Source organism: Pituophis catenifer, unplaced genomic scaffold, assembly GCF_029215685.1.
Source record: "Pituophis catenifer annectens isolate HBS135680 unplaced genomic scaffold, rPitCat1.0.hap2 SCAF_16, whole genome shotgun sequence".
NCBI lineage: Eukaryota > Metazoa > Chordata > Lepidosauria > Squamata > Colubridae > Pituophis > Pituophis catenifer.
The window spans coordinates 15527590-15597068 of NW_027256896.1; the positions used below are offsets into that span (position 1 = coordinate 15527590).

The window sequence follows — 69479 nt, forward strand, 5'->3', positions numbered from 1 at the left end:
AAAAAAAAAAAAGGCTCTGATGATCGCGCGGCTCAGCTGGGATCATCAGAGGCTTTTCAAAGCATTTTTTCCTGCAACCTCTTGGCCAAAGAGTGGGTTAAAAAAAATGCTTTGAAAAGTCTCTGACGATCCCAGCTGAGTTGCCTGATCGGCAGAGAGGTATTTTTTAAAATGCCTCTCTGATGATCCCAGCTGGGTTGCCTGATCGGCAGAGGCTTTTCAAAGCATTAGAAAAAATGCTAAAGTTAATGAAAAGTTAAAAAAAAAAAGTTGGCCACGCCCACCCAGTCACATTAACACCACGCCCACAGAACCGGTAGTAACAAATTTTAGATTTCACCACTGGGCCAAACTCACTCGTGACAAATGTCTCTTTTTTTAGCAACAGAAATTTGGGACTCAAATGTGGTCCCAAGCCGAGGACTGCCTGTATTGTAGCACACCGGCTGGCTTAGCCTTAGGCAGGTTTTCTAAATCGCTTGTTGTGGCTTACAAAAGGTTAGAGCTCTCTGCCAAGTAGCACATACCTTACATAGCGTTGTTACTACATTCAGCTGGGCAGCACATTCGGTTGCTGTTTGGCCTCCTGTGTCGCAAGAGAACTTTGCTTGCATTGATAAAATCGATTTTATCCGATTTTATCCGGATCCAGCTGCCAGCGTTTTTATCAGCTGACACCGTTTCTCTCCCGTTGGCAGTCGCAGCAGAAAAATAAGGAGCACAAGGTTCAAGTCTCTTGCGGATCTGGGATTGTGCCCTATCTTTCGTAATCCTTAGGTGAGTCGCACCTTATTTTACAACCTTCCCCCCCCACACACACACACAGTTGTTAACCGAATTGTGCTGTCATTAAGCAAATCCAGCTTCTCCGGCTGACTGTTTATCGGAAGATCACACGTGTCGATCACGTGACCATGGGATGCTGCAACCGACATAAATACATGTCCGTTGCCAAGCACCCACCCAAATTTTGATCATGGGACTGTGGGGATGTCGCGATAGTCATAAGTTGTGAGGACCGGTCGTATAAATCCCTTTTTTTTCCCAGTGCCACCGAAATTTAGAACGGTTGCTAAATGGAATGATTGTAAACTGAGGACTACCTATGATAGATAATCCCTCGTGGGGAGACGGGCTGTAAATTTAATAAATAAATAAAACAATCCATCATGCAGTGCATAGCTACAAGAATCCTGCTCGCCGACATTTAAATTAGAGCCTTAATACTTGTTGTTCTTCCAGGCAAATGAGCCTGGATTGCATAGTACAAAGATCGGGGCTGAGACTGGCAGATTCATTGATTCTTGCACTGGGTGCAAAGAGAAATCTTAGTTCCGTAGACGTTGGACTACAAGTCCTGTTATCTCTGAATCTGCCACCTGAGGCTGATGGGAGTGAGGGCTGTTGGCCACAATAACTTCTCAATTTTACCTGTTATTACGGTGAAGCACGGTGAAGCACGGATAGCTGTAATCGGGGGTGGGGCTGCTGGGGGTTCGCAGGGGTTCGGGAGAACCTCTAGCTAAGATTCTGTGCAGTTCGGAGAACCCCCAAATCCCACTCCTGGCTGGCCCTGCTCATCCTAGCCCACCCCTCCCAGGAGTCCCCACACAACCCATTTTGGATGCAGGTAAGTGCAGGGCGCGCGGGGAAGCTCGGGGAGGGCGAAAAACAGGTCTATTGGAAGTTTGGGAAGGCCAGAAACGAGCCTGTTTCCAGCCTCCAGAGGGCCTCCAGAGCCTGAGGAGGCTGTTTTTACCCTCCCGGAGCCTCAAGAAAAACCTCCGGAGCCTGGGGAGGGCAAAAAAATCCCTCTCCTGCTGTGTTGCAGGAGGCCAACTAGGCCACGCCCACCATGGCCACGCCTACCCATCAACTGGGCAGAGAACCCCTTGCTAAAAATTTTGATGCCTTCCCCTGCCTGTAATCCTGTAACCTCCGTGCTATTCAAACAAGCTAACAGCATGCTTGCAATTTCCTTTATTCTTCTTCCTTCTTCTTGCAATCCTTCTTGTCTGGTTCCTTTTAAAATGTTTGACATTCCCAGCGAGTGAGAGAGCAGGGTCACGCAATAAGATTAATTAAAAGCAGAGGCGTCAACGACGAGGAAATAAAAGTTTTTGCTCGGCCCTAAGAAGGCTATAAACCATCCGAACATTTTCATTCTGCGTTTTCAGGTAGGCGGTGATTGACAGAAAACAGCCCAAGAATCTTTAGAAGAGAAGACCATGGCTTGTGTTACCTTGACAATAAGGTGCAAAGTCTCGGCTGCTAGGATTCTGCGCTCCGTCTGCCTCGTTTCTTCCCGAAGCTTCAGCAGAGGCGAAATTTCTTCAGTGGGTCAGAATTTTGCAGACTACAAATCCATTTGCGAACAGTATAAGCCGGAAGTGCCGGAATATTTCAATTTTGCCAAAGATGTGGTGGACAGCTGGGCCCAGTCAGAAAAGGTATTGTTTTTTTCTTCATCTTTTGCGCAAGTGATCATCTTTAAGGGATACCGTGTTGGGGCAATACAGGTAGTCCTTGACATACGACCATGATTGAGTCTGAAATTTCTGTTGTTAAGCGTGACCGTTGTTAAGTGAATTTTGTTCTGGTTTGCCACCTTCCTTGCCACGGTTGTTAAGCGACTCACTGCAGTTGTTAAGTAAGTAACAAGTCAACTCTTTCAATGGAAAAGAAGCAGGAGTGGGATTCAGCCGGTTCGGACAAGTTCGGGCGTACCGGTAGCTCCAACGATCAACTGGGAGAGAATTGGTTCACTCCGACGATCAGCTGGGCCCGCCCGCCCCTGCGCACTTTACTTACCTTTATCCTCTCATCTGATTCGCGCAGCAGAGCGGATTGCCGTGCCTCAGCTGTGTTAGTCCCCAGAAGTAACGCGGAAGTTTAGTTTTGTCAAAACTGCACACGCACGTGCTCACCGAACCGGTTGTTAAACTGGTAGGATCCCACCACTGAACAGAAGTTGCCTTCAGAAGTTGTGAGAGCTTCATCCCTAGAAGTTTTCAAGAAGAGCCTGGACTGTCATCTGTCAGAAGGGGTGTACGGTCTCCTGCTTGGGCAGGGGGTTGGACTAGATGACCTACAAGGTCCCTTCCGACTCTGTTAATCTGGAATCTGTAGTCCTCTCCCCAAAATTCCCATTCATGTCCCTGTTGTTGCACTGTCCAGTGTCAGGTTTCGATGTCATCTCAAATAAATTGCATTCCCAAACAATCTTTGCTGAAATCTTCCATTTATTGAGTACGACAATCTGGCTCCGATTTCGTCGAGATTTCAGCAAAGATTAATTGTTTGGGAATGCAATTTATTTGAGATGACATCGGAACCTGACAGATAGCCGATACTAACCCTCTAACCCCAAACCCTTCCCTTTCCGTTCTCCAATTCTCAGCGTCTCATTGGCCATCTTCCAAGTCAGTCTCCCCAGCTCCTGACTTCAACCCACAGGAATGTCCCCCCTCCCATCCCATCTCCTAGGGGATATTATCTACAGAGAAAATAAATAGGTGAACAGTCAAGCCTCGTCTTCTCCTCTTTATGGCAGCATTAGAATGCTGACATCCAGTTTGAGACCTGTGCAGACAGAATGAGGCAGTGGCTCTCTGGATCTGAGCAGATTCTCCTCACGGCTGACTTCCTTCCCCCCCCCACCAGGAAGGAAAGCGGCCCTCCATCCCTGCTCTTTGGTGGATCAGTGAGCAAGCAACCCAAGTGAAGTGGACCTTTGCAGAGCTGGCCTTGGAGTCCCGAAAAGCCGCCACGGTGCTGTCCGAGCAGGGTGGCCTGCGGGAAGGAGACCGAGTGGTGGTGATTCTCCCGCGCATTCCCGAATGGTGGCTCTTGAACCTGGCTTGTATCCGAACAGGTGAGAAGTAACAATGTCCACCCACCAGCCTCAGTTTTGACAGAATGTATCTTTTGGACAGGAATCAGAACCTGTCTCTTTGCTGTTGGCATCAGCTAATACAGGGGTGGGCAACTGTGGCCCTTTTACAACCTGTGGACTTCAACTCCCAGAATTCCTGAGACAGCCAAGTGGTCAAGTTTTGACAGGTTCTGGAGAACCGGTAGCAGAAATTTTGAGCAGTTCGGAGAACTGGCAAATACCACCTTTGGCTGGCCCCAGAGTGGGGAGGGAATGGGGATTTTGCAGTATCCTTCCCCCTGGAGTGGGAATGGGGATTTTGCAGTATCCTTCCCCCATGGGTGGGGAGGGAATGGGGATATTGCAGTATCCTTCCCCCTGGAGTGGGGAGGGAATGGGGATTTTGCAGTATCCTTCTCCTGCCATGCCCACCAAGCCACACCACACCCACCAAGCCACGCCCACAGAACCGGTAGTAAAAAAATTTGGATTTCACCACTGGTTGAGGGCCTGATTCTCCAAGTGCCCGATGTCTTTATTTATGGGACCGCCTGCTGCCGCAAATGGCCTCCCACCAGCCGGTACACTCTCACAGAGAGGGGCTCCTCCGGGTGCCATCGGCCAAACAATATCGGCTGGCGGCCCCCAGGGGGAGAGCCTTCTCTGTGGGGGCACCTACTATCTGGAACGAGCTCCCCCCGGAGATACGGAGGATCCCGGATCTACGCATCTTCTGCCGCGCTCTCAAGACCTTTTTATTTCACCAGGCTGGTCTGGCCTAACCTCTCCCATTCTCTTTTTAATGTAAATTTTAATGTAAATTTTATTTTGTTCTTAACCTGGGGTTTTAAATTCGTCTTGGGCTAAATTGATTTAATCCGATTTTACTTCTGCTCTTAAATTTTTGTATTCTATGTGTTTTATCCTGTGCCTGTTCACCGCCCTGAGACCTTCGGGAGTAGGACGGTATACAAATTAAATAAAATGAAAATGAAATGAAATGTCTGAATGCCCAAAGCGATAAGAGGCTGGCATTATTATTAGGTTCCCTGATTTCTTCTCTTAGGAGCCGTGATGATTCCTGGAACCACACAGCTGACAGCGAAGGACCTCCACCACCGCTTAGAGGCTTCCAAAGCCAAGTGCGTCATCACGGACTCTGCCCTGGCCCCTGTGGTGGACATGGTGGCTTCCCAATGCCCGTCCCTGGAGCTGAAGTTCATGGTATCCAAGGAGCCCAGAGAAGGCTGGCTAAGCTTCAGCGAGATGTTGGAGTAAGTAAGTCAGGTTGGTAAAACGGAAGCATTCGTTTCTCAACCTTTCTCAACTTTCAGATGCGTGGTGCTACAACTCCCAGAATTTCCTGGCCAGCAGTGCAGAAACAATAATAATAGAGAAATGTAGGATGGACAGGGAGAGTCAGTTTGGTCTCGTGGCTAAGGCACCAGAATAGAAACTGGGAGACTGGGAGTTCAAGTCTGGCCTTCGTCATGAAAGCAGCTGGGTGACTTTGAGCCAACCACCAGGAGACTGAGAGTTCTAGTCCCGCTTTAGGCATGAAAGATAGGTGGGTGACTTTGGGCCAATCACCAGGCGACTTGAGAGTTCCAGTCTCGCCTTAGGCATTAAAGACAGCTGGGTGACTTTGGGCCAATCACCAGGTGACTGAGAGTTCTAGTCCCACCTTAGGCATGAAAGCATCTGGGTGACTTTGGGCCATTCACTAGGAGACGGTGAGTTCTAGTCCCGCCTTAGGCATGAAAGGCAGCTGGGTGACTTTGGGCCAATCACCAGGTGACTGAGAGTTCTAGTCCCACCTTAGGCATGAAAGCATCTGGGTGACTTTGGGCCATTCACTAGGAGACAGTGAGGTCTAGTCCCGCCTTAGGCATGAAAGGCAGCTGGGTGACTTTGGCTAATCACCAGGTGACTGAGAGTTCTAGTCCCACTTTAGGCATGAAAGCATCTGGGTGACTTTGGGCCATTCACCAGGAGACGGTGAGTTCTAGTCCCACCTTAGGCATGAAAGCATCTGGGTGACTTTGGGCCATTCACCAGGAGACGGTGAGTTCTAGTCCCACCTTAGGCGTGAAAGCCGACTGAGTGACCTTGGGCCAGTCTTCTCTTAGCTCAACCCTCCTCACAGGGTTGTGTTGTTGTGGGGCAAATAGGAGGAAGGAGGTGTGTTGGACATGTTCACCACCTTGAGTTATTTGTAAAAACAATAAAGGTGGGATAGAAATTGAATAGATAAACAATCGGTTGTCTGGATCTTCATTCCTACAAAAGTTGTTAGCATCAAGAAGAGATTCCCTGTTGAAGTTATAGTGGGCTCATGCACAATGTTCTACACAGGGTTGCGTCTCCAGAGCACACTTGTGTGGCCACCAAAAGCAGTGATCCGATGGCCATATATTTCACCAGCGGTACGACAGGAGCTCCAAAAATGACCGAGCATTCCCATGCGAGCCATGGAATTGGACTTGGCTTCAATGGAAGGTAGGGAAGAGCTTGTGAGTTGCTGGTGTTTTGCCCTCAATGCAGGGGTGAAAATCCAGCAGGTTCTGACAGGTTCTGGAGAACCAGTAGCGGAAATTTTGAGTAGTTCGGCCAATATTATTTAATTTGGTTTTAAATTGTTTTAACTTTTGTATTTCTGTATTTTATCTTGTGCCTGTTCACCGCCCTGAGTCCTTCGGGAGTAGGGCGGTATACAAATTTAATAAAACCTAAAAAACTACTCAACAACAACAATAATAATAATACTAAATAATAATAATAATAATAATAATAATAATAATAATAATAATAATAATAATAATAACAATAATACCTTTAGAGCCTTACACATCTCAACAAATAGTAGTAAATGCTCTCCCCTCCATTAATGATACTGTGGGGTCCTTGGTGCTCTTGAAGCTTATGTCATTTAGGTATTGGCTTGATTTGACACCCTCCGACCTGATCTGGAATACTTCAGACACCGGCTGGGCGAAATCTGCATGGAGTAGTGTTTTCGCCCCTTGGACCCAAGGAGCAGGCATATTTGTCCATCACATGCCACGCTTTGATCCCAAACTCGTCCTTGAAGTAAGTGTCAAGTATATTCATGGTTTAAATCATGGCAACTGGCTCAAAGATTATTATTATTTATTTATTTATTTATTTATTTATTAGTTCGATTTATATGCCGCCCTTCTCCGGAGACTCAGGGCGGCTTACAATGCATTAAGCAATAGCTTTCATACTTTTGTATATACCTGCTTAGTAGGGCTTTCGCCCCCCCTCACAGCGGTGTTCTATTTTATACAAAGTCAGCTTATTGCCCCCACAAACCGGGTCCTCATTTTACCTACTTCGAAAGGATGGAAGGCTGAGTCAACCTTCAGCCTGGTGAGAATTGAACTCGTAGTAATTGCAGGCAGATGGCAGCTAAGTGCTACTTTAACAGCAGTTTAGTCTGCTGCGCCACCAAGGCTCTTTCGATTATTTAACCGCTAAGAGATTCACAGTACCAGATACACGAGCAAAACAGTAGATTGTGAACTCACTTTTAACCATTGTTTATTAGCTTCCTTAATAATGTTTGGGGGGACACAGTGGCTCAGTGGCTAAGACGCTGAGCTTCTCAGTCAAAAGGTCGGCAGTTCAGCGGTTCGAATCCCTAGTGCCGCGTAACGGGGTGAGCTCCCATGACTTGTCCCAGCTTCTGCCAACCTAGCAGTTCGAAAGCAGGTAAAAAATGCAAGTAGAAAAATAGGGACCACCTTTGATGGGAAGGGAACAGCATTCCGTGCGCCTTTGGCGTTGAGTCATGCCGACCACATGACCACGGAGACGTCTTCGGGCAGCGCTGGCTCTTCGGTTTTGAAACAGAGATGAGCACCACCCCCTAGAGTCGGGAACAACTAGCACATATGTGCGAGGGGAACCTTTTCCTTTACCTTAACCATGTTTGGTACGACTTGCCCGGGACTGGTTGCATCTTCTTTTAAGGTTGGATTGAGACAACGACGCATTTCATGATCTGTCTTTATCTTTTTTAATGATTTAGATGTTGTCCAAGTTTCCCATCACTACTTTCTGTTCTGCACCAACTGTTTATCGGATGCTCGTCCAACACGATTTAAGCAGGTAAAATGGTAATTACAATTTGTAAAGTTGAGGCATTTCAAGATTGGCTCCTTTAAACCGTGATTAGATGATTGGGAATGAGCCCCAGGAAGCCTCAGCTGGATTCAATCATCACGTTATGCTGTATTATGCTGGGTTGAAGGCAACGCGCGATCCCAGCTCTGCAGTTTATAAACCGTGGCTTATGGTTTAAAATCCTTCAAATCAGGTGACTAAGACATGTTGACCAAGTGGTGACTTAGGACAAGATGTGACTCAACTAAACGGGCTTTTAGCAAGAACTCAAATACACACCCAAGATGCTCAAGCAGATCTTAGTTAGAATCAAGATCACGGGAAGTGTTAATACCACTTTATAAGGCCTTGGTAAGGCCACACTTGGAGTACTGCATTCAGTTTTGGTCGCGGCGATATAAAAAAGATGTGGAAACTCTAGAAAGAGTACAGAGAAGAGCAACCAAGTGGATTAGGGGACTGGAAGCTAAAACATATGAAGAACGGTTGCAGGATTGGGCATGTCTACTTTGATGAATAGAAGGACTAGGGGAGACATGATAGCAGTCTTCCAATATATCAGGGGCTGCCCCAAAGAAGAGGGAGTCAAGCTATTCTCCAAAGCACCTGAAGGCAGGACAAGAAGCAACGGGTGGAAGCTAATCAAGGAGAGAAGCAACTTAGAACTAAGGAGAAATTTCTTGACAGTGAGAACAATTAACCAGTGGAACAACTTGCCTCTAGAAGTTGCGAATGCTCCAACACTGGAGGTTTTTAAGATGTTGGATAACCGTTTGTCTGAAGTGGTGTAGGATTTCCTGCCTAGGCAGGGGGTTGGACTAGAAGACCTCCAAGGTCCCTTCCAACTCTGTCTATTCTATTCTATTCTATTCTATTCTATTCTATTCTATTCTATTCTATTCTATTCTATTCTATTCTGCACAGAAAAATCTGTTAAAAGTCTTCTCTGGGATCCTTGGTACTCTCTGAGCTTGGTTGTTTTCTTGCAGATGTTTCATTACCCAACTAGGTAACATCATCAGTGCTAGGAGGGTGCAGTGTTTCCTCTCTGTTTATATACCAGTGGCTTGATTTGTCTATATTGGTGGGGATGTTATAGTAGTTCCTTGATTAGGCTGCTGTTTACTGTTTGTTTGAGTTGGTAATTCCTGGTTTGGGTTATTGTTTATTACTTGATTGTTGATCTATGTTAATCCTGAGATTAATCTCTATTTATTTGGTTAAAAGGAATTAGTCTTTGATAAAGGGAAACTAATAGCCAGTATGCTATAAGCAGAAACATTTTAAGCATCGAGAAAGCATCTGCTAGCCAAACATTTCTTTTAAAGAAAAGATTCTGTAGGTGTCTTTTCATTTTGAACCCCAGATTTTGGGGGATTAGATTTCCTAAAATGGCAGGTTGGTGGCTCACCCTACACTCAGCATCTTCAAAACAATGTTTATTTGTTTATCCAAGCAAACCCATGCCTGGGTTTGCAAAATCTAGACAACCAACTCAACAAGTCAATTGTTTAATCAGCATGATGATAGCTTACCTTTTAAACACGATGTCTTTCCTTCTCTGCTATTCTTCATTTATTCCAAGTTATAAATTCCAGAACCTCAAACATTGCGTGAGTGCGGGAGAACCTATCAATCCTGAAGTGATGGGCCAGTGGAAAGCAGAAACCGGACTGGACATTTACGAAGGCTACGGGCAGACGGAAACGGTAAGCTATTTCAGCTCGATGGAGGACAGTCTACTCGTAAAAGTTTGAAGAGCTTTGAATGAGCTCTTTGGGGAGAAAATAGCAATAGCGCTAGCACTTACTTATATACCGCTTCATGGTGCTTTTACAGCCCTCTCTAAGCAGTTTACAGAGTCAGCCTATTGCCCCCAACAATCTGGGTCCTCGTTTTACCCACCTCAGAAGGACAGAAGGCTGAGTCAGCCTTGAGCCAGTCAGGATCAAACTCCTGGCAATGGGCAGAGTTAGCCTGCAATGCTGCATTCTAATCACTGGGAAAGAAGGAAGGAAGGAAGGAAGGAAGGAAGGAAGGAAGGAAGGAAGGAAGGAAGGAAGGAAGGAAGGAAGGACTTGCAATAGCACTTAGATTTATATGCCACTTTACAGTGCTTCACAGCCCTCTCTAAGCGGTTTACAGAGTCAGCCTATTGCCCCCAACAATCTGGGTCCTCGTTTTACCCACCTCGGAAGGATGGAAGGCTGAGTCAACCTTGAGCCTGGTGAGATTCGATCTGCCAAACTGCTGGCAGCCGGTGATCAGCAGAAATAGCCTGCAGTACTGCACTCTAACCACTGCGCCACCACAGCTCATCATCACCATCTTTCACGCTTTAATCTTTTTTTTTTTTTTAAAAAATAACATCCCTTTATAAACCCAGTATCTCTGATGATACTAGAAGGAAAGGTTTGACCTATGAATTGTTCAACAAATTGTACCAATGAGCCTTGGCAGCACAGTGGACTAATGCACTGTTATTAACATCTGCTGCTTGCAATTACTGCAAGTTCAAATCCCACCAGGCTCAAGGTTGACTCAGACTTCCATCCTTTCAAAGGTAGGTAAAATGAGGACTCAGACTGTGGGGGCAATAAGCTGACTTTGTATAAATATACAAAAGGATGAAGGCTATTGCTTAACGCCTTGTAAGCCACCCTGAGTCTACGGAGAAGGGCGGCATATAAATTAAAGCAAAAATAATAATTAAAAAAAAATAGAAGAGAATATTTGAGATTAGGGTTGAATTGTGGAATCCTTGGTGCTAAGTTTGGCTGGTTTTCGTGCAGACCTTTCATTACCCAACTAGGTAACATCATCAGTGCTAGAAGAGAATGGGGTTTGTGAGGAGGAGGGGAGGGGAGGAGGAGGAGGAGACTGTGGAGTCCTTGGTGCTCTCTGAGTTTGTTGTTTGTTTTCAGACCTTTCATTGCCCAACTAGGTAACATCATCAGTTCTAGAAGGGAGTGGAGTTTGCTGTTTATATACTTTCTCTGCCAGTTTTGGTGGGAGCCTTGTCTTCTTGGAATTTCCTTGAGTTAGGATTAACTAATTGTGTTCCCTGTATGTGACTGGGTTTTCTTGAGGACCCTCCTACAGTCTCCTCACTAGATATTGTAGACCAGGGATCTCCAACCTTGGCAACTTTAAGAGTGGAAGACTTCAACTCCCAGAATGGAACTCTGGAAGTTGAAGTCCACAAGTCTTAAAAGTTTATTCATTTTATTTATTTATTTATTTTGTCGAGTACATATAAGATAACAGGTAAAAGTATAAACATAATTTGAATACATGAAAAGAGTAAGTAAAAAGGAATATTAGGACAGGGCCCTGTCCTAGACAGTCAACACTTATTCCCCCACCCTACCTGAAATGTTTCTACACAATTTGCTTCTCAGTCTGCTTTTATTCCCCATCCCTGGAATTAGGTGCTGGTTTGTGGAACTTTCAAGGGTATGAAAATCAAGCCAGGCTCTGTGGGGAAACCAACACCCGTTTATGATACTCAGGTACTGTTATCCATTAATACTCCAGGAAAAGCGGGGTGGGAGGGAGGGAGGGAGGCCGAGAGGGAGGAACTGGTAAGGCTGAGTCCATTTTCACCTGTTTCTTTTGTCTGTATACTGGCTTCTTTCTGGGCCAAATGTACAGGTAGTCTTTCACTTAACAACCGCGATTGAGCCCGACATTTCCGTTGCTAAATGCGACATTTGTTCAGTGAGTTTTATAACCTTTCTCGCCACCGTTGTTAAGCGAACCGTTGCACTTGTTCAGTGAGTAAACCGGCGGTTAAGTGAACCTGGCTTCCCCCACTGACTTTGCTTGTTGGAAGGTTGCAAAAGAGGATCACGCAGTGGTCGGCTGAAGAGGTTGTAGAAAAAATGCTTTTAAAAGTAAAAAAAAAAAAAAAAAAAAAAAAAAAGTTGGCCACGCCTACCGTCACATTACCCCGCCCCCACCAAACCACGCCCGCAGAACCAGTAGTAACAAATTTTACATTTCACCACTGGATCACGTGACCAGTGATGGGATGCTGCCGATTTAACAACTGGTTCGCTGCGCGCGCGGGCACAGTTCTACAAATACCTTCTGTGTTACCGCTTGGGAGTAACACAGCTGAGGAGCGGCAATCCATTCTGCCGCACCAATCAGCTGAGTAGATAAAGGTAAGTAAAGCTCAGGGGCGGGGGGTGGGGACGGACCGACCTGATTGTTGGAGCAAATCGGTTTGTCCGAACCGGTTGAATCCCACCTCTGCACATGGACCCTTGGATGCTGCAACCGTCTTAAATATGAGTCAGTTACCAAGCATCTGAATTTGGATTGCGTAACTGCGGGGATGTTACAACAGCCATAGGTGTGAAAAACAGTCCTTTAGAACAGAATAGAATAACAAAGTTGGAAGGGACCTTGGAGGTCTTCTAGTCCAACCTTCTGCCTAGGCAGGAAACCCTAAAAATCCTAAATCACTTTTTTCCCCCAGTGCCGTTTGTAACGTCGAAGGGTCACGAAATGAACTGTTGTAAGTCGAGGTCTACCTGGACCTGTTTTAATAAAATTCGTTTTGCTATGTGTGCTGAAGGTCATAGATGAAAACGGCAACATTTTACCTCACGGAAAAGAAGGAGACCTCGCTCTCCGAATCAAACCCGCAAGACCGTTCTGCCTCTTCACTCAATATACAGTAAGTATTTATCGTCCGTGGGCAAATCAGAAAAAGTCACTTGAGTGTAACATATTAGACCGTGGAGGGATGCTCACTGTGGTAGAAGATATGTTCCACTGTGGCTAGGATAAATACAAGCAGAATCCTTGGAATAGAAATTTTCACCTGCCGGTATGCATTCAGGGGTGAAATCCAGCAGGTTCTGGAGAACCGGCTGTGGAAATTTTGAGTGGTTTAGAGGACCGGCAAATTCCACCTCTGGCTAGCCCCAAAGTGGGGAGGGAATGGAGATTTTGCAGTATCCTTCCCCCAGGAGTGGGGAGGGAATGGGCATTTTGCAGTATCCTTCCCCCAGGAGTGGGGAGGGAATGGGCATTTTTCAATATCCTTCCCTCAGGAGTGGGGAGGGAATGGGCATTTTGCAGTATCCTTCCCCCAGGAGTAGGGTGGGAATGGAGATTTTGCAGCATCCTTCCCCCAGTAATGGGGAGAGAATGAGGATTTTGCAGTATCCTTCCCCTGAAGTGGGGAGGGAATGGGGATTTTGCAGTATCTTTCCCCTGAAGGGGGGAGGAAATGGAGATTTTGCAGTATCCTTCCCCCAGGAGTGGGGAGGGAATGCAGTATCCTTCCCGTGCCACGCCCACCAAGCCACATCCACCAAGCACACTACGCCCACCAAGCCACGCCCACAGAACCAGTAGTAAAAAAAGTTTGAATTCCACCACTGGTATGCATTATATATCAATGCCTCCTGTGGCATCTAAATAAAAGTCTTGATGGAAGACAGCTTTAATTGCATCATTTTGAATTCCGTGGTTGGGAAATGAGCCGAGCCCTGCCTAACTATTCAGAAGCTCCCTTCTTGCAGTTTGGATGTTTGCCAGTTCAACAAAAACAAATCAGTTGGTTCCTCAGGTTTTCTTGTGGCAGTCTAATCTCCTTTGGAGGTGTGGTGGCTCAGTTGTTGAGTTTGTCAGCTGGAAAGCCGACAATCCGGGTTCGAGTCCTGAGCACAGCGCGACGGAGTGAGCTCCCGTTCTTTGCTCCAGCTCCTGCCCGCCGAGCAGTTCGAAAGCATGCAAATGCGAGTAGGTTAATGGGTACCACTTCGATGGGAAGATAAAAGCATTCTGTGCGCCTTTGATGTATAACCATGCTGGCCGCCTGACCACGGAAATTGTCTTCGGACAACGCTGGCTCCCTCGGCCAAGAAACGGAAATGAGCACCGCCTCTTAAGAGTCTGACATAACTGGACAAGGGGAACTTTTTACCTTTTTAATCTTCTTCATAACAAAAAAAGCCCAAACAAAATAAGGAGGAATTTCCTGAGAGCTGGAACAATTAGTCAGTGGAACGACTTGCCTCCAGAAGTTGTGAATGCTCCAACACTGGAAGTTTTTAAGATGTTGGACAACCATTTGTCTGAAGTGGTGTTGGGTTTCCTGCCTAAGCAGGGGGTTGGACTAGAAGACCTCCAAGGTCCCTTCTATTCTATTCTATTCTATTCTATTCTATTCTATTCTATTCTATTCTATTCTATTCTATTCTATTCTATTCTATTCTATTCTATTCTATTCTAATCTTAATGCTAGGCAGCGACCTCAGGCAATTCATAAAATATTTATCCAACTGTGAATTTTGGAGCTATCTACTCTTAGATATGAGTAAATGCATCACTTATAGGTGTTTATTGAAACTCGTAAAGTGATCTCACCTCAAGCATTGAGCGATCTCTACCCTGCCCCACACTGTCTGGTGTCGGCAGAGTCGCGTCTTTCTAAATAGTTGATCACATACCCAGGATGATCAAGAAAGAACAGCTTCGACTCTCCGCGGAGACTTCTACGTCACCGGGGACCGAGGATTTCAAGATGAGGACGGTTACATCTGGCTGGTAGGGAGAAGAGATGACGTCATCAATTCTGCCGGGTAAGATCAATTCACCCTGAGCCCCAATTGCTTTTCTTGTAAATCTTCTTTATCAAAGGTCAAGAAGATTCAACTCTTCCTTTTTTTTTCTCCCCCCCCCCAAAGATACCGCATCGGACCATTTGAAGTGGAGAATGCTTTGATAGAACACGATGCGGTGGTCGAAGCAGCCGTCGTCAGCAGCCCAGACCCTATTCGAGGCGAGGTAAAGAAGGTTGAATGTAGGCAACCAAACTATGGGTAGTCCTTGATTTACGACCACGGGTGGGCATCAAAAATTTTAGCAAGGGGTTCTCTTCCCGGTTGCTGGGTGGGTGTGGCTTAGTCGGCCTCCTGCACCACAGCAGGGGGGGGGCATTTTTGCCCTCCCCAGGCTCCGGAGGCTTTCCTCGAGCCTCCCCAGGCTCCAAAGGCCCTTCCCGAACTTCTGATAGGCCTGTTTTTTGCCCTGCCCAGCTTACCTGCATTCAAAACGGGCCATGTGGGGACTCATGGGAGGGGCGGGGTAGGCAGGGCCAGCCAGGAGTGAGATTTGGGGGTTCTCTGAACTGCACAGAATCTTAGCTAGAGGTTCTCCCGAACCCCTGCGAACCCCCAGCAGCCCACCCCTGCTTACGACCACAGTGGAGCCCACAATTCACGTTGCTAAGAGAGGCATTTGTTCATTGAATTTTGTCCCGTTTTACGACCTTTCTTGCCACAGGTGTTCAGTGCAATCGCTCCAATTGTTAGTTTAGCAACAGGGTTGTTAAATGAACCTGACTTTGCTTGTCAGGTCACAAAAGGCGATCGGTCAAAAATTTAACCTGAATGCTCTTATCAAAGCGAAGAAATTAAGCCTTTTTCAGAATTTTCTTAATCTCTGCGGAAAATCTAGATTGAAAGTAGTAATTGGCACGTTGTAGGCTTCGGCATTTTCTTTTTAAGATTTCCGAAGGTTTAAAAAAAAAATCTATTAAAAGAGAAACAATCTCCAGATCATTATTATTATTATTATTATTTTTAAAAAAGTTCATTTTAATGTTGGAAAGTATAAGCAACTGTGCCCAAAACACTTAATTTGGAATCTTTCAGCTACGGCGGTACGAATTCTGCATTTTTTTAATCTGCCCAGTTTTTTTTTCTCCAAAATGTCATCCTCTTGATCAAATTTTTTACGTTCAAGGTGGTGAAAGCCTTCGTAGTTTTGGCCCCGGAGTACATTTCCCATGACCAAGAAGCCTTGATTAAAGAACTACAGGACTACGTCAAGACGGTCACCGCCCCATACAAGTATCCGAGAAAGGTAAGCCGTGATTTAGCGGTGTGACATCCCCTTTATCTAGCTATCTTGGCTTTTTGCCTGGAATTTCTTCAAATTGTTTTTGAACGGTTGTAACTATCAGTGGTGGGATTCAAATAATTTAACAACCGGTTCTCTGCCCTAATGACCAGCTGGGTAGGCGTGGCTTGGTGGTCATGTGACTGTGTGGGCATGGCCAATTCAATGTCACTCACATCAATGGGCGCTTCACCTTACTGTTACAATGTAATAAGGGTTAACTAGAGAGGCAGTTTCTGTAAGCAGGGCAATAAAGATTAGGCGAGAAACACCACCAGAATGTTTCAGTTCCTTACAGGATTAGCCCTGTAAAGTGGAAAAAAACAAAATAAGATTTCTTCCAACAACCGGTTCTCCAAACTGCTTAGAAAGTTAACAACCGATTCTCCCAAATAGCTGCGAACTGGCTGAATCCTACCACTGGATCCGGGTCATAAGACACTTTGTTCAGTGGCATTGAACCATCACTAAAACAATGGTTGTAAGTCAAGGACTACCTATATACTACTTACTTTCCTCTGGTATCAATTACAAAAGATATTCTAGGATCTTTAGGGAACATTTCCATCTCTCTGAAATCTCTAGAACAGGCATACAAGAAACCTTAGAAAGCCTCAGAGCATTTGGCACAACTCCGAAAGCCGCACTATGTTGTTGTTGTTGAAGCTTCTTTGGTAGGTAACAAAGGCTCAGTTTCAAGTCCTGCTAAATGAAAATTAAGGCAGATTGACAGGAGTCTGATTTGATATTTGAACCGAGATCTCCACTCTTTTGTCCTGTTTATGAAATGTCAGATGCAATAAATAAATAAAAATGAAAGCTTCTGAATAGCCTGAAAACAGGCTGTTGGGACCTAGAACATGGCCTAATGCAAACCAGGTTTTCAAGCTGTTTCTTAGCTTTGATTCGTATAAATCAGGGGTCTCCAAAGTTGGCAACTTTAAGACTGGTGGACTTCAACTCCCAGAATTCCTCAGCCAGTATTGTGGGAGTTGAAGTACACAAATCTTAAAAGTCGCCAAGTTTGAAGACTCCTGGTATAAATTAAGGTTTTGAATACTGAGTGGTGTGCCAATTAGGCACATGGTGATTATTTTAACAGATGCAAGCTGAACGCCAGTTATTCCCCCGGGAGAAAAGCTGCATCACACGTATTTGTTTTCGTCTCACACTTTTGCAACTTCTGAATTCATTCCAGCTGCGTATATACCCAATATGTTCCTTCCTCTTTTGCCATGCCCCTCATTTCTGCTCTTGCCCAACAGATGGAGTTCGTTCCACATTTGCCAAAGACAATCAGTGGAAAAATCAGAAGAAATGAATTACGCAAAAATGAATGGGGACGAGCGTAGAATTCATCGCCTTTTTTTTTGTTTTGTTTTTTTGTTTACTTTCTGAGCGAGCAACTGTTCCGGGAATAAAAGCCTGTGGCATTAACTCTCCAAATTTAGAAATTTATAGAGTCCTGAAAAATGCACAGATGTGGCCTCTTCCATTGGCTCTTTTCTCAAAGTAGCTCTCTGCTGCTTACTTATCACCGCTTTAACTTTATACGAAACTGGCCAGGTTAAGCAAAGATGCAACTTTGTCGATTTTTCAGTGAGAAAGAACACAGAGTGCCCTGGAGAAAGACCCCCCCCCCCCAAACAACCCATATCTGCCCCAGCCCAGATGTTAACGGCATCATAAACCTACAGGGAGCTGCATGACCAAGCCAGATATGTAAACAATACATAAATCAGAACATTCTTTCCAATGCCCAAAGGACAAAACTTGATACGAGAACACAGGGACATTTTGACTAGCTCAATTAAGCAATGATTGTGTAGGGTTTCCAAAGCTAGAAAAAGTGTAATTTGTTACAGTAGAACAGTGTTTCTCAACCGTGGACTTCCAGCTCCCAGAATTCAGAATCTCTGTTGTGACCTAGGCTCACTTAATCATTACAAGACACAATTTAGTCTTAAACAAATCTATTTTTTTTATAACAGCTGGGAATGACTTCATTCCCAGCTTAGTCCAAGTTAATTCCAAAACAAGTCCTTCAGAAAACGTCCTTCGGGCTTATCAACAGAACTTTATCTTCTTTGGCACTCTGCCAAAGGCCTTTCTTGGCAAAGTGTGCCTTTAAAAAGAACAGGTAAAACCTGACCCTCAAAACTTCTTCAAACTTCTTTCCTGAACGATTCCCAGAATCGTGGAAATAAAGGTTAAAGATTGTTTTTTGTTTTTATTTTTAAATTTGATTTATATGCCGCCTTTCTCCGGAGACTCAGGGCGGCTTACAACGTGCTAAGCAATAGCCTTCATACTTTTTGTATATTTATATATTGTATATTAGCTTATTGCCCCCACAACTGGGTCCTCAATTTACCTACCTTAGAAAGGATGGAAGGCTGAGTCAACCTTGAGCCTGGCGAGATTTGAACCTGCAGTAATTGCAGGCATCTGGTCTTAATAACAGGGTGCTTTAGACCACTGTACTACCAAGGCTCTTACTACCAAAAGTTTTATTTTTAAAAAATTGTTTAGGGAAAAACTAGGCAATATTAAACATTGTCCCATGTTTGAATGAGGTGGGCGAATGGAACCTAATAGGTTTCAGGGCAGTTGGGCTGTGCCCTTCATCACTTATTTATAGAATAAATCCACTCATGAGCTAGGATCATATCTGAGGATCTCCATGATCAAACAAAGCGCCTTTGAAGTTCAGAGGTTGCACATGGACAGATCCTTTTCACAGTTGTTGTGGTCCGCCAGCAGCCTGCGAAACTGGCAGGGTGGATAAAAATCAATGATTTTTTTTAAAAAATCAAAAAAATCAGATTTTTTTTATTTAAATCGGATTTTTTTTATTTAAATCGAATTTATTTTAATAAAAAACTTTGGGGGTAAGAATCTATCATAAGATAGTTTTCTATTTAAGATACATAAATAATTTAGTTTATTCAGCATGAAATGGAGCTTAGTTATGTAGCATGAGGCTATATATTCTGCAACACTGGGACTATCGGTGAGTCAAAGGAGTAGCAGAGATGACAGTTGCCCTTTAAAAATTATGATTTAAATCAAGTTGATTTAAATCAAGCCTTTTTACTAGTGATTTAAATCATGATTTAAATTGTGATTTAAATCAACTCGATTTAAATCAAATCCACCCTGGGAGCTGGCAGCAGAGTCGGACAGTGAGGAGGCTGGGGAGGAACATGGGCCAGTCCTGGAGTCTGGGGAAGGCTCGGACGAGGGCTCTGCGTCGGAGGCAGAGATGGGGCCATCTGGGAGGTACATACGGACTCCGGAGCCTCCAGAGTCGGACCTCAGCAAGGCAGAGGAACAGGAAGAGCCTGTTCCTAGTGCACGCATGCACAGAGCTGCCAGAAGGCAAGAGCAGCTAAAGCAAAAGGGACAACTCTGGAGTAAGGATAGAAGATGATTGGCTCCTCCCATAAGGCTTAAAAAAGCAGCAACGAGAGTTTTGTAGAAAAGCAACATTGATTCCAGTGCTTCTTGTCAGCATCTCTTTAACTTTGTGGGGGTTTTGCCAAGAAAAGCCTTTGGCAGCTTGCCAAAGACATCAAAGGTTGGTGATAAGGCCGAAGAATTTGTTTTGGATAAAATAAGTTTGTTCAGGACTGAATTGTGTTTGGTAATCACTACTTGGGCCTCGGTCATAAAAACAGTTACCTGGCACGCTGTAAAAGTCAAGTCCTCAATAGAAGAAGAAGAAGCAAGAATTTAATTTTAACTGCATGCATTTCAGCTAATTTGCCTAATTCCAAATTAAAATAATTCCATCAATCCCTCCTTTATCTTTGGGATGCTGAAAGCATAATCGCCATTGTGAATGTTACAGCCCAGGCAATGTCCCCACGCCGTAATCCATGCCAGCGTCTTCTGAATTCCAGAAAGATTTACAGGACGTTCAGTTCACCAAATTTCTACGATCTACTCACTGTGCAATGCTTCCGATACAATTTGGGGAAAGCGCCTCACGATACCCCAGAACGTGAAATGCAAGCAAACCTGTCTGTGACTCATTAAAGCAGCTGCATCGTTTTCTGTGAATTGTATTCCCGCTGTGCTAGGGAAATTTAGGACCAGTTAAAAAAAAACACACTGAACACAACCCCAAAGAAAGCAGTTTTTCCTTTGTGGGAGGTGCCGTATTAAAACGGACAAACTTCACTTCGTCTTTTGAGGGAGGTGGGGGGGAGGAGTTCATTTTATTTCACTTCTCAGAATCAAGAATATATGAAAGGATGTTTTAAAAGGACATTTAAAAGCATGATGCAAGTTTTACAAGCCAGTTCTTTAAAAAAGCAATTTCTCAGCAGTCGGGCTTACCGATTTAAAGTATAGACAATATGATTCAAAAACTAAAAATAAAAAAATTAGGAGCCTAGAAAATACAGACGAGAAAGTACACATTTAAAAGACAAGACAGTTTGTGGTACTGCATTCAGACGAGACCAGGTGCTAAATTGCAGACGCAGTTTCGGTGATGCTTCTAAACACGATTACACTTTGTAGAAAAGAAAGCTAACTTTCCGAAGGCTGAAATACTCCATTTTCCCAATAAAAAGCAGAGGGGGAAAAAAACTCCTGCCTAAGTTCGCATGGAAGGCCGAAGATTCAGGCACTTCGGTTTAACATTTCCCAGGGAGGGGTAGTCCTGAGTTTTCAAAGGCTTTAAGCCCCCAGCCTCTAAAGTCGAAGCCGGAAGGGCCATTTTCTCCTTTATAAGCGAATGTTCCCATCGGAAATAGTTGCAGCCCTTCGTATTCCTTTCACATTTTCTCACCGGGCAGCTATAAAATGCTTTGCCCTGATTAGGGCCACCGTTTGAAACGTTCAACCTTCGAGCTCTTCGGCCACACCGGCATAATGGAGGGGTCACCCTACCGGTTTCTGGTACCCTGAAAGTCGGGTTGAAATTACCCGAAGAGCTCAAGAGGGCCGGAGAGACGCCACACGGATTTGCTCTGGGCGACGGGAAGCTGTTCGACGTTGGGCTTCCGTCCTCGTAGATTCTGAAAGGCGTTTTTTTGCTGGGAGGCAAAGATTTGGGGCTGGAAGGCTTCCTTTTGATGGCCTCGGTCGAAGAGGCGAGAAGATTTCTGTCTGGCGGGTTGGGGGAAGATGCCTCTGCATCCATTACAACCGGGAGCTTAAACCTAGAAGCATCGGAAGGTTTGTTGGGAGCTCGGCCCGCATTGTAAATAGTCGTATTTGGACTCTTGTAGACCACACATTTTGAGAGCTCTCTACTCAGAGGAACATCTATCCTATGTTCATCTCCCCGATTCATCGATTTGTTCCTATCTTCCGTCACGAATGCGCTCTTAGTTGGGGAGTTATCTTTTAAGGGTGAGCATTCTGGATCTGAGTCATCTTCCTTTTGTGGTATGATTGCGACGTCCTCCCAGTCGGCCAACAAAGATAGGCAATCTGGAGTGGTGCTGATGTCGGTCTCGGAAATGTTGACGGTGGAAAGAGTCGTGGGGACCAAAACTAGACTTCGAATGGGCGTAGAAGGGTTTGAAATGAGTTGGCCCCGACTCTGAAGGCCTGAAGGTCTATAGCAGGGGTGCTGAAGATTACCCAGAAGCCAATGGGGTCTTCCTATGGATGAAGTTAGATTGTGTTTGGTGCTACAACGTTCGTCAGTCTTTCTGCTCTTTTTAGACGTAAGAGGCGCGTCTTCGAACAAGCCTACCCGAACCGTCTCTTTTGCCGAGTCTTCCTCTTTTCTCTCGATTTCTGGAGGAACTTCCTTTTTGCTTTCGTCCAAAGGTGATGCTTTGACAAGAGGGTTGATTCCCAAAGGGCCACCATGGTTAGGTTTCTCACTCTCCCCAAATCTGGCCAGGGAATTCTTTGCTGGAGGTGCCTAAGGATTCCATAAAGAAAGGAGGTCAACCAATCTCCCGGCCAGCGTAGCTTCAAACAAGATCCCCAAGTCAAATGTTCTGTCCATAAAAATCTCGCTGGGTTAACGTTGACCAGTCACGGGCGCTGAGAAGAGAACCCACTAACCTTATCCAACGATTTTGTGATTTTCATTACACACCCATCACGAATCATCTTCCACGCGAGGCGAGCTGTATTCCGAGAATCATGCAGGCCTGGGGGAAAACAGGAGGTGCCACAGCTAGTAAAGGTAAAGGCACATATGTCCTAGTCGTTCCCGACTCTAGGGGGCGATGCTCATCTCCGTTTCAAAGCCGAAGAGCCAGCGCTGTCCAAAGACGTCTCCGTGGTCATGTGGCCGGCATGACTAAACGCCAAAGGCGCACGGAACGCTGTTCCCTTCCCACCAAAGGTGGTCCCCATTTTTCTACTTGCATTTTTTACGTGCTTTCGAACTGCTAGGTTGGCAGAAGCTGGGACAAGTCACGGGAGCTCACCCCCATTACGCAACGTTAGGGATTTGAACCGCTGAACTGCCGACCTTTCGATCAACAGGCTCAGCGTCTTAGCCACTGAGCCACCATGTCCCTTCCTTGTCATACGTACACATACTCACTCACCAGAGTGCTCCCGTCCTTCAAAAGTGATACCCACATCTTTCAATGCGCCATTTAAACCTTGGGGCTTCCTAGAGTAAAAGCTCTGAGAAACAAAAGGATGAAAATAAAACCCTCGTTATATCTGCTGTTTTGCTCAATTAAATATAAATCACTGATGTGTTTTCTCAGCCTTGGCAGTAGTTAAAATAGCTGGATGTTTCTGGATTAAATTGGACGCCACCCAGAGCCCCTCTTTGAGAGAGATGGATCATTAAGAAGTGTGAAATATAAACAAATAAATAAAATGTATATTTTCTTGTCATGATTACCACCAAAGGCAAATACCCTCACCTTGTAAGTGGCCCGTAGGTCAATCCAAGAATTTAAAATATTAGGCTTCCGTAGCTGTTTTCTTTTACATTCATAGTGCAGGCAAATTCCCAGGTCCCAATCTACATAAAAACAAATGTTCATAAAGGTTTCCTGTTTCCTGATTATCACCTCCATAGTTTTTCAACTATGGAGTGAAATTTTCTTTTTGTGCAACGATAATGATTTCATGCAATAGAAAACCAAAAGCAAAAGAAGCTGTCTATTTAGCCCAGTCTACTGTGTAAAGCATGCGTGACAATTATCTAAATTTCTTAGAGCAATGGAAATCTAAAGTAAAACCTGCCAGTTTCTGGGGTTCAATTCTGGAATTCATAACTCCTAAACCGACAGTGCTTAGGAATGTAAATTAGTCATTCTCCTTTTGATGGAGCGCACACTTATTGTTCTAAAGTCAGATTGGGCAATGTCTACAAGGACAAAAGATTTCCGATTCCCTCAAGCAAGCTTCTAGTCCTTATGATGGTGGGAAATCCATGAAAATACACAGCAAAGAGGGTAAAAGAGCCAGGGGGAATGCAGCAGGATTTTTACGAGCACTATTTGACAGTGGAACAATTAACCAGTGGAACAACTTGCCACCAGAAGTTCTAAATGCTCCAACACTGGAAGTTTTTAAGAAGAGATTGGACAACCATTTGTCTGAAGTGGTGTAGGGTTTCCTGTCTAGGCAGGGGGTTAGACTAGAAGACCTCCACAAGGTCCCTTCCAACTCTGTGTAGAAAAATAGCCAATGATGGCTAGTCTCAAAAACCTAAGCAGAAGACGGACCTGGTTATTATTTGAATATTCCAAAGTCCCAGGTAGAGTCAAAAGTCAAAAACCATCACAAAATAACCGTTTTTCCATTTTGTTATCAGGGAAACCACCGTCTTCAGCAGGCCCAGCAATGAAGAACGAGCAAACTTTATCATAGATAAGATAAACATTATGAATTACCTGACCACGTAACAAAGGCACATAATTTTTCTTCGGGAGCAGCACCCGTCGAACCAAAAACAATGTTTTTCTCCTCCTGGATCTTGTGAATCCACTTAGAAAATTGGGATAGGCTTATATGCAGTGGAACCCCTTCATCGACTTGATCCTTAATTCAAAGAAAAAAAGATCTTGCTGGTCACATTTAGAATCTAGATTTAGATTAGGTTTCATCGAGACTAATATTGATATTTCTGACCGGACCAGAAAATAAAGCTCAGGCATTGTGTAAGAAACAAAACAAAAAAACAAAAACAAACCCTCTAATACACAAAATGGTGAAAACAACCAATACATATCCATTTTTATTTTGATTTCTAAGACCACCCACTGGCATTCAATATTAAAGGTAAAGGTTCCCCTTGCACATATGTGCTAGTCGTTCCTGACTCTAGGGGGCGGTGCTCATCTCCGTTTCAAAGCCAAAGAGCCAGCGCTGTCCGAAGACGTCTCCGTGGTCATGTGGCCGGCATGACTCAACGCCAAAGGCGCACGGAACGCTGTTCCCTTCCCACCAAAGGTGGCCCCTATTTTTTCTACTTGCATTTTTTACCTGCTTTCGAACTGCTAGGTTGGCAGAAGCTGGGACAAGTCACGGGAGCTCACCCCGTTACGCAGCGCTAGGGATTTGAACTGCTGAACTGCCGACCTTTCGATCGACAAGCTCAGAGTCTTAGCTACTAAGCCACCGCGTCCCACTAATATATATTAGGGCCACTTTAATGAATAGAAAATAGAAAGGAATTTAAATCAATTTTTGAAATGAATTAATAAAAATGAACACTTTTTCAGGGGTTGCTATAGGCTTGGAGCATTCAAAGAAAAGTCATATCGTGATTATAAAAGAAATACATTCAAGGCAGCAAGCAAATTCCTTCAAGAACATTTATCAAAAGTTAACTAAGTAAAATGTTTCAAAACAAAATGAAACTAACAAACTCTGACCACAATCTCTTGAAATTATTATACCTGTTTTATTCCAGTTAGCTCAATACAAAATTCAGAGAGAGTCGGATGTTCTTGGGGCTGGACGTACATATGAAATTCAGTCTCAATTTCTCCATTTGAGGTGTTCAAGAGAACTGCTGGAAATTCAACTATGCCGATAAATAGATAAATAAATAAATAAATAAATAAATAAATAAATAAAAAATTACAGGTAGTTTTCGACTTACGACCACAATTGAGCCCAAAATTTATGTTTGCTAAGTGAGAGATTTGTTAAGTGAGTTTTGTTCTATTCTACAACCTTTCTTGCCACAGTTGTGAAGTGAATCACCGCCGTTCTTAAGTTAGCAATCTGGTTGTTAAGTGAATCAGGCTTCCCCATTGATTTTACTTGTCAGAAGGTCGCAAAAGGGATCATATGATATAACCCTGGGAAAACGCAACTGTCATATAAATATAAACAAGTTGCTAAGCATCTGAATTTTGATCACATGAACATGGGGATGCCGTAATGGTCGTAAGTGTGAAATACAGTCATAAGTCCCTTTAAAGTGCCATTGTAACTTTGAACAGTCACTAAATGAATGGTGTGTGTTAAGAACTTCCTGCATCTGCATGAACTCTGTTCAAGCCTTCTCTTTGTTTTTTCCTCCCAATTCATACGGAAGCAATTATTAAAAATGATTAAAACTTGGCTTACTTATTTCTTGACATCTTCGGACATCCTTCCAGCAGGTAGACTCAAAATCAATAATTATTAAGTAGTCAAACAGCTGCCCTGCAATACCCCCCCAAAAAATAAAATCGTATGATATTATCTCATTGTCATAACCCGCAAATAATAACAAACACTGAATTTATGAAATAAGGGGAATACTCACGCAGCTTGCATTGGTTGTGGCTCTGGCCACTGGGAGACGGTTTGGAAACACTTCGAATAATGCCTAGCTGCCTGTCAAACCAAGAGATAAAATTTGTTATGCAAATTTTACAGCGTTAAAGTCCCCATTAGATTGTAATTCAAGGCAGTGGTGAAATCCAAATTTTTTTACTACCGGTTCCGTGGGGTGGCTTGATGGGCGTGGCAGGGGAAGGATACTGCAAAATCTCCATTCCCTCCCCATTCCTGGGGGAAGGATATTGCAAAATCTCCATTCCCTTCCCACTCCTGGGGGAAGGATATTGCAAAATCTCCATTCCCACCCCATTCTGGGACCAGCCAGAGGTGGCATTTGCCTGTTCTCCAAACTACTCAAAATTTCCGCTACCGGTTCTCCAGAACCTGTCAGAACCTGCTGGATTTCACCCCTGATTCAAGGCCATTCCGGTCGATATTTTCCCACAGCAACTTTAAAGACCTGTGGACTTCAACTCCCAGAATTCCCCAGCCAGCAGAGCTACCGGGGAATTCTGGGAGTTGAAGTCCACAGTTTGGAAAATCCTGCTCTAAAGATACAAGAGTTGGCAGGGGGGATTCTGAGAGTCCCCAGATCTTTAAAGTTGCCAAGGTTGGACACCCCTGTTGTAAAGCTATTGCATTTGAATGAATTAGGGTCCATGCTGCCTGGGGGATTCTGGGAATTGAAGTCCACAAGTCTTAAAGCTGCCAAGATTGGACAGCCCTGGCTGGGGAAATTCTGGGAGTTTTGAGGTTCCCAAATCTTAAAGTTGCCAAGGTTGGACACCCCTGTTGTAAAGCTATTGCATTTTAATGAGTTGGGGGGTGGGGTGGGGTGGGGTTCATGCTGCCCAGGGGATTCTGGGAATTGAAGTCCACAAGTCTTAAAGCTGCCAAGATTGGACAGCCCTGGTTGAAAGGTACAAAACCTGGCTGGGGAAATTCCTCGGAGTTTGAGGTCCCCAAATCTTAAAGTTGCCAAAGTTGGACACCTCTGATGTAAGGCTACTGCATTTGAATGAATTAGGGTCCATGCTGCCCGGAGGATTCTGGGAATTGAAGTCCAGAAGTCTTAAAGTTGCCAAGAATGGACAGCTCTGGTTTAAAGATAGAAAACCTGGCTGGGGAAATTCTGGGAGTTTGAGGTCCCCAAATCTTAAAGTTCCCAAGGTTGGACACCCCTGTTGTAAAGCTATTGCATTTGAATGAATTAGGTTCCATGCTGCCTGGGGGATTCTGGGAATTGTAGTCCACAAGTCTTAAAGCTGCCAAGATTGGACAGCTCTGGTTTAAAGGTACAAAACCTGGCTGGGGAAATTCCTCGGAGTTTGAGGTCCCCAAATCTTAAAGTTGCCAAAGTTGGACACCCCTGTTGTAAAGCTATTGCATTTTAATGAATTAGGTTCCATGCTGCCTGGGGGATTCTGGGAATTGAAGTCCAGAAGTCTTAAAGGGGCCAAAATTGGACTCTTCTGCCCTACAGCTCTGCCCAAACTGGGGAGTGGGTGGGGTCCGTCTCTCTTGCAGCCCCCAACAGACCGAAGGGTCGACACTACCTGGGCCCCCTTTACCTGGCCAGCTGCCTCGTCGCCATGGCAACCGCCTCCCCGGGCCCCCACCCGGCTCGCTTTCACTCGTCGGCCGCCGTCGTTTCAAAAAGCCCGCCGCCGAGCAGGCCACGCCTCCTCCTCCTCCCCTCGATGCTTTCGGCCGATCGACTACTTAGGTCTTGCCGCCTTTGGAATCCGCTCTCTCGCTCAAGGCTCGGCTGCGATGCGAGATGCGGGGGGGAGGGAGGGGGGAAGCTCAAGCCCGGGCAGCCGATTGCCGAGCGAAGATTCTCCTCGATTGCAGAAGGGCTTCCTTCCCCAGGAGTTTACAGTGGCAGGAATACAGGTTAGACTTATTGCAACTATTTTCATTTTATTTCCCCACCCCTTTACCCAACCCTTTTTAATTTTTTAATTTATTTTTTTTAATGGGGAGAGGGTGTTTGCAAGGAAAGGCGTTCCCAGGTTTAATTGCTGGGAGGCAGTTGCTTGCAAAGCAGGAGAAGGAAGAGGGCAACTCTGCTTCCCTTAACACGGGTTTGCAGGCTCGCACGTGCTTGCAAAAACCCCTTAAGAGAATTGCATGGACCACCAAAGCACCGGGTTCGGTTTCCAGGCTAGATCAGCCTGTTCCCCAGCTTTAAGGCTATTGCTTAACGCACTGTAAGCCGCCCTGAGTCTCCGGAGAAGGGTGGCATATAAATCAAAAAAATTTTTTTTAAAAAAAAAATTAAAACCTGCTGCTTTTACACTGCTTGGATCCCTATCTCTAGAACAAACCCCACCCCGCCCCAGCCAGATTTAAAAACTTTGCTGATCATGGTTGGGGATTGTGTGAGATTTAAACACACACACAAAAATAAAAAATAAGAAAGTATGCTCGCTAATTCTGATGTGCAAACAAAGAGGAGTTTATTGGACTGCGTTTTGCAAAAGGCAAAGCCTCCACGTCTCTCCCCAAATTGGATTGGAGATCCTGAAGCGCCCTTTTTCAAAGTTGCAAACAATGCTTTTATATCTTTCCCTCCTCCCCAGTATACATCATACCTCCTTCCCAACCCCCAGTTCTTGCCTGTTTACATCCTGCGTACGTGTCAAACATGATTTCCTTTTGGTTGTGGCTTCTTTTATTTTTACTGATTTCCTGTGTTTTGCAATGGTGGCTTTTGCTAATTTACAACAGGATGCCTCTTTATTATTTCTTTCGCCTTTTGTGGGCGAGCTTTCTTGACCGTTTTGGTCAAGCTGACCCATAATAATGCACCTTTTTCCTGTGGCTTTTCCTTTGCCTTGTTACTGAGGCTTTGCAATAGAGCAGTGTTTCTTAACCTTGGTAGCTTGAAGATGGGTGGATTTCAATTCCCAGAATCCCCCAGCCAGCAACGCTGGCTGGGGGATTCTGGGAGTTGAAGTCCACCCATCTTCAAGCTTCCAAGGTTGAGAAACATTGCAATAGAGCCTTTATAATTTCTTGTATGCAATTGATACATTCTATAAAAAAAGTAACTTTTTATCTTTTCTTACAGGATTATGGGAGCTGCTGCCCCGCAGGCAAGGCCGGGTGCAAAGAGGGTGCTGAGAGCTGCTCTTTATTTTACATTCTGAGGATGGACTTCATTACATCGTGCGAGTTGTTGTTTCAATCCATTATTTTCCAAAGTTAGCCACGTTAAGGTCTGTGTGGACTTCAAGTCCCAGAATTCCCTGCGAGCATGCGGGGGGGGAGCAGGGGAAATCCTGGGAGTTGGAGTCCACCCACTTTAAAGTTGCCAAGTTTGGAAAAACATAGCTTTAGTCCGTGTTTGTAGAATAGAATAGTTCAGAGCTCGTAATGCAGCTGCTGCTGCTACTGCTCTCGTTTACTGTTCTCATTAAATTGGATTAGAATAAATTAAGGTGGAATAGTAATACCACAAGGGCTTGCTATTAATATTACAGGAAATGCAGATTCAATTAGACTCATTTTATGAAGGAGACTTGATGTTCTATTAGAATGAATGTTAAACATGTTCCAGAGTTTTTTATTGATATTATGTTATTCATTCTAAAATTAAGTTATTCTTACATATAACTTGATGAAGAAAGTCATATTACTGTATGGAGGGAAAAATTCTTATTTGCATCAATAATAATAATAATAATAATAATAATAACAACAACAACAACAACAACAACAATAACAATAATAACTTTTTATTTTTTAATTTGATTTATATGCCACCCTTCTCCGGAGACTCAGGGCGGCTTACAATGCGTTAAGCAATAGCCTTCATCCTTTTGTATATTTATACAAAGTCAGCTTATTGCCCCCACAAACTGGGTCCTCAATTTACCTACCTTAGAAAGGATGGAAGGCTGAGTCAACCTTGAGCCTGGCGAGATTCGAACTAGCAGTAATTGCAGGCAGCTGAATGATAATAACAGGCTATTAGTCTGCTGCGCCACCAGGCTCTTATTGTCATTGTATGTGTATACACAGTATACCCATACAACGAAATTCACTTAACACCGAAAGACCAGATCCAACACACACAACAATCCCCAAACACCCTTCCACCCACCACAATTCCCCACCACAATTCCCCACCCCTAAACCACCCAAACATCCACACAACAGACCAAGTAATGCTGTCCAACAGCTCACTGATGGTGGCCCTTTAGTTCATTGTTGAGTGCCATTATAGCTCTGGGATAAAAACTATTCAGAAAACGTGTGGTCCAAGTTTTAATTGTTCTGTATCTTCTTCCAGAAGGCAACAGTCCAAAAAGATTGTAAGCAGGATGCCAAGAGTCTGTTATGCAACTTTCTCAAACAGCGAGATTCGAAGATGTCGTCCAGGGCTGATAGCTGGAGTCCAATGATATTCTTAGCAGTTTTAATGATTCTCTGTAGAGCTTTTTTGTCTGCTACAGAGCTGCTCCCATACCATGCAAGAATGCCGTATGTCAGGACACTCTAAATAGTGCTGCGATAGTAGGATAGAAGTAGATGCTGAGATAGATTTATCCATCTCTAGTGAGATGGGCGGCAATAAAGTTAGATTGGATTAGACTAGACTAGACTAGATATCGATGGATGGGATAGATAGATAGATAGATAGATAGATAGATAGATAGATAGATAGATAGATCTGGAAGGATGGAGACAAATAGATATAAATAGATGGTAGATAGATAAATCTTCATTCAAATCCTAAACAGAATTAAGTAGAGTTTCAACTTATTAGTACTGCTGCAATTATAAGTGGTTCAACATTGATAGTTGCCTTGGTCTACAGATGTTTTTCCATTAATTTATTATTTTTAAATATTCCGTGTTGCTCTTTTTGTTTAACAGATAAATTCCACTTGAAGAGAGAGTTATGAATAAAATGGTTGCACAAACTCATGGAGTTGTAAAGAAAAGGTATTACGAAGATGAGAAAACTGAAGGAGAGAACCGGAAGGCTAAAAGAAAGAGGAAAGTTGAGAAAAATGACATTCCCTCAAATCATCAGAAAATTAAAGTTTCTAGTGAAGTAAGGTTTGTTTATGGATATATAATTCCAAAGGATTTGCCATTATGGCATGTTTTAGTTTATCATTCCCCATAATAATAATTTAAAAATACCAATTTAAGTATTGGGCGGAGTTTTCCAAATGTTTTTCTGGCACCGTTTTAGTTTGTGTTCTTTTCAAAACATTTTTTGTATTGTAATTCTTTCTGAGAGATTTGCTGGAGGGGTTTTTAGTCTGTGTTATATTTTTAATGCTGCACTTCATTGTTTATATCCATGAATCATTAAGTTATAATTAGAATGATGTGCTATTCCAGTTGCCTATTCTTGCATCTTTCTCAGTTTTGCATTATTCCACCCCCCACCCCCCACCCCCCTCCAGGTTTAATATCCAGAATTAGACAGAACGTTTAATCATTTGAAGGTTGCAACCAAGACGCTGAGATTCTTGATCTCAGAGTAGGAAACACATACACATAAAAAAAAGAATACTTACAAAGCTCCAGAAACTTTTAGAAGCTGCTTGTATTTTGTCCATAGCTGAATATGTCAACGTGGGAGGATTGTTTATACAAAATCACTTCTGGGACTAAAGTTATTTGGCATTTCATTGTGTTTATATAAACAAATGTCCAAGTTTTGTGAAGTTAATGCATGTCTAACAGTTGTGTCTATTAACTGTGTTTCTCCTTTGCGCCTTGATGTGTGTGTTTTTTGTGGCATCCTTTTGCCAGAAATGAGCTGTCCTTTCTGGGATGTTGTTTGTGGGAACGGTGCCTTGAATCCTGACATTTTCTTCGGGAATGTAAACACTCCTGAGTCAATTCTCTTGGTTTCCAAGGTGAAGACACCCTGTTTGTCTACTCGAATGTTTGGAGAAGGCCAAATCAGCTGTGAGCAACTGTGCGAATTCCTCAAGTATGCCACACAGGGAAAACATCACAATGTCACTCAGCCCAGGTAAATGTAAAGCTCTTAACCTTATGGAAAAAGGGGACGCGGTGGCTCAGCGGCTAAGACGCTGAGCTTGTCGATCGAAAGGTCGGCAGTTCAGCGGTTCGAATCCCTAATGCCGCGTAACGGGGTGAGCTCCTGTGACTTGTCCCAGCTTCTGCCAACCTAACAGTTCGAAAGCAGGTAAAAAATGCAAGTAGAAAAATAGGGACCCCCTTTGATGGGAAGGTAACAGCATTCCGTGCACCTTTGGCGTTGAGTCCTGCCGGCCACATGACCACGGAGACGTCTTCGGACAGCGCTGGCTCTTCGGCTTTGAAACGGAGATGAGCAGCGCCCCCTGGAGTCGGGAACAACTAGCACATATGTGCGAGGGAAAGCTTTACCTTTAACCTTATAGAAGGTATCTGTCCACCTTAGATGTTCAAGAGTACAGGTAGTCCTTGACTTACAACTTTATGTTTAGTGACCATTTGAAGTTAAATGGCACTGAAAAAAGTGACTTATGACCATTTTTCACACTTACAACTATTGCAGCATTCCTATAGTCACAGGATCAAAATTTGACCGATAAGCAACTGACTCATATTTATGACAGTTATAGTGTCCCAAGGTCATGAGATCCCTTTTTTGGGACCTTCAGACAGGCAAAATCAATGGGGAAGCAAGATTCACTTTAAGAACCGCGTTACTAATATAACAGTTGCAGTGATTCACTTAACAACTGCAGCAAGAGAGGCCGTAAAATGGGGCAAAACTCGCTTCATAATTGTCTTGTTTAGCAACTGAAATTTTGGACTCGAAATTGTGGTCCTAAGTCGAGAACTGCCTGTACTGAAATATTTGCCGAATTCTCAAGTTCTAAGCAATTGTTTCTCAGCCCAGTGCAATCATTCGAGCGGTGATGAGGGTCGGATTAGCCTCTTACACGAAAACCACCAGTCATTTAACCGTGATTTCTTGAATCAGTTATATGGAAACTGGATTCATACATTAGATTAATTCAGTCCACTACGATGGCTTAGGCTCATTCAGTCCATTCTGCCAGTGAGAAACACTGCTCTGTGACAGAGGTCTCCAAACCTCCAGGCTCCTCATGGCTGGCTGAGGAATTCTGGGAGTTGAAGTCCACAAGTCTTAAAATTGCCAAGTTTGGAGACTCCTTGTCTATGAGATCCATATCTGTCATACCACCTGCTAGATCATTCACTGGAGACCCAGGATTTCTGCTTCCTCAATAGCAATAGCGCTTAAGACTTATATACCGCCTCATAGTGCTTTACAGCCCTCTCTTAAGCGGTTTACAGTCTCAGCCTATCGCCCCCCAAAATCTGGGTTTTACCCACCTCGGAAGGATGGAAAACTGAGTCAACCTAGAGCCGGTCAGGATCGAATTGCCAAACTGCTGGTAGCCGGCAGTCAGCAGATGTAGCCTGCAGTACCGCATTCTAACCACTGCGCCACCACAGCTCTAAATGTTTAGAAACCAGTATAACCACCGAGAAATAGATTTGCATGGGCGTGGCTGGTGAAAGGAACATAAGAGATAATCTTGATCCCTTGTGGTACAGTTGGTGTCGTATCCACCACCAAAGGCACGTGGCTGGTGTCATGGTGGTAATTTTACATCACGTGGATCAGCTCCATTTCTACCGGTACTACCTGCAGTTCAAACATCTTCGAAAGACCTTCAAACACGTAAGTCACTGACGTTTATCCATCGGGTGGGATGGCTGGTCTAGGAAATTGTCTATTCTATGGCAGACCTTGTAGAACGATGAGCCCAGCATTGGGTCTAAATAACATACAGTAGAACCAAATGGGAGCATAACAAGTCCAATTGTGTTTCTTTTTTAAAAAATCCCAACTTGATTACTTTATAAGTAACTCAAGGCAGCAGACATACATAAAACGTCTTCCTCTTCCTATTTTCCCCATAACAACAATCCTGTGAGGTGGGTTGGGCTGAGAGAAAGGGTCTGGCCCAAAGTCATCCAGCTGGCTTTCATGTCTTAAGGCAGGACTAGAACTCAGTGTCTCCTGGTGATTGGCCCAAAGCCACCCAATTGACTTTCATGCCTAAGGCAGGACAAGAACTCAATGTCGCCTGGTGATTGGCCCAAAACCACCCAACTGACTTTCATGCCTAAGGCAGGACTAGAACTCACTGTCTCCCGGTGATTGTCCCAAAGCCACCCAATTGACTTTCATGCCTAAGGCAGGACTAGAACTCACTGTCTCCCGGTGATTGGCCCAAAGCCACCCATTTGACTTTCATGCCTAAGGCAGGACAAAAACTCAGTGTCGCCTGGTGATTGGCCCAAAGTCACCCAATTAGCTTTCATGCCTAAGGCAGGACAAGAACTCAATGTCGCCTGGTGATTGGCCCAAAGCCACCCAACTGACTTTCATGCCTAAGGCAGGACTAGAACTCACTGTCTCCCGGTGATTAGCCAAAAGTCACCCAGCCGACTTTCTTGCCTAAGGTGAGACTAGAACTCCCCCATCTCCTAGCTTGTAGCCGGATGCATGAATTCAAGTTAAAATCTGATGGTTTATTTACCAGGTGTGCTTTATCGAGGCAAGCAAAAAATTCTCCTGAAATCACTGCTGCTTTCCGCAGAAGTAACTGCCACTTTTCCCAACGTCATTACTGATTTTTTTTTTCCCCCTCTTGCCTGCCTTTGCAATTCTCTGCTTAACAGGATACTTCGAACCAGGGAGGCTGGCCGAGTTGGGGGGGGGGGGGCGGGAGGGGGGGCAGCTCTGGAGCCACAAGGAAACACATGGCTCTAATTTAGAGGGTAATTCAAGACTTTCCAGGAACAAGTCAGCCTCCAATTCTTCTCAAGAATGAGCTTTCTTTCTTTCGTTCTTTCTTTTTCTCGCTTTTTTTTTTCTTTTTCCTCTGGCTGCTGCCTGGAAGCCGAGGTCATTAAAACAGACGGCTGGGTTGGCACAAAAGAGGCTTGTTTTTCTTGGGAATTTCCCCCAGAAAGGGGTTATCTCTATCTCCCTCACCTATTTCCCTCCCCCTTTTTAAACAATCAGCCCACGGTTTGAGAAGGTTGTTGGGGGGGGAGACAAAAATGGCCACTGTTGTTTTGTCCGCTAGCTGAGGCTTTTGCAAATGCATGCCCGGTGCTTGTTATGTGATTTAAAAATTCCGTTCCCCCTTCTCTCTCGCACACAAACACACAGGCACAGCTAGGAGTTCTCCATCGGAGCCGGTTCGTTGTAATCGTTGGTGGGTTTGCAAAGTGCTCGAGAACTTCGCTTTAGAAGGAACAGCAACTATAAAAACAATTCGCGAAAAAACAAACCCATCAATCTACTGTGTTGCTAAAACGAAAGGGAAAAACAATTCCTCAGAACCGTTTAGCAAGAGAAAATGTTTGGAGCCCTTCTGAACATTTGATTATCCCCGATGCTTCATAGTCTTAAATTTGTATTTGATGAGATTATGGAAGAATCCACTGCTCTTCCCTGGAATTTGTTGTTGTTGTTGTTAGTTGCGAAGTCGTGTCCGACCCATCGCGACCCCATGGACCACGTTCCTCCAGGCCTCCCTATCCTCTACCATCCCCTGGAGTCCATCTAAGCTCACGCCGACTGCTTCGGTGACTCCATCCAGCCACCTCGTTCTCTGCCGTCCCCTTCTTCTTTTGCCCTCCATCGTTCCCAGCATTTGGCTCTTCTCCAGGGAGTCCTTCTTTCTCATTAGGTGGCCAAAGTATTTGAGTTTCCTCTTCAGGATCTGGCCTTCTAAAGAGCAGTCGGGGTTGATCTCCTCTAGGACCGACCGGTTTGATCGCTTTGCAGTCCAAGGACTCACAATTACTCTTTAAGTAATTCCATTTTTTACCCTGTTTGCTTGTTTCAAGACCAGATCATTGTTGTTGTTGTTTTTTAATAAGTTTTTTTTTTATTTTTTACAAACATAGCAAATCAATCCATGAACAGTGTAGCATACTGTCCTCCAAATAAAACTGGTAGAATTAATCATAGTTATTACATTCGGTCATCTTATATATTTCTAATAATGGTATACATTTATATTAAGTTGCAATCTGCCATTGTGCAGTTATTCCATGTTTTCTCCTTGTTATTACTTTTATTTTATTTTAAGTATATTAGTGTATTATACTTATACACTAATATTCCCCCTTCTCTTATTTCCATCCCTTATTCTAACTTTCAGTCATGTCACCCTTTATTAAAATACTTTTTCTTTCTATCTTACCTAACTTCTAGTCATGTCACCTACCTAAAAAAAGAGAAAAGAAAGAGAGAGAGAAAAGGAGAAGCAAATCAGAACAACAACAAAAAAGAGAAATCATCTATCCATCGTCTCTTGCCCGCTTCAATGCTTTAATTGCTAGAACCAGATCATTGTTGATGGGGTGTATTTGTACAGGTAGTCCTTGATATACGACCGCCGTTGCTAAGCGAGGCAGCTTTCATCAGAAGGTTCCAAATGCCCCCTTCCTCTGACAAGAATATATGGAAAGGAATATGGTGTTATGTCATTTTCTTTGTCTTTTTTTTTTTCCCCCCTCTGTTCTATGTCTTTTATCAGCGTTTCTCTCTGCCTGCCATTTCTGGTGACTTTATCAAAAAACTTGGTGGATTGGATACAAGCGATCATCAACAGCTCAGCAGGAAAGGTACTAATATATTCCTTTTCAATTCCCTCATCCATACCTTTGTTCTTTTCTGAAAGTCCAGGCGGATAAGGCTGGTGTGTAACGCATACGGCTAATCCTCGATTTACGATCGCAATTAGGGTTGAAATTTCTACCGAAAGCCATTGCAGTCATAAGTCGAGTCAGATCCCCATGGTCGTAAGTTCAGTCTGACCTTGTTTCACGACATTTTTACAACAGTTGCTAAACAAACCATCATGGTTGTTAAGGGAACACCACAATCGTACATGTGAGAATTGGTCATCAGTACGAGAAGTGGACTTTGTACGACACCGTCGTAGCTTCAGACAGCCACTAAACAAATGGCCATAAGTTGAGGACTATCTGTATAGTCTACAGCAGATACTTTTGTGCTAATAATTTGGCCTTTTATAAACCACAGGTGACTTTTTTAAAAAAAATTAGCCAAATTGTACCCCTTTGTAAAATTGGGCTGCTTAAAATGGCTTCATTTGAACATTCCCTTATTTCTAAAAGTGCTTCGTTTCCAAGCAGAGAATAAATGGAATAAACTGTCTCAGGCAGAACGTAATTAAACAACAACTTGGCGTATGTGAAGAATGAAAATGTGTTTTTTATTATTATTTTTATTATTATTATTATTATTATTATTATTATTATTATTATTATTATTATTGCTGGTGGTCTTGCAGCTTGATTTTATTTTATGGTTATTGGTTTAACGTTTCTGAAAGAGGCGTGGTTTTATGGCGCTTTAATTTTGCTTTGATTATTCTGGCAGCTGCCATGTAACCATTGAATTGGTAGATAAGCAGCAGTTATAAATCTAAATAAATCGAATGACATGGAAAAGCCTCCTCCTGTCTTCTCACAACACACTGAAGAGACTGCTGACAGAAAAGGGGCAAAAATGCTAATACTGATACTTAGAGCAAGTGTGTCCTTGGTTTCAGGCGGGGATGAAGTTCCCATAATTCAGAAACACGCAGAAAAGTCCTGCCGTCTCTCAAATTATATTTTAACTCGTGAGGAGATGCGCGTCTATGATTACCCTGTAGAAGGTAAGCTGTCTTAGAATCCACATTTATGATCAAATTCTAGATGTCTAGAAGAGGGACAGGTCATAGCTTTAATAGTTAGAACTAGACTACCTGTGTCCTGTTGGGTCATTGTTTCAGAGATATGTCCTTGAATTCCTCCAGGAATATTTTATTTTATTTTATATCAAATTTATATACCGCCCTTCTCCCTGAGGACTCAGAGCGGTGTACAGTCAAAGTAAAAACATAAACTACAAACATTAAAATACAATTAAAAAGATATATATATATTTGGCCCCATAATTAAAAGCAATGACAAACCAATTAAAAACATTTTAAAAAGTGTTAGGCCAGCCCGGCTTGCTGGAAAAAGTGGGTTTTAAGGGCACGGCGGAAGGCACCAAGGTCTTGGATTCTCCTTATCTCTGGGGGCAGCTGGTTCCATAGGGTAGGTGCCCCCACAGAGAAGGCCCTCCCCCTGGGGGTCACCAGCCTACATTGTTTGGCTGATGGCACCCCGAGAAGGCCCTCTCTATGGGAGCGCACAGGTCGATGGGAGGCCGTTGGTAGCAGCAGGCGGTCTCGAAGATATCTAGGTCCTATGCCATGGAGCGCTTTAAAGGTGATAACCAACACCTTGAAGCGCACCCGGAAGACCACCGGGAGCCAGTGCAGCTCACGCAGGAGAGGTGTTGTATGGGAGCGCCATGCAGCTCCCGTAACTACCCGCGTGGCCGCATTCTGGACCAGTTGGAGCCTCCGGATGCCCTTCAAGGGGAGCCCCATGTAGAGAGCGTTGCAGTAGTCCAGGCGAGAGGTGACGAGGGCGTGAGTGACTGTGCACAGGGAATCCCGATCAAAAAAGGGCCGCAACTGGCAGATCAGGCGAACCTGACAAAAAGTCCCCCTGGCTACAGCCGTCAGATGTTCCTCCAAGGACAGCTGCGTATCCAGGAGGACTCCCAGATTCTAGGATTTCTAGAATTTCTAGGAGCCTGGGGAGGGCAAAAACAGCCTTCCCCACCCCACAGAGGCCCTTCAGAGGCCGGACACAGCCCATTTTCAGATGTGACAATTTGTTCATTGCCTCTCCAGGTTATGGCGACCGCAGCCATTTTGTCCCAACTCTCTGCAACGGCCCGGTTACGGATAGCAGCCCCCTCTTTGGACTGGATTGCGAAATGGTATTTATTTAGTGTCGCGTTACTCTCCTTCCCATTGCAAAGGTTGGATCTCAGTAAATAAGAACTGATTTCTTACCTATAAAAGATTTACCTTTAAGTCTTCAGTTCTTGATTTGGGGTACAGATCTAATCTGTGACTGAGTGTACGCAAAACTCCCCAACATCATCCCCAGCCAGGAAGGGAAAGTATTACATTTGTGAGGTGTTGTTGTTGTTAGTTGCGAAATCGTGTCTGACCCATTGCGACCCCATGGACAACGTTCCTCCAGGCCTTCTTGTCCTCTACCATCTTCTGGAGTCCATTTAAGCTCACACCAATTGCTTCAGTGACTCCATCTAGCCACCTTGTTCTCTGCCGTCCCCTTCTTCTTTTGCCCTCCATCGTTCCCAGCATTAGGCTCTTCTCCAGGGAGTCCTTCCTTCTCATTAGGTGGCCAAAGTATTTGAGTTTCCTCTTCAGGATCTGGCCTTCTAAGGAGCAGCCAGGGTTGATCTCCTCTAGGACTGACCGGTTGGATCGCCTTGCAGTCCAAGGGACTCGCAGGAGTCTTCTCCAGCACCAGAGTTCAAAGGCCTCTATTATGGTCCAACTTTCACAGCCATACATTGCAACTGGGAAAACCATCGCCTTGACTATACGCACTTTTGTTGGCAGGGTGAGGTCTCTGCTTTTTAGTATGCCATCTAGGTTTGCCATAGCTTTCCTCCCCAGGAGCAAGCGTCTTTTAATTTCTTGGCTGCAGTCCCCATCTGCGGTGATTTTGGAGCCCAGGAAAATAAAATTTGTCACTACCTCCCGTTTCTTCCCCATCTATTTGCCAGGAATTGAGAAAGCCGGATGCCATAACCTTAGTTTTCTTAATGTTAAGTTTCAAGCCAACTTTTGCACTCTCCTTCTTCAAGACCTTTCGCTCTTTTCTTTGCTAAGAGTCCTTCAACATTGAAAAGAAGCACTTTTTTGGTCACAATTGCTGAGTTATATACAATTTAGGGACGAGGTGCTTATAATTATGGATTGTGTCTGGACAATTACGATGAGATATGGTCACTGTTTATTGAGACGTTTTGTGCAAAACTTCTTTTTTTGCATTTAATTGTGTCCGATTCTCAGAGGCTGCGTGGAAAAGTCCCTGCAGTTTTCTTGGCAAGGATTTTTCAGAAGTGGTTTGGCCATTGCCTCCTTCGTAGGGCTGAGAGAGAGCACCAGAGTTCAGTGAGAGGTGTTACCCTTCCGTAAAGGAATCCCATCCGTTCACCTATCACGGGAGAGATCACAGGGAATCATCAACCTTTCTTCACCTTTTCTCATTTTGACCAGTGTCTCACCGATAAAGGGTCAGAACTCACCCGAATTGCCGTAGTGGATACTGCCGGTCAGTGCGTTATGAACGAGCTTGTCAAGCCAAGACGGCCAGTCAGGAATTACCTTACCTGGTATGTCGCTTAAACTGATAACTGTTGTAAAACCTGGGACGCTACCCAGAATTTTGAATGTTTGGGTTCCTGCAGTTGCTTGAAATGTGGGTTCTTCCATTTGATACAGCTTTTTTTTTAAGGCCAAGCCAAGTATTTAGATAAGGTGTGTGTGTATATGTTTGTTTTAAACTTTTACATGTAGCATCCTGGGAGTATATGCAGGAGGTGGGGGCCGGTGATTGGGATGAGTGTAGTGGAATGTAGTCTGGATTCCGAGGAGGGAGGGGCTGCTTCCCAGAGAGCAAAGAGGTAGCGAAGCTTAGACAGTTTGATTAACAGGAAGTTAGGGTTAGTTAAGAAGGCACCTTCCTAGGAATTCACAGATCTATAGTTATGCAGATAGTCCTCAACTTACAACCAGGGACGGGCTTCAACAATTTTAGTAAGGGGTTCTCTGCCCAGTTGCTGGGTGGGAGTGGCCATGGTGGGCGTGGCCTAGTTGGCCTCCTACACCACAGTGTCGGAGGCCCTTTTGCCCTCCCCGGTCTCCAAAAGCTTTTCTCGAGCCTCCAGGAGGGTGAAAACGGCCTCCCCAGGCTCCGGAGGCTCCTTTCCCGAATTTCCAGTAGGCCCATTTTTTGCCCTCCTCAAGCCTCCATGTGCACCCTGCACTTACCTGCATCCAAAACGGGCCACATGGGGCCTCCTGGGAGGGGCGGGACAGATGGGGGCACCCAGGAGTGGGATTTGGGGGTTCTCCGAACTGCACAGAATCTTAGCTAGAGGTTCTCCCGAACCCCTGCGAACCCCCAGCGGCCCACCCCTGCTTACGACCATTCATTTAGTGACCGCTCAAAGTTGCAGTGGTACTGAAAAAGACGACTTACGACCGTTTTTCACGCTTATGACCATTGCAGCATCCCTTTGGTCAAGATTCAGACCCTTGGCAACTGGCATGTAATTCTGAGGGTTGCAGGATCTCGGGCTCGCGTGATCCCTTTTTGCGACCTTCTGGCAAGCAAAATCCATGGGGAAGCCAGATTCACTTGACAAGCGTGTTACGAGCTGAGCAGCTGCAGCGATTCACTTAATAATGGTGGCAAGGAAGGTCGTAAAACGGGACAAAACTCAGCGAACAACTTTCTTGCTTAGCAATGGAAATTTGGAGTTCCATTGTGGTCGTAAATCGAGGATTACCCGTACCGGTATCATTATCTGGGCTGGGATCTGTTACTTTCTTGAAAGACCCTTGTTGGAAAGTGTCAATTCGACGGCTCTAAAATGTTCTCTTTCTTGTGTTTTGAAGTTATTCCGGCATCACGGAGGACCTGCTACGCCCCGTGCAAACCACCCTTGCAGAAATCCAGAGCCGATTAAAGGATATTCTGCCTCCGGATGCCATTTTAGTGGGCCATTCCTTAGATGCTGATCTCCGAGCTCTAGAAGTGAGTATATCTATTGCACGGTCTCAACTCACCCAGGTCTTGGCCTAAGGCAGTGGTCACCAAACGTGGCAACTTTTGAAGGGCTTGTGGGCTTCAAACATGGAAGGACGGTTTGATTCCCACAGAGCCTTGATAGTACAGTGGTTACGCACCCTGTTATTAACACAGCTGCCTGCAATTACTGCAGGGTTCGAATCTCTCCAAGGCTCAAGGTTGACTCAGCCTTCCATCCTTTCTAAGGTAGGTAAATTGAGGACCCAGTTTGTGGGGGCAATAAGCTGACTTTGTATAAATATACAAAAGTATGAAGGCTATTGCTTAACGCATTGTAAGCCGCCCTGAGTCTCCGGAGAAGGGCAGCATATAAATCAAATTTAAAAAAAAAAAATGAATAAAAAATGGACGGACGGCTGCCAAAGTTGATGGACTCAGCAGAGATGGCTAAATGGACTGCTTTGGTCAAAGCTGGGGGGAGGGACACAATTACTTTTGTTTCCACTTGGAAACCACTTCTGGACTTTGTGCTCGAGGTGGGGAAAAAATGAAACGTTGATTTTGGGTCTTGCCGATCAGTTAGGTTTGTTGCTATAGAAATGGCTAGTTTATGGTATGGTGTAAAAGTACAAAGTTGAGGTTCCGTAGATTCATAGATTAGATTCATAGATTAACAGAGTTGGAAGAGACCTTGCAGGTCCGTGATGGTGAACCTATGGCATGTGTGCCACAGGTGGCACGCGTAACCATATTGGTGGGCACGTGAACTCAGCAAAAGGAATGGGTCGTAACACCAGGACTCCCTGGAAATGGTCACAATGTGGTATTTTTTGTTTGTTTGTTTTAAAACACCGTGTTTTGAAACATTTTTTTCCCTCTCGTATTTCCAGATGATTCACCCGAATGTTATAGACACTTCGCTTCTCTACGCCCGGAAAGGGGGCAAAAGGTTCAAACTGAAATTTTTAGCAGCTGCTGTTTTAGGGTAAGAAGGTTTGGGTTGAGTTTCTGCCTGCGGGCATGTCTCCTCACCCTTTTCAATTAGGATATTTCTGAATTGCTCCACCGTGAAAGCAACTCCTTTCCGAGGAAAGGTAGGGCTGTTGACGGATAATTAAAGAATTGTCAAGTCCTACGAGTATATATCTGCTTAGGGCAAGGAGGTCCAACCTCGGCAACTTTTAAGATCTGTAGACTTCCAACTCCCAGAAATCCCCAGATTGAAATTGGCTTGTGGGGTCCTTGATAGTCTCTGAGCTTGGTTGTTTTCTGGCAGACGTTTCATTATCCAACTAGGTAACTTCATCAGTGCTAGAAGGGAAGTGGGATTTCTGGAGTGGAGTAGAAGTAAAAGTGAGGAGGAGAAGGAGCAGGAGGACTATGGGGTCCTTGGTGACGTTTGAGGTTGGTTGCAGATGTTCATCAGTGCAGTACTTTCCATAGTTTCAGCTGGGAAAGTGTGATCATTCTAAACCAAGCCGTGTCCAAAAACACTCGAGAATTCCTAGAAGCACTCGCAGAAATCAGCCATCAGCAGGCACATAGAGATAAAGAACATATACATACAATTCAAAAAAAAAGGCAAACAACAGTCAAAAAAACAAAGACACCCAAACACCTTCTAAACATCAATCAACACAAAGAGCCTTGGTGGTACAGTGGTATAAAGCACCCTGTTATTAAGACCAGCTGCCTGCAATTACTGCAGGTTCGAATCTCGCCTGGCTCAAGGTTGACTCAGCCTTCCATCCTTTCTAAGGTAGGTAAATTGAGGACCCAGTTTGTGGGGGCAATAAGATGACTTTGTATAAATATATACAAAAAGGATGAAGGCTATTGCTTAACGCATTGTAAGCCGCCCTGAGTCTCTGGAGAAGGGCGGCATATAAATCAAATTAAAAATAAAAAACACCCAGGCGAGCAGAGATTCAACCCAAGATGAACCCTAGACCAATAGTTAAGAAGTAAACCGTATCCCAATCGAGGCACCACCAACTCAGGTAAGGCCACACTTGGAATCCTGCATTCAGTTTTGGTCGCCACGATGTAAAAAAGATGTGGAGACTCTAGAAAGAGTGCAGAGAAGAGCAACCAAGACGATGAGGGGACTGGAGGCTAAAACATACGAAGAACGGTTGCAGGAACTGGGTATGTCTAGTTTAATGAAAAGAAGGACTAGGGGAGACATGATAGCAGTCTCAGGGGCTGCCCCAAAGAAGAGGGAGTCAAGCTATTCTCCAAAGCACTTGAGGGCAGGACAAGAAGCAATGGGTGGAAACTAATCAAGGAGAGAAGCAACCTAGAACATTTGTCTGAAGTGGTGTAGGGTTTCCTGCCTAAGCAGGGGGCTGGACTAGAAGACCTCCAAGGTCCCTTCCAACTCAACTCTATTCTATTCTATTCTATTCTATTCTATTCTATTCTATTCTATTCTATTCTATTCTAATTCTAATTCTAATTCTAATTCTAATTCTAATTCTAATTCTAATCTATTCTAACCTAGCTAACAGTCAACAACAGCTGAATCAAGAAACCACCAAGAACAGTTCCACCAACACATTTATATATAAACAGAGAGCAAACCCCCCTCTCTTCTAACACTGATGAAATTACCTAGTTGGGTAATGAAACGTCCGCCAAAAAAAGCATCAAGGACCCCCCTGAGCTACAAATATTCTACGTAAATCCACCTGCTTCTTTGCTACCACAGTAAGAGCGTATAAATGCTCATGGATTGTACCGGTTGCATGTTTCCTTCTCCTTGTTAGGAAAGAAATTCAGAACAAGGCCCAGTTGGGACACGATCCCACCGAAGACGCCCAGTGCGCCCTTGAACTGGCCCAGTATTTCATTGAACAAGGACCCAGGAAAGTAAGTGCCTTAAGCTCTTTTAAGACCGTTGTTTAAGGGCAGGGATAAATGTATCTTTACACTGACAGTGTCCTAACAGTGAGGACAATTAACTAGCGGAACAGCTGGCCTCCAGAATCCGTGGGCGCTCCATCACTGGAGGTTTTTAAGCAGAGATTGGACAGTCATTTGTCTGAGATGGTATAGTCAGTGATGGCTAACCTTTTTGCCGTCGCTTGCCAAAAGAGGGGGGAGTGCGGAGGGTCGAGGGCGGACGTGCCCACACCCATAATTCACTGTGCCCCACCACCCCCGTTTATGCACGAGCGACCCCCCCTGCGCTCCCCCCCCTACTGGGCACGGTGGGCCCAGTAGGCCTGTTTTTTTGCCCTCCCCAGGCTCCAGAGGCTTTCTAGGAACCTGGGGAGGGCGAAAATGGCCTCCCCTCCTCGGAGGCCAGAAATGACCCGTTTCCCGATTTCTGGTGGGCCCGAAAGGCCTGAAAATCAGCTGGCTGGCGTACACATGCACGCTGGAGCTGAGCGAGGGCAACACTTGCGTGCCCACAGAGAGGGCGCCGTGTACCACCTCTGGCACGCGTGCCATAGGTTCGCCATCACGGGTGACTGGACACGCTTTCCCCAGCCCCTCCAACTATGAAGAATGGCCCCGGGTGCAAAAAAATTAGGGAGACACCCCTGGAAGTCCTTCGAGAGGTCCTTAGGCTTAACTTCAGTGGGAAACAAGGCTTTTAACCAACAATCTGAAGAACCGACAGGAAGCCAAACATGCAGGAGAAAAATTTGTAATATTAGGGAGGGTTTTTTTCCTACCTTAGGTTGCAGAATTGAATCTGGAAGCCAGATTGTCCGAGCAAAGGAAGATGGAAGAGATAGAGACTGTCAGGGTCAAGGCGGAACAAAGAGACGGGATCCAGACAGAGGTACCAAACTCCAGGTGAGGGTAAATACCGCTGTACCTTCGCTACTGGTTCGCAAATTTGAGCACACGTGCCTCCTTCACGCATGTGCAGAGCCTTCTGCACATGTGCAGAGGGTCAAAAAACGGGACGTGATGACATCCGGGTGGGTAAGCGGAGGCTCCCGCCGCCGACTCTACTGGATCGCGCGATCCGGAAAGAACCAGCTGAATTTTACTACTGGCCTGGCAGAACCTCTGGAAAGAAGATGGAGAAAATACGCATCGCCCCACGGACTCAAAAATTGCAAGGCGCCGAGTCCCCAAAAGAATGGGCCGTGTTCTTTTCGGTTGCCAGTTCATTTTGCAAAACAGCCAGACTGGGGGAAACGCAACATGGCGGCTGCATTTAGATCAGGGGTCTCCAACCTTGGCAACTTTAAGACGTGTGGACTTCCAACTCCCAGAATTGGCTGGCTGAGGAACTCTGGGAGTTGAAGTCCACGAGTCTTAAAGTTGCCAAGGTTGGAGACCCCTGATTTAGATGGTTGCAAAGCTTTTTTTTTTTTTTTTTTTTTTTTTTTTTTTTTGTCCTGAGATGGGTAGCTTGTTAATCTGGAATTGTTACCCTTCAGAAATTTTCAGATCAAATTAAGTCCCCTAGGATCAGTGATGGGATTCAGATTTTTTTTTACTACTGGTTCTGTGGGCGTGGGTGTGGCATGGCGTGGCTTGGTGGGCGTGGCAGGGGAAGGATACTGTAAAAATCTCCATTCCCACTCCACTCCACGGGAACGTTACTGCAAAATCCCCATTCCCTTCCCACTCCAGAGAAAGGATACTATAAAATCTCCATTCCCTCCCCACTCCAGGGGAAGGTTACTGCAAAATCCCCATTCCCTCCCTACTCCAGGGGAAGGATACTGTAAAATCTCCATTCCCTCCCCACTCCAGGGGAAGGATCTCCATTCCCTCCCCAATCTAGGGTAAAATCTCCATTCCCTCCCCAATCCAGGGGAAGTTTATTGCAAAATCCCTATTTCCTCCGGATAAACTGGGATTCGGGAGGCAGAGAATAGATGGGGGCAGGGCCAGTCAAAATTTTTACTACTGGTTCTCCAAACTACTCAAAATTTCTGCTACCGGTTCTCCAGAACTGGTCAGAACCTGCTAAAACCCACCTCTGCCTCTGATGTTTGTTCACACTTATTTGGTCGTAACCTTTTTTTTTTTGTTTTTTGCAAAAAATTTAAAGCACAAATCTACAGGTAGCCCTTGGCTTATGACCACAATTGAACCCCAAATTTCCGTTGCTAAGCGAGACAGTTTGGTGAGTTTTGCCCTATTTCACCGGCTTTCTTGCCACATCTTTGCATCTGTTAAATTAGTAACACGGTTGTTAAGTGAATCTGGCTACCCCAATCGATTTTGCTCGTCAGAAGGCAGATCACACTGTGGACACTGCAACTGTCATAAGTACCTGCCAGTTGCCAAGAATCTGAATTTTGATCACGTGACCATGGGGGAAGGGAGGAATGCTGCAACGGTCGTTAAGAATGAAAAACGCTCATAATTCTCTTTTTTTTTCAGAGTTGTTTTAACTTCAAACGGTCACTGAATGAGCCGTCGTAAGTCGAGGAATAACTATACCTGTTCAAGTTTATTTAACGTTGTTTTTTTCTTCTTGTCTTCTAGCCTTTTAGACAACTTACAGTCCGCCAGTGAAAAAACGTTGCTTCCGGGAGAACAAAATAATGCTCAGAATCAGACGGCTTCCTTAAATGAGGAAGTGAGTTATGAAGAGTATTTGGTTGTGTTTCTCTGTCGTCGTTTTAATTGTACAAAACTGATAAAAATACGGACCTGGTTCTTGCCGTGGCAAACCAAGTTATCGTAGATCATTTTTTGGCCCTCTCTGTTTTCTACTTCTGCAAGCTGTTTATATACATACCAATAAAGGAATATGTTTGTAACCAGGGTGGATTTGATTTAAATCGAGTTGATTTAAATCACAATTTAAATCGTGATTTAAATCACTAGTAAAAAGGCTTGATTTAAATCAACTCGATTTAAATCATAATTTTTAAAGAGCAACTGTCATCTCTGCTACTCCTTTGACCCCACTGTTGACTCACCGATAGTCCCAGCGTTGCAGAATATACAGCCTCATGCGACATAACTAAGCTCCATTCCATGCTGAATAAACTAAATTATTTATGTATCTTAAATAGAAAACTATCTTACGATAGATTTTTACCCCAAAAGTTTTTTATTAAAATAAATTCGATAAAAATAAAAAAAAATCCGATTTAAATCAAAAAAATCCGATTTTTTTGATTTTTTTAAAAAAAATCATTGATTTTTATCCACCCTGTTTGTAACCCAGGGTTGAAATGAATGGGTCACATGCTGTATGCTCTCTGAGCTTCGTGGTTTTCTTGCAGACGTTTCATGACCCAACTAGAGAATATCATCAGGGCGAACACTGTATATGTTTTCTAAGCATCTCACCTTTCTTCAATGCGCAGATCTCCAAAATGTCTCCCAATTCCATTGTTAACCCTTTTCAGATTCTCCAGAAAGCCCTGGAAGAGATTCCTAAATCTCCCGTTAACATAATTCAATTGGTTTTGGATTCGAAGCACCTCACAGCTGACCTCCATGCGGAAACCATTTCAAAGGTAAGCAGATCTTCCCCAATTCCCCAAACGGCGCAAAACTCGCCGAGCAAATGTCTCGCTTAGCAACAGACGTCTTGGGCTCAGTTGTGGTCGTAAGTCGAGGACTGCCTGCGGTCTCGTTGGTTCCATTTCTAAGTGGCCGTCCTCCCTTTTCCTAGATGAGGGCCAAGCTTTCGGACCTGCTGACCGTCTACGTGGGCCCTTTGACCAAAGACGTTTGTCTGAAGACTGTGAACAAAGCTTTTGGGAAATGCGGCCACATTCAGACGATCCGGGTCATTTCAGAACCGTTTAAGGCAAGTAGTCAAATCATTTTGCTATCCTGGACAGTGGCCAGTGGAAATACCAGAGGGGAAAAGCTAGGCTGATGAATTTCTCTCTCCACCCTCCCATTTTGGAGGGTGGAGGTTGGGGAGGAACATGGGCCAGTCCTGGAGTCTGGGGAAGGCTCTGATGAGGGCTCTGCGTCTCAGGCAAAGAGAGGGCCAGGGGCGTCCGACAGTTATCAGCTACCTTCGGAGTCGGACATCAATGGGGCAAAAGAACAAGGTTAGCCATCACTGATTTAGCAGAACCTTCTCCGTGGTGGCTCCTTCCCTGGGGAACATCATCCTTTTGGATAAGAGAAGATTGGCCTCTACATTGGTGCTCTTTCACAAGACCTAGTTTTGGTAACGGGCCAGAGGACCCCAGAGAGGGAGGGAGCCCATCAAGTGGCTCATTTGGTTGTTATCATGGGGGTGGGGTTATTGCTTTTTTATTGTTTTTCTGTTGGGCTTTGTTTCCATGTAAAGTGCCTGGAGTCACTGAGAGTGAGTTGAGCGGACATACATTAGGAACACTTTATGGGAGGGAGGGATGGAGGAAGGAAAGATGGAAGCAAGGAAGGAATTTAGCAGGAAGGAAAATTTATTTATTTTATTTTATTTATTGGTCCGATTTATATGCCGCCCTTCTCCGGAGACTCAGGGCGGCTTACAATGCGTTAAGCAATAGCCTTCATACTTTTGTATATACCTGCTTAGTAGGACTTTCGGGCCTCCCTAAGCGGTGTTCTTTTTTATACAAAGTCAGCTTATTGCCCCCACAATCTGGGTCCTCATTTTATCTACCTCGAAAGGATGGAAGGCTGAGTCAACCTTGAGCCTAGTGAGATTTGAACTTGCAGTAATTGCAGGCAGCATATGTTAATAACAGTGCTTTAGTCTGTGCTACCAAGGCTCTTGTGGGAGGAAGAAAAGGAAGGAATTTAGCAGGAGGGAGGGAGGGAGGAAGGCAAGAATTTGCTGAGCACATTGTAAGCCGCCCTGAGTCTTCGGAGAAGGGCGGCATATAAATCAAATTAAAAAAAAAAAAAAAAGAATTTAGCAGAAAGGAAGGGAGGAAATCAACAGGAAGGAAGGAAGGAATTTAGCAGGAAGGAATGAGGGAGGGAGGAAGCAATTTAGCAGGAAGGAGGGAGGGAGGGAGGAAGAAGGGATTTAACAGGAAGGAGGAAGGAAGGGAGGAAGGAATTTAGCAGGAAGGAAGGAAAAGAAGGAAGGAAGGAGTTTAGCAGGAGGGAGGGAAGGAGGAAAGAATTTAGCAGGAAGGAAGGAAAAGGAAGGAAGGAATTTAGCAGGAAGGAAGGAGGGAGGACTTTAGCAGGAAGGAAGGAAAAGAAGGAAGGAAGGAGTTTAGCAGGAGGGAGGGAAGGAGGAAAGAATTTAGCAGGAAGGAAGGAAAAGAAAGGAATTTAGCAGGAAGGAGGGAGGGAGGGATTTAAGAGAAAGGCAGGAAGGAAAAGGAAGGAAGGAGTTTAGCAGGGTGGGAGGGAGGAAAGAATTTGGAAGGAAGGAAGGAAGGAAGGAAGGAAGGAAGGAAGGAAGGATCTGAGTATTGGGAAGCACCAAACCCCTTATTTAACTGCCGGGGCCCCTTTTTGTCTCTCCCAAAGCCCCATCTCTGTATCCAATATGAAGTGTTGGAAGGGGCACAATTGGCTTTGGAAGACCTGAACGGAGCAGAAATTGGAGGATCGGCCCTCAAGGTAAGCTTACAGCTCACCTTTCAATTCCTGGCATGCATGCAGTCTGCAAAAATCTTAGGCCCTTCGTTTCTCTTTCTAAAGTATTATATCCTTTGCAATGGTTTAGATCAGATTTTCCTCACGAGATGCAAAACGTAGGGGCTGCAATTCACCTGCTGTTATTTGGCATAATTGTAATTATTTATTATTATTATTATTATTATTATTATTATTATTATTATTATTATTATATTTGCTTTCATGAAGGAAAGCTTATAGATTCTATTGATTTATCATCTATAAACATAATCCATTGTTATTTATTTATTTTTTTTCTACTCGTTCCCTCCAGAAGGGAAAAGAGCATCCATAGAACCTAGAAAAAAAGAGCTTCCTATGAAATGAGATCCCTGACCATGATGGTTTATTCGAAACCGCAATTAAACCAACCATGGCTTAGTACGTGACCTCAACAAATCGCCACGTGCAAGGTCTTCGGTGCTGCCTGTGCTTGGTTGTTTCCTTGCAGAAGTTTCACGAGTCAATTCGGTAACGTCGTCAGTGATCCTAGCACTGATGATGTTACCTATTTGGGTAATGAAATGTCGGCAACAAAACAGCCAAGCTCAGAGAGCACCAAGGACCCCACAGTCATCGTCCTCCTCCTCCTCCTCCTCCTCCTCCTCTCTGCAAACCTCTCTCCCTTCTAGGACTGATGATGTAACCTTGTTGGGTAATGAAACTGTCAGGTTTTCCGGCTGTCTTCAGATAAATTGCCCCGCAAACGAAGTCTTTTATAAAACAAATTTCCATTTTATTAAGCACAGCACTTTTTACACCGACCTGTTGCAGCCGGCACTGACGTGCTGCCCCAAAACCCCTCCTCTTCCTTCCCCCACTCCTCTGCATTCATTGGCCATCTTCCCAATCATTCACCCCTAATCTACTGCTCCAATTCAAAGAATTTCCCCCCTCCCATCCATCTCCTGAGGGACATTATCTCCAGAGGAAATAAGTAGGTGAAAGGCAACCGTCCCGTTGCAGACGCCTGCGTTCTCCTTCTTATGTCAGCACTAGGATAAATGCATCTTGACGTGCTGACAGAAACATCAGCAAGAAAACAAGCTCAGAAAGCACCAAGGACCCCTCGATTCTCCTCCTCCCCTCCCTCCTCCTCCCCCCCCCTCTACCTAGCACTGATGATGCTACCTAGGTGATATTAAAATGCCTGCAAGAAAACCCCACAGTTCAACCTTGAGCTACAAATATTCTCTTCTCTTGGTAAATTGCTTTATCCAACAGGGTGAAGCGAGACCAAGGACTCATCCTGCCCAATGCAGGAGGAAGGTTCTCTGGTCTAGGCCAGCTAATGTTTACCAGCCTTTTGTCCCCCGTGTTCGGTTTCCTTCATCTTAAGGTTCAAAGGCCCATCACCGAGATGACTCTTGATGGTGAGATGCTATTGCAAGAGCTGGAAAGAGATCCCGAAAACCAAAGCATCCTGTACTTGGCCGGATTGAGGAAATGCCAAGGGGAGACGGAGCTGCAAGAACAGTTGGGCCCTTTGAAAGGTTTACGCTCCATTTTTTGGCCAAGAGATCGCCAGACCGGAAAACAGAGGGATTACTGCTTTCTGAGTAAGTGTGGCCATCAATAAGGACTGTTCTCCAAAAACACCGATATTGCTGCATGAGATAAACCTGTGGATTAAGAGCCTTGAGTTCTCTCTTCTAGTTTTTCTCTTTCTCTTTTGGCTCTTAAAAATCTTTCCCGTTTCACAGCTCCGGAGCACACTCACTCTTACAGCTAGTGCTCGACCCACGACGACCATTTTATGACCTTTTTGTCTTGGTCATAGGGAAGGGAAGGTGGGGAATGGATAAGAGAGGGAGGGGAAGGAAAGGAAGCAAGCAAGCGAAGGGAAGGAGGAGGGAAGAAAAGAAAGGAAAAGTGGTGAATGGATAAGAGGGAGGGGAGGGGAAGGAAAGGAAGCAAGGGAACAGAAGGAGCAGGGAAGAAAAGAAAGGAAAAGTGGGGAATGGATAAGGAAGGGAAGGGAAGGAAGCAAGCAAGCAAGCAGAAGGAAAGGAAAGGAAAGGAAAGGAAAGGAAAGGAAAGGAAAGGAAAGGAAAGGTGGTGAATGGATAAGAGAGGGAGGGGAAGGAAAGGAAGCAAGTGAAGGGAAGGAGGGAGGAAAAGAAAGGAAAAGAAAAAGAAAAGGTGAATAGATAGGGGAAGGAAGAGAAGGAAGCAAGCAGAATGAAAGAAAAGGTGAATGTATAAGAGGGGGGAGGGGAAGGAAAGGAAGCAACGGAGGGAGGGAGGGAGGAAAGGAAAGGTGGTGAATGGATAAGAGAGGGAGGGGAAGGAAAGGAAAGGAAGCAAGGGAAATGAAGGAAGGAGGGAGGAAATGAAAGAAAAAGAAAAGGTGGATAGATAGGGGAGGGAAGAGAAGGAAGGAAGAAAGCAAGCAGAAGAAAAGGAAAGATGGTGAATGGATAAGAGAGGGAGGGGAGGGGAAGGAGGAAGGAAGGAAGGAAGAAGGCAAGGGAAGGAGGGGAATGGATAAGGAAGGGAGGGGAGGAAGGAAAGGAAAGGAGAAGAAATTACAAGGAATGTCTTAATTTAAACCGTTTTTATCTGGGCTGCCCCAACACGATTCTCAAGGCCGCTGATCTGATTTCCCAGTGTATTAATTTGCGTTATTTGGGGGTCTCCCTGCCAGGATTCCAGAGCCCGGAGTGCGCCTGCGAGGCCCTCCAAATCCTCCAAGGGAGCCCCTTTCGGAGCCGGAGAGCCCTCACGTCTCCCACGTTCTTCCAGTGGGCCTCTCTGGTGAATGAAAAGAGCCGAGGAGGAGCAGAAGTCCAAGAGAAGAAGCAGCAACAATCCTCGGATCAGGTGAGCCCCTGGGCTTTAGCACGTCAAGGTTCCAAGGGGTGGCAGAAGGAGAGCGAGATTCGGAGGCCTCCCTTTCAGTTCTGGGACGGACGAGAGAAGCTTCAGCCGAGCGCTGGAGGGCGCAGTTGGTTAAAGCGCACAATAGTAGTCCTCGACTTACGACCGCAACTGGCCCCCAAATTTCCATCGCTAAGCGAGAGGATAGTTGAGTTTTGCAACGTCATCAGTGCTAGGAGTGGGGTTGGTGGAGAGGAGGAGGGGAAGAAGAGAGGAAGGAGGAGGAGGAGGAGGCCCGAGGGGTCCTGGGTGCTCTCTGAGCTTGGTGGTTTTCTTGCAAGACGTTTCATTACCCAACTAGATAACATCATCAATGCTAGGAGGAGGGTTGGTGGAGAGGAGGAGGGGAAGAGGAGAGGAAGGAGGAGGACCGATGAGTCCTTGGTTGTTGTGGCTCCGGTACCTGGGCCTGTGTCATCGGCAGGAGAGGACTCCGAGAGCGAAGGAGAGGAGTTGGCAAGGCCTCCCTCTCCAGGACCCTCCTCTCTGGCAATGCCTTCGGTTTCCGCTGAAGGGCAAGAGATAGGGCCAGGGCCAAGCACGTCCACGCAGCCACAGATGGACAGTGATGAGGGTAATGAGTCTTGGCTGGATCCACGCCAGCATCGCAGAGATAAGCGCGCGCAACAGAAGAAAAGGCGTGCCCGAGATTAGGCTGAGTCACTGGACCACACCCCACAGGATATAAAAGGGAGCGTGGTAGCCAGTCAAACCTTGTGACGAACAAAGCTGAAAGCTTCCACGCCATTCTGCATTGCCAGACTTTTGCTATAGACTTTGCTGGATTATCTCTGGACTTGATTGACTCCGTAATTATTGAGCTGTTTCCTTTGATGTACCAGAAGTGGGGAGAAGTTATCTCTCCTCTTTGTAAATAATAAACTCTTGGCAGGCAGCCACTAGGTTGTTGCCAAGTTCCGTTATCATAAGGAAAAGGATTTTGCCGGCTGGTTTGGTCTTTAACTCTTGAACGTCTGTTGGTGTGTGTGCGTGTGTGACGGGGACAGAACATTGGTGCTCTCTGAGCTTGGTGGTTTTCTTGCAAGACATTTCATTACCCAGCTAGGTAACCTCATCAGTGCTAGGAGTAGGGTTGGTGGAGAAGAGGAGGAGGAGGGGAAGGAGGAGGACTGAGGGGTCCTTGGTGCTCTCTGAGCTTGGTAACATCTTTCTCGCAGGTGTTTCATTACCGGCATTGACATTTGAACCGAAATGTTAAGCACCGAGTTTCTTGAAGCCATGGCTTCTTGCATCTTTGCTTTCTTGTTTTGCTCTCTTTCAATGAAAGCCTTTGCATCATTTCTCCGCAGGAACTTGGTTTAAAGAAAGCCATCAAGAAGCTGGACCGGAAAGTCAAAACGCTCTATGAACGGGTTCCAGAAAATACACTTTGCCTTGTTCTGTTACCAGGCACCAACAGGTGGGGGGAAAAAAATTACTTCCTTACTTGTTTGCTGCAAGGAGGCAAATTGCTGGGAGGCAGAGGCAGATTTTTTTTCTTGCTTTCCTCCCCCAAAAAAGGTAGGTGCGTCTTATAGTCCGGAGCATCTTATACTCCGAAAAATACGGCAGATAGCTTTGTTGCAATCCAGCAGTTAGAAACACAAAATAAACAAACACCAAATAAATGGGTTTACTGGTAGATCAAATACAGGTCGTCCTCGACTTAGGACCATAATTGAGCCCAAAACAAGACAGAAGTTAAGCGAGCTTTGTCCCCATTTTATGACCTTTCTTGCTCCCGTCGTTAAGCGAATCATGGCAGTTTTGAAGGTTGTTAAGAGAATCGCGCTTCCCCATTGACTTTGCTGGCCAGAAGGTCACAAAAAGGAGATCGCACGACCCCGGGATGCTGCAGCTGTCACTAAGTGTGAAAAACAGTCCCTTTTTTCAGTGCCGTTCTACCTTCAGATGGTCACTAAATGAATTGCGGCAAATCGAGGATCACCTGTAATTCAAATTTAACCTGCTCAGTTTGGGGGGGGGGGGTTCTGCTCCTGCAATTCACTTTATTCAAAAGCTTTAATAATAGGCAGCAAAGCACGTTTTCTGAAGAAATCTTAACACAGATTTTTCTCACTTTTCTTGCAGGCTCACCGGCTCTTTTAGTGGCCTCAGCCTTTTGGGAATTAAAGGCGAAAAGAGCATTTCCACGTCCTGCTAAAAGCTTCGAGGGCCCCCGTTGTATTTTTTTCGGGGGGGGGGGCAGGAAAAATCCCCGTCTCTCTCGAATATCCTGGACGTCTCCAAGCTTTGCCAAGCATTTAAAAAAAAAAAAAGTATTAAATTATTTTTTTTAAGGCATTCAACCATCTAAAGAATTCGATTCCATTGTTAATGCAGGAAACATTCTTTTTTTTTAAGGCTCCCTGCAGACTGCCAGATGTTGGGGGAGTTTCTGAAGGGGGGGGCCAGAAACAGCAGAAAAGATGGTAGTTGGCACCAAATTTCAGCCTCTAAGCCTGACTTTTTAAAAGGTTTCCGTGCCATTTCTGGACAGCAGCAACGTTTCAAAGGCTTGGCTTTAGATTTTAATTTTTAAAAAAAAAAAAAAAAAAAAAGAGGACAGAATGGTTCCACTCCCATGAAATTTATTCTCTCTACAGGCAAGTCCTCGATTTACAACCGCAATTAAGCCCAAATTTCTGTTTGCCAGGCGTGACGGTTCTTAAGTGAGTTTGGCTCCTTTTTGAGGACCTGGCTAGGTGGCGCAGTGGCTAAGACGCTGAGTTTGTTGATCAGAAAGATGGTTCGAATCCCTAGGTCTCTCTTCCAACTCTGTTACTGTTGTTATTTTTATAACCTTTCTTGCCACTGATTCAGACAGTGAGGAGGTTGGGGAGGAACCTGGGCCAGTCCTGGAGTCTGGGGAAGGCTCTGATGAGGGCTCTGCGTCGGAGGCAGAGAGGGGGCCAGGGCCGGATGCCAGTTATCAGCTGCCTTCGGAGTCAGACATCAGTGAGGCAGAGGAACAGCTGGAGCCTGTTCCCAGCGTGCACATGTGCAAAGTTGCCAGACGAAGAGAACAGCTAAAGAACAAGGGTCGACTCAGGAGTAAGGCCACAGGTGGACAATGAAGGGCCCCTCCCAGAGGGAATAAAAGAGGAGCGAAAGGGGAGTGGAGTTTGCAGGAGACAATTAGTTCGCCTAATTGGTTCGTGACTCTCCGAGACTCCTTGCCAAGTTTTGAAGATATCGGCCTGGCAGCTCTCCAAGCCAGATGAGATCTGTGACTGTAAATTCTCCCTTGAAAGACTTGGCTGGAGGTGAATGAGAGGAATTCACTGTTTGTTTAATAAAAGGGGTTTTGTTGGGACCAGGATTCTGCTTCGTGCTTTTTGGAGGAACAGCCACAACGGTTAAGTGAATCACTGCAGTTGTTAAATTAGTAACACCGTTGTTAAGTTGGAATCTGGCTTCCTTGTTGACTTTTTTTTTTTTTTTAATTTGATTTATATGCCGCCCTTCTCCGGAGACTCAGGGCGGCTTACAGTGCGTTAAGCAATAGCCTTCATCCTTTTGTATATATTTTGTATATTTATACAAAGTCAGCTTATTGCCCCCACAAACTGGGTCCTTAATTTACCTACCTTAGAAAGGATGGAAGGCTGAGTCAACCTTGAGCCTTGGAGAGATTCGAACTTACTTTAATTGCAGACAGCTGGTGTTAAATTACAGTGCTTAGTCTGCATAGCTATCCAGGCTCTTTTGAGAAGAAAAAGACCTCGACTTTGAGGTCGCAAAAGGGGATCACGTGGCCACAGCAACCGTCGTAAATATTGGAGGGTCGATATCGTCTTAAGACTACCTGACTGATGCACTTTGCATGGCTACAGGTGAAAAGGAAATTGGTACGGTTACCACCAGGTGATTTTTTTCCCCCCCCAAGATCGGGAATCCGCTTGGTCCCAAAGAGAGATGAGAAGGAGGAGCTAAATCTGCCTTTTGTGAAAGAAAGAAAGAAAGAAAGAAAGAAAGAAAGAAAGAAAGAAAGAAAGAAAGAAAGAAAGAAAGAAAGAAAGAAAGCATTGTGGGAAAATTAAAAATAAAATGTGATAGGAAAAAAAATATCAAGATCTGATCAGTCTTACGTTCTACTTGGGCACCTATCCTCACAAATTATTGATATGCCTACAGTCTCCTCACTTAATGACTGAATTCTTAACTAAAATTCGAAGTTACATCTCACCCTCAAAAAGATAAAGGTAGTCCTTGACTTACTATCACAACTGAACCCAAAACTTATGTTGTTAAGTGAGACATTGGTCACACGGAGTTTGCCCCGTTTTATGACTTTTCTAGCCACAGTTGTTAAGTGAATCTGGCTTCCACATTGACTTTGCTTGTCAGAAGGTTGCAAAACGGGATCACGTGACCCCCCTCCCCCCCAGGGCCACGGCAACCATCGTAAATATGAGTCGGTGGCCAAGCGTCCTAATTTTGACAACGACCACGGGGATGCTGCTAGAGTCGTAAGTGTGAAAAACGGTCGTGTCGTTTTTTTTTTCCCGGTGCCGTTGTCACTTCGGTCACTGAATGAACCGTTGTAAGTCGAGGACCACCTGTCCAGTGAACCAGAATAGAATAGAATAATGAAAAGAATAAGCTGTCTGAAGAAATCTGCAAAGATGGCAGATTTTTTTTTTTATTAACGGGTGGGGCGGGGCGGTGAGAACATTTTGCCAGATATTCTGCTAAAAAAAAAAGGATTTGGCAATTCAGGGGGAGAAAAAAATTCCCAGAAAATGTAGTGTATTAGAGGAGATGGGGGGGGGGGGAAATTCTTCCAATTCAGTCTTGGCCCTGTCTGTGTGGGTGACTCCAGCTGCAAAAAATAAGCTTTAAAAGTTTTACCACCTCCACGACAGCTCCCAGCGATTGTCTGGAAAAGCCCACGATGCACAAAAAGCAGTTTGTGTGTTGCTAAAGGCGTCCCTCGCTCTCGGGGCCCACCAGGTTCCCATAATCGAGCTTTTCATAAACACCCCCCTCCACGCCCCGGTGGTATGCTTTTCTTTTCTTCTCCACCGCTGCATAACAGGGAAGCCGAGCGCATACCGTTGGGTCTGGAGGAAGTGGCAGGCTTGGCTCGGCTCGACTTGACCCTGGAGAAAATGGAACCTCTGAATCACACATCTTGGTCGCTTTCCATTTTCTTCATAAAAGGCCAAAGATTTCAGCTCCGAGCTGGCAGACGAAAGATGCTGCGTTGGGAGGCAGGAATGCACCAAGATGGGAAACCCTGACAAATGCCGGATGGCCTTCGCTCCTCTCATCCTGCTCCCTGCTTGGCATGGAGTCTCTCTCTCTCTCTCTTCTCTCACTCACTCCCTCTCTTCTCTCTCTCCTCTCTCACTCCCTCTTTTCTCTCTTCTCTCACTCCCTCTCCTCTCTCTTCTCACTCCTTCTCTCTCTTCTCTCACTCCCTCTCTTCTCTCACTCCCTATCTCTCCTCTCTCTCTTCTCACTCCCTCTCCTCTCTCACTCCCTCTTTTCTCCCTCTCTAATCTCCCTCTCTTCCCACTCCCTCTCCTCTCTTCTCTCTCTCTTCTCTCTCCTCTCCTCTCTTCTCACTCCCTCTCCTCTCTTCTCTCACTCCCTCTTCTCTCACTCCCTCTCTTCTCTCTCCCTCTCCTCTCTATTCTCACTCCCTCTTCTCACTCCCTTTTCTCTCCTCACTCCCTCTCCTTTCTCTTCTCACTCCTTCTCTTCTCACTCCCTCTTCTCTCTCCTCACTCCCTCTTCTCTCTCTCCTCTCACTCCCTTTTCTCCCTCTCCTCTCTTCTCACTCCCTCTCTCCTCTCTCACTCCCTCTTCTCTCTCTCCTCACTCCCATTTCTCCCTCTTCTCACTCCCTCTCCTCTCTTCTCTCACTCCCTCTCTTCTCTCTCCTCTCTCACTCTCCTCTCTTGTCACTCCCTCATTCCTCTCTCCTCTCTCTCTTCTCTCACTCTCTCCACACACACACACACATATATATACACACACACAATCATATATATACATAACACATATATAAGGTAAAGGTTCCCCTCACACATGTGCTAGTCCCGTGATGGTGAACCTATGGCACATGTGCCACAGGTGGCATGCAGAGCCTTCTGTGGGCATGCCAGCTGTCGCCCCAGCCCAGCAAGCCATTCCACTGATTAACAACAACACAGAATTGGAAAGGACTTTGGAGGTCATCTAATCCAACCCCCTGCCCACTCAGGATACCTATACTAGGGTGTCAACTTGCAAAGCTTTCAAGTTGCCATGAGCAAGAGGGAGGGAGGGAGAACTGATAGAGCTGATTGATTTCCCTAACTGAAGTGCATTCCATACATTCTTCCTGACCGCAGTCAGAAGGAGGGTGTTGGATTTCACAGCCAGCCAAAGTGGTTAATTGGAGAATGTGATTTATGACATGGCCAGAGAGAGGAGGGGAGAGACAGGGTCATAGGGGAACGTAAATCTACGTGGGATTAGTTCTAACTGCATCCGAATATTGCCGAAATGGTGCTCCTAATACTGTATTTCTTTTGAAGTTCGGCTCATGGCTCATGAATTAATTAGGGCATCTTTCGGAAACTTCACACTAGGGATTCGAACCGCCAACCTTTCTGATCGCAAACGCTGCCTGTGACGCTGGGCCTAACCCACGCACCGGTTCGACTATTAATTCCCATTGCCAAATGCCAAATGAGCTTTGCTGGGGAAAACCGTTTCGTGCCTCAGTCTGAGTTGAAAAACGAACCTCGGGAAAAAACCCGAGTTTGAATCCTGCACCGGCTGTAAACAAGAGGATCAAATTGTTGGGGAAACCTTGCCTCTGCTGCAGGGCTCAAACAAAATGGAAAATCTACACACAAACACACACACACACACACACACAAAAGGGATGGTGTTTTTGGAGCTCATGTTGGGGAGGAGATGGGAGGCGGAAATAAAATTCCGACACTCCATTGTTGGCGGAGCACAAAAGCAGCCGAAAGAAAACTCAACAGATCTTATCTAGAAACCCGGAGGTGTTAAAAACATCCCACGCTCTTCCGCCCATAAAAAGTGTTAATGGCCGCATCCCACCTCTTGCCTCTGTGTGTGTGTGTAAGGGGGGGGGTGGAGTGTGTGTCTCTTGCACACCCTTCTTTCCCTTGGGATGTAGGAAATTAGCACCCACTCCTCTCCTAGGAAAATGAAAATATTTTAGGAAATATTAAAAAGGGCAGAATACTCTGTTTCCCTTCCCAAAAATAAGACATTATCCCCTGATAATAAGCCCAATCGGGCTTTTGAGCGCATGGGCAATAAGTCAATTTCAAGGTTTCAAAAAGATATAAGACAGGGTCTTATTTTCGGGAAAACACGGGTATTTTTCCTAAAAAGGAGGCAAGAAACTCAGCCCCCACCCCCACCCCACCTTTGTCAATGGGCCATTAAGGCCTGGGCCAGGCTATTCTACATAACAAAGATCTCCCTCCTTCAGGCAGAGCCATAGTAGGAATTGCCCAAAGCCCCTTTCATTACATCATCACCCAGCAAGAGTCAACCAAGCCTGGGACGTAGACAACCCACAAAGTTACCCCAAAGCCCCTTTCATTACATCATCACCCAGCACGAGTCAACCAAGCCTGGGACATAGACAACCCACAAAGTTACCCCAAAGCCCCTTTCATTACATCATCACCCAGCACGAGTCAACCAAGCCTGGGACATAGACAACCCACAAAGTTACCCCTGCATGGCCCCATGGGAGTCTGACAACCAATCAGAACACAAGCTCGAATTCAAAAGGCCAGAAGAGGTATAAAACCCAGGCACGCTCAGCATCTCTTCCCTTTTTTTCCTCTTCACCCAAGATCTTCAAGGCATGTGATCCTGTCCACCATTGTTAAAACCATCTTTCCAAGCAGCCATCATGTTTCCAGTGTCTTTTTTTCCCCCCCACTTGGAACTGAACCCAGGAGGACATTTTTTCCAATGGAACAAAGGCTGGAGTTTAGTCATCATCAGCCACTCTTCCCAGAGTGTTTTTAACTGATCAGAATTTATTGCGATTCCCATTAATGTTCTTTTCTCCCTTCGAGGTTCTCGGAATGGGCGGTGAAAAATTTATATTAAGGGATCCATTAACTGGTGGCCTCCTGGGAAGGCCATCGTTGCAACCGCAGTGTAATTATGAGGTTATAGAAAGGGAGCATTGATTACATGCACCCGTCTTTTTAATTAATGTAATTTTAATTCAATTAAGCCCTGCCTGGCCCAAAAGACCTGTTGGCGGAAGGAAGGAAGGACTCCTGGCTTCAAACAGTTGTAAACCAGGACTTCGAGGAAAGTAACATACCTGATAATCTCTCTCTTTTCTCTCTCCCCCTCTCTCACTCCCTCTTTTCTCTCCTCACTCCCTCTCTTCTCTCCTCTCATTCCCTTTCTCTCTCTTCTCTCACTACCTCTCTTCTCTCCCTTTTCTCTCTCCTCTCTCACTCCCTCTCTTCTCTCTCTCCACTCCCTCTTCTCTCCTCACTCCCTTTCTCTCTTCTCTCACTCCCTCTCTTCTCACTCCTTCTCACTCCCTTTTCTCTTCTCACTCCCTCTCTTCTCTCTCCTCTCACTCCCTCTTCTCTCCTCACTCCCTTTCTCTTCTCTCACTCCCTCTCTTCTCTCCTCACTCCCTTTCTCTCTTCTCTCACTCCCTCTCCTCACTCCCTCTCTTCTCACTCCCTTTTCTCTTCTCTCACTCCTTCTCTTCTCACTCCCTCTTCTCTCTCCTCTCACTCCCTTTCTCTTCTCTCACTCCCTCTTCTCTCCCTTTTCTCTCTTCTCTCTCACTCCCTCTCCTCTCTCCTCACTCCCTTTCTCTCTTCTCACTCCCTCTTCTCACTCCCTCTCTTCTCTCTCCTCTCTCACTCCCTCTCTTCTCTCCTCTCACTCCCTTTCTCTTTCTTCTCACTCCCTCTTTTCTCTCTCACTCCCTCTCTTCTCTCACTCCCTCTTCTCTTCTCTCTCTCTCACACGCACACAAAGTTGAATCTCACTCCAATCAAGGAGGAAATCACACCACACTGTCAACACTGGTAAAGCAGTATGTAAATTAGCAGGGAGTAAACCCCACACTTTACTAGCACTGGTGAAGCCACCTAGTTGGGTAATGAAACGCCTGCAAGCAAACAACCAAGTTCAGAGAGCATTGAGTACCCCACAATCCTTCCTCCTCCTCCTTGCAAACCTCACTCCATTCTAGCACTGATGAAGCCACCTAGTTGGGTAATGAAACGTCTGCAACCAAACCACCCAGCTGAGAGAGCGCCAAGGACCTCCCTGGTTTATTTTCAATTTCCAGAGCCAGAACAGTCCTAAACAGTTACCCTAGTTATCCTAAATACTTATAACTTTTCTTAATTTTAATTTAAAACAATTATCCCAAAAGAGAGGTCTAAGGAGACACATCATGGGTACTAGTGAGTGTGCCTTATTTATATTCGGTATACCTGCCAGAGTTAGGTCGGCTGTGGTTTTTCCCCTTGGTAAGTCCTTGATTAAGTTATTATGGGCTGCTTCATTGTTTGTCCGATGTAACTACCGAAAAGAGGAAATCAGGCCCTCACTGGAAGAGCAAGCTCCTATATATAAACAACGGGCAACCCCTACACCTGGTAGCACTGATGATGTTACCTACTTGGGTAATGAAACGCCTGCAAGCAAATAACAAAGCTCAGAGAGCACCAGATTCCATGTCTCGCTCCCAACTGTGTGACAAAGCAACTGTTTTAGCAGCAGACAGGTACACTGAGCAGCCCTTCAGGTGAGAAACCATCTGCAGGGATAGGTTTTTCTCACCGACGTCCAATGGCCCGTTTTGTTTTGTTTTGGCTGGATGCAATTTTCCCACACAGGCGCTTCGCTTCGGCTGCAACCCCTAAGTTAAAAAGGCACATTATCTCAGCATTACTTCCACTACCGCTGCCAAAACTGTAAGACAGAGAGCGTACAAATCAGAAATGTCTTTCTGAAAGACACTTGAAAGGAGGAGGAGGAGGGAAGAAAGAAAAAAGGAAGGAGGGAAGAAAGGTAAAGAAGAAAAGTTGGGAAGGGAAGAAAGAAGAGATGGAGGGAAGGGAAGGAAGAAGAGATGGAGGGAAGGGAAGGAAAGGAAGAGATGGAGGGAAGGGAAGGAAGAAGAGATGAAGGGAAGGGAAGGGAAGGGAAGGGAAGGGAAGGGGAAGGGAAGGAAAGGAAAGGAAAGGAAAGGAAGAAGAGATGATGGAAAGGAAGAAGAGATGAAGGGAAGGGAAGGGAAGGAAGAAGAGATGAAGGGAAGGGAAGGGAAGGAAAGGAAAGGAAAGGAAGAGATGGAGGGAAGGGAAGGAAGAAGAGATGAAGGGAAGGGAAGGGAAGGAAAGGAAGAGATGGAGGGAAGGGAAGGAAGAAGAGATGAAGGGAAGGGAAGGAAAGGAAAGGAAGAGATGGAGGGAAGGAAGAAGAGATGAAGGGGAGGGAAGGGGCGGGAAAGAAAAGGAAGAAGAGATGATGGAAAGGAAGAAGAGATGAAGGGAAGGGAAGGGAAGGGAAGGGAAGGGAAGGGAAGGGAAGGGAAAGGAAAGGAAAGGAAAGGAAAGGAAAGGAAAGGAAAGGAAAGGAAAGGAAAGGAAAGGAAAGGAAAGGAAAATGAATAAACACCAGAAAGATAAATGGAGGGAAAGATAAAGAGGGAAGGAAAGCAAAATCCTTTGAATCAGAGGGTTAGCCAAGCAACGTCGCTCTTCAGCAGGATGCTTTCTAGCAGAGAAGCCTCCGCAGTCGGCACAGACAGCGGCAGAGAGCTAAAGGGAGAGGAAAAGAAACAAGGCATGTGCCCAATTCTGTTTTGAATGTCAAAAGCATTCATCTTGTCACGAAAACCAGGCAGGGCCGGAGGAAAAGCAAACCCCGAGAGAAGAATTAAGCAACAGCTTCATTTGGAAACGGGAGGCTGCAAAGAGCCAATATTTGTTTTTCCATTTTTTCCCCCCCTTTCCTAAAAAAAAGAGTGGGGAGGGGGGGGTTCTTTGGATTGCATCACAAGGGCGGATCGGTATTGTTTTGCAACGGAAATCAGAGGCAGCTTTCCTACACCAGGCTGGGCTGTAACGCGATAAGCATTTTGGCTCAGGGGTAGTTATTTGTTTAGCAAATCAGAGCTGAGCAAAAACCTTATGCGATAAATCCAGCAAGGACAGCCCTGCCTTCGCTCAGCTGCAAATGAACAGCTGGGAAGGATCTGGACGGACTGTCTTTTCAATGTATTTCTTGGAGAGCGCTGAAAGCGCTGGAAAGAGCGTTTTGAAAGAAGCAGGAGGGAAGAAAGGGAAGGGGAAGGAGGAAAGAAAAGAGGAAGGAGGAAAGAGGGAAGGGATGAGGAAGGGGAAGGAGGGAGGAGAGAAAGGAGGAAAAGGGAAGGGGGAAGAGGGAAGGGAAGGAAGGAGAGGAAGGAGGAAAAGGGAAGGGGGAAGGAATGAGGGAAGGGAAAGGAAGGGGAAGGAGGGAGGAGAGGAAGGAGGAAAGGGAAGGGAAAGGAGGAAAGAGAAGAAAAGGGGAAGAAGGAAAGGGAAGGAATGAGGAAGGGAAGGGAAAGGAAGGGGAAGGAGGGAGGAAAGGAAGGAAAAAAGGGAAGGGAAAGGAAAGGAGGGAAGATGAAAGGGATGAGGAACAGAAGGAGGCTGGTGTCTTTGGCTTCGTGCTTCTAGGAGCAATGTGTGTGACACCAGCCTGAAGATGACGAATGAGACTTCGTCGAAACGTTGCCAAGAAACCTCCAATTTTACACGGGAGAAAACCCGAATAACCAAAGACCTACATACAAACACCCGCGAAAACCTCAGAAAACAAATATATATACATATATCTATATCTATATCTATATCGATATATATAGATATATATCTTTTTAACCAGCTTTTCTCTTGGCTTCCAGACAGGTCCCAAAGCCAACAGACAAGTTGGTTAAATTTGGTTAGCGGAGGAGGAGGAGGAACTGAAAGGGCCCCAATTAATGCTTAGCAGCTGTGGAGAGGATCCTTTTTGCCATAAAACCGAACATGACCTCAAACCTCTCCGGCATGATCTTCTAGTCCAGTGAAAAGAAGGAACAGAGCGGCATGATAGCAGTGTTCCCATATTTGAGGGGCTGCCACAAAGAAGAAGGAGGGTCGAATTATTCTCCGAAGCCCCTGAAGGCAGGACAAGAAGCAACGGGTGGAAACTAATCAAGGAGAGAAGCAACCTGAAATTAAGGAGAAACTTCCCAACAGTGAGAACAATTAGCCAATGGAACTACTTGCCTCCAGAAGTTGTGGCTGCTCCATCACTGGAAGCTTTGAAGAGGAGGCTGGACAGCCATTTGTCTGAAATGGTGTAGCACCGTGATGGCGTGCCACAGGTGGCACATGGAGCCCTCTCTGTGGGCACGCCAGCAGTCGCCCCAGCCCAGCTCCACTGCGCATGTGTGCATGCCTTCCGCCGACGAGCTAGTCTTCGGGTCTCTGCTGCATATGCGGGGGGTGGGCGAGGCGCATGCAGGGATGTGTGCGCGAATGTACGGGGGCAGGATGCATGCGCGGGGGGCACTCGCATTGCATTTTGGGAGTTCACGCACGCACGCACCCACCCCACACCCCATTTTGGGCCTGGAAAGCCTCCTGCACCAACCTGGAAGCCAAAAAGGGATGGGGGGGGGCGCATGCACGAGGGGCTACTGGGCACCAAAAAGGTTAACCATCCCTGGTATAGGAGCTCCTGCTCCAGCAGGGGGTTATTTATTTATTTATTTATTTATTTATTAAATTTATATACCGCCCTATTCCTAAGGGACTCAGGGCGGTGAACAGCGAACGATAAAAATACACTAAAATATACTAAACATTCTGGTCCTAGATAATTCAAGACATCCCAGTTTAAAATAAAATCAAAAAGTAATATAAAGGGAAAGTTAGGCCAGGCCGGTCTGCTGAAACAGGAATGTTTTGAGGGCACGGCGGAAAGTGCGCAGATCCGGAATCTTCTGTATCTCCAGGGGGAGCTCGTTCCAGATGGTGGGTGCCCTCACAGAAAAGGCTCTCCCCCTGGGGGCCGCCAGTCGACATTGTTTGGCTGACGGCACCCTGAGAAGCCCCTCTCTATGGGAGCGTACTGGACGGTGACAGGCTATTGGTGGCAGAAGGCGGTTTCGTAAGTACCCCGGTCCTAAGCCATGGAGCGCTCTAAAGGTGGTAACTAAGACCTTGAAGCGCACCCGGAAGACCACAGGGAGCCAGTGCAGCTCGTGCAGGAGGGGAGCCACATGGGAGCGCCATGCTGCTCCCATAACTACCCGCGCGGCCGCATTCTGGACCAGCTGGAGCCTCCGGGTGCTCCTCAAGGGGAGCCCCATGTAGAGAGCATTACAGTAGTCCAGGCGTGAAGTGACGAGGGCATGCTGGACTAGAAGACCTCCAAAGTCTCTTCCAATTCTGTTATTCAAAGCGAGAACTTTGCTCGGACCTCAAAACAAGGAGCTTCGGAACCCCGGCTGCGGAGAAACAGGACTTCTCGTCGCGCAGGTACAATTTTGGAAAAGGAACTTTTAATGCGGTCGTTCAAAGAAACACAAAAAAGGGGTGCCACCCTCTGCTCTCAGCCGCTGAGAAGAGGATGTGAATTTCAAGTATTTATTTATTCATTAAAGACCATTCTTTCTTTCTTTCTTTCTTTCCCTCCCGCCCGCCCGGTTGTTAGTGAATTAAAATCTCAAATCGTTTTTTGCCTTCCAATCCTGATGGAATTGACTGATCTGGTGCATTGCTTAAAACCGGGTCTTTGGATGGGATCATTAAGGAGATTCCCAGGCCTCTTTCCCTTGTCTGAAGACTCTTTTCTCTAGCAAAAGGGGAAGCTAAATTTTTTTTTTTTTTTTTTTGCTCTATTCCCCCACGGCCTCGAGCCCACCTACCATCCTGGTGGGGCAGGCAATTCTGTGTAAACGAGCCTCCGTTTTGAAGCATTCAAGCTGCCAAGGAATGTACACCATCTTCTTGGGGGGGGTGTCTAAACTAGGTTTTTTTTTTCAGCCATAGCAACCTTAGGGATGTGTGGACTTCAATTCCCAGAATTCCCCAGCCAGCTTTGCTGGCTGGGGAATTCTGGGAGTTGAAATCCACAAGTCTTAAAGTTGCCAAGATTTGAGAGCCATTCTTCTTCAGATCAAGGCTGAGATCTCGCTGGCCTGACACACCCAATTTGTGCCTCCCCTCCAAAAAAGTATTCAAAATGGCAGTTAAATGTCCCCTTTGAGGCAGCGTGGTTTCCTTTCAGTGGGAGGGGAGAGAGAATCAAGAGAAAAACGCCCACAACCGAAAAGGGCTGCTGTGAAAAGCCTTACAACAGAGTTTCCCAAATAGAGCAACTTTTTCAGATGCCTGGACTTCAACTCCCAGAATTCCATGCTGGCTGGCTGGCTGGCTGGGGGTTGGGGATTCTGGGAGTTGAAGTCCACAAGTCTTAAAAGTTGCCAAGCGTGGGGAAACCCTGCCTTACAAGCTCCTCCTGGAAAGCGAGTGAATGGAGGATAACTGGAAATCAGAAAAGGACACACTGCAAATTCTCACCACCTTTTTCAGAATCTTGGCTGTTTTAGTATAGTGTGTATATATATATATATATATATATATATATATATATATATATATATATATATATATATATATATATATATATTTTATATATATATATAACGGCAACAGTACAATGCTGCTTTCGTTGTCTTTCAACGTAACTTTTGTTTGCCTGGGAATTTTAAACGCATTTGCCCTGAACAGTTTTATACTGTTATCGATCGTGGTATAAATCTTAAAATTATCACAACCTTAAAAATAAAAATTCAACAATGTAAACAGCACTACACACAGTATAGGCCTGCTCTGTTTTAAAAAAAACAACGCAGAACTTCAATCTGGCACTGTAATAATTTAGTGATGTTAATTTAACCTCACCAGGAAAAAGAAGAATATATATATATATATATTTTCTTTGAAAGTTGTATATTCCTTTGAAAGTTGTATATATATATATACAACTTTCAAAGGAATATATATATTCCTTTGAAAGTTGTGTAACCTGGGGCAAAGAAGCATACCAGCCTGAAAACCATTTGGAAATAAAATCATTTAACTCGCAACCAGAGGGAAGGGAAGGGAAGGGAAGGGAAGGGAAGGGAAGGGAAGGGAAGGGAAGGGAAGGGAAGGGAAGGGAAGGGAAGGGAAGGGGAGAATTAAACTTTTCGAGGAGAGGAGGAACGGGAATAGCCCATTTTTTTAAAAAGAAAGTGCCTAAAATATGGATACAGCATTTTAAAGCCCTTTCAAAATACAAGGCAGAGAAAGGTGTAAAGTAGAAAAAAATCTGGAGAAGTCTGTAAATTCCAGAGGAGTTCTGAGCTTACGGGCCATGAAGTGGAGGGGGAGGGAAAGGGAAGTGGGGGGGAACAATTGCCGCTGTCGAAACTGTCAGGCCGCGTGATGGTCTGTACACGGGGATGCTGTCTGTAAATCCTCCAAGCGGGTGGGACCCTCCTCTTCCTCCCCCTTCCTCCGTCGCTCCGTCTCCCATTCCACGAAAGTGTCAAAGAGGCTGGGCCAAGCCTCGTCCTCGCTGTAATTGCTGAGGTCCGGCCCAATGACCTGAGTAAAATTAAGGAACATGTTCCAGGTATCACGGGAGATCCCCTTGATACCCGAAGGGTTCTCGGTCAAGAAGTGTAACCACTGGTCCAAAATGGGAGGCTTGTTCTGCGTGAAAACCAGCTTCCAGAGAGCGATGGCTATTTCCCGGTGGAGCGACCTCTGGCCTTCGTCTGAATCCAAGCCAAATTGGAAAGTGAAACGGTAGAGGTCTTTGAATTTATCTTCTTGCTTCGCTTCGGTCAAGAGGCTGGGGAACCGGGCGCAAATCCCATCGATGGTGTCCGCGTTTATTGCTTTGCAACCCTCAAAAAACTCCATCCTGTGGCGGGTTAGGGAGGAAAGATGCCCATTAGGTTTGATTTTCACAATTTAAAAAAAAAAAAACTTTTTTATTAGTTTATCGAAGTATAAAATGCAAAGAAAAAAAAACATGGAAAAGTAAGAAGAGAGGAATGGAAAAAGAGGGGGTGTAGTATAAAGCAGGGGTCTCCAACCTTGGCAACTTTAAGCCTGGCGGACTTCAACTCCCAAAATTCCCCAGCCAGCTTTGCTGGCTGGGGAATTCTGGGAGTTGAAGTCCGCCAGGCTTAAAGTTGCCAAGGTTGGAGACCTCTGGTATAAAGGAAGAAAAAAAGGAGGAAAAAGGCACCAACTTAGGTTTGATTTTCAATAGTTTAAATCAACATCTCTAGAGATTCTCAGTCATCCAGATCATGGTTGTCCCGAAGGTGCTTTCTTCTTTTTCTTTTCTTTTTTCCCAAAAAGCAACTGTGGGGGTTTTTTTCCTTTTGAAGACGTTTCACTTCTCATCCAAGAAGCTTCTTCACTTCTGACTGAATGGTGAGGAATGTCTAACATTCTGGACAGAGAGGACCACTGGTTTGGAAAGAGGGGTAAAAGAAGCCATCTGTGTTGAAACTGAGCAGTCCTCCCTCAACAAAGGGGAGGGATAGGACACCACCTCTCTCTCCTGT

At 45.2% G+C, this 69479-nt stretch overlaps 4 protein-coding genes across 5 annotated transcripts in view; 2 read left to right on the forward strand and 2 right to left on the reverse strand.

Annotated features, from left to right (window-relative positions):
* The first annotated feature begins 2228 nt into the window (after positions 1 to 2228).
* LOC139325527 (acyl-coenzyme A synthetase ACSM3, mitochondrial-like) lies at positions 2229 to 17298 on the forward strand. Its single transcript, XM_070955453.1, has 13 exons — positions 2229 to 2450; positions 3664 to 3874; positions 4941 to 5148; positions 6230 to 6373; positions 6808 to 6964; positions 7929 to 8008; positions 9609 to 9732; positions 11455 to 11535; positions 12609 to 12710; positions 14498 to 14625; positions 14731 to 14830; positions 15791 to 15910; positions 17212 to 17298. Exons 1-13 carry the CDS (start codon positions 2229 to 2231, stop codon positions 17296 to 17298), a joined length of 1764 nt encoding a protein of 587 aa, XP_070811554.1.
* Positions 17299 to 20421: 3123 nt separating this feature from the next.
* ERI2 (ERI1 exoribonuclease family member 2) lies at positions 20422 to 27263 on the reverse strand. The gene is made up of 9 exons (XM_070955196.1): positions 27241 to 27263; positions 25653 to 25723; positions 25472 to 25549; positions 24793 to 24920; positions 23785 to 23932; positions 22807 to 22907; positions 22477 to 22558; positions 21983 to 22071; positions 20422 to 21836 (listed from the first exon to the last, which is right to left on the reverse strand). Exons 1-9 carry the CDS (start codon positions 27261 to 27263, stop codon positions 20553 to 20555), a joined length of 2004 nt encoding a protein of 667 aa, XP_070811297.1. The 3' UTR covers positions 20422 to 20552.
* A 259-nt stretch (positions 27264 to 27522) lies between these two features.
* REXO5 (RNA exonuclease 5) lies at positions 27523 to 56313 on the forward strand. The gene is made up of 21 exons (XM_070954894.1): positions 27523 to 27565; positions 28746 to 28893; positions 30557 to 30737; positions 31558 to 31676; positions 33242 to 33368; positions 36250 to 36337; positions 37291 to 37398; positions 38473 to 38561; positions 39880 to 39995; positions 41284 to 41422; positions 42307 to 42401; positions 44185 to 44287; positions 45105 to 45223; positions 46880 to 46973; positions 47755 to 47865; positions 48024 to 48161; positions 49802 to 49894; positions 51291 to 51510; positions 52599 to 52774; positions 54142 to 54251; positions 54923 to 56313. The coding sequence occupies exons 3-21, from the start codon at positions 30582 to 30584 to the stop codon at positions 54993 to 54995; spliced, it is 2274 nt and encodes a 757-aa protein (XP_070810995.1). The 5' UTR covers positions 27523 to 27565; positions 28746 to 28893; positions 30557 to 30581; the 3' UTR covers positions 54996 to 56313.
* An 11627-nt stretch (positions 56314 to 67940) lies between these two features.
* DCUN1D3 (defective in cullin neddylation 1 domain containing 3) overlaps positions 67941 to 69479 on the reverse strand; it is a 29658-nt gene continuing 28119 nt past the window's right edge. For both annotated transcript variants that reach the window (XM_070955045.1, XM_070955046.1), the window contains exon 5: positions 67941 to 68824. In XM_070955045.1, the coding sequence (XP_070811146.1) occupies positions 68329 to 68824 (496 nt within the window). In that variant the 3' untranslated portion in view covers positions 67941 to 68328. The remainder of the gene's footprint in view (positions 68825 to 69479) is intronic.

Excerpts from the sequence above, each read along its gene's own strand:
- LOC139325527 (XM_070955453.1), top strand. The coding sequence starts at position 2,229 with ATGGCTTGTGTTACCTTGACAATAAGGTGCAAAGTCTCGGCTGCTAGG. Across the intron at positions 9,733-11,454 it reads GCTACGGGCAGACGGAAACG|GTGCTGGTTTGTGGAACTTT; the intron begins GTAAGCTATTTC and ends CCCTGGAATTAG. Across the intron at positions 14,626-14,730 it reads GACGTCATCAATTCTGCCGG|ATACCGCATCGGACCATTTG; the intron begins GTAAGATCAATT and ends CCCCCCCCAAAG.
- REXO5 (XM_070954894.1), top strand. The coding sequence starts at position 30,582 with ATGAATAAAATGGTTGCACAAACTCATGGAGTTGTAAAGAAAAGGTAT. Across the intron at positions 37,399-38,472 it reads CTATGATTACCCTGTAGAAG|GTTATGGCGACCGCAGCCAT; the intron begins GTAAGCTGTCTT and ends TTGCCTCTCCAG. Across the intron at positions 47,866-48,023 it reads ATGCGGAAACCATTTCAAAG|ATGAGGGCCAAGCTTTCGGA; the intron begins GTAAGCAGATCT and ends CCCTTTTCCTAG.
- ERI2 (XM_070955196.1), bottom strand. The coding sequence starts at position 27,263 with ATGGCGACGAGGCAGCTGGCCAG. Across the intron at positions 25,724-27,240 it reads GCGACGAGGCAGCTGGCCAG|GCAGCTAGGCATTATTCGAA; the intron begins GTAAAGGGGGCC and ends TTGGTTTGACAG. Across the intron at positions 24,921-25,471 it reads CCGAAGATGTCAAGAAATAA|TTGAATTTCCAGCAGTTCTC; the intron begins GTAAGCCAAGTT and ends TTATCGGCATAG.